The sequence below is a fragment of the Prunus dulcis genome, chromosome 1 (assembly GCF_902201215.1).
Source record: "Prunus dulcis chromosome 1, ALMONDv2, whole genome shotgun sequence".
Taxonomy (NCBI): Eukaryota; Viridiplantae; Streptophyta; class Magnoliopsida; order Rosales; family Rosaceae; genus Prunus; species Prunus dulcis.
Genome location: NC_047650.1, coordinates 38,420,803 through 38,483,980, shown reverse-complemented (window position 1 = coordinate 38,483,980; position 63,178 = coordinate 38,420,803). Strand labels below are relative to the sequence as shown.

Here is a 63,178-nt window from a genome sequence, read left to right as displayed (position 1 = left end):
ATTGTGATGGAGACAAATGAGAAATTATTTTGTGTCAAAATAAATGTTGATAATTGATATCATCTCATCTCATGTCGATGACCGAAAGTTGCAGGCCATGAATTGACTATAAATATGAGGCTATCAGGTGAGTTGAGAGTATTTGGAGTCTTGGAGATGACACTTTTTCACCTCAAATGTAAGTTGAAGATTAATACCTCCCGTAGAATTTTGCATATGATTGTCTTTCATTTTTCGTGGCCTTTCCCTAATTGGAAACATCACCACTTTTGACGGACGAGAGAGAAGTCGTGCCCCTCCTCTCAAGCTACCCATTTTTGTAAATTTCATGGACGTTGTAGACTTGTAGTTAAAATATAAGGACCATAACTTGAAACTTATTTGTGTTCGGTTCATTGGGATTTTTTTATTTATTGGATATCCTCCAAGATGGGAAAATTAAGGAAATAGAGTTGAGATTGAAGGCATTCCAAATGTTGAAATTCGGCTTAAATTTGAAAGCCCATTTGTATGGGAATGAGAAAGCCCATATTTGTGGGGGGTTTGAGAAAGTGCACTTGTCCCACTTGCTTGGTAGCTTAGAATTTTGAATTAGTCATTTGTCCCCACCTATATCAAGCCAACTATTCTCATTCGAGGGAGAAATACTTACATGAAATAGGGATAATATTATTTTGTTGTTTTTAATTAATTACAGTGTGGTTGGTCCAAGTTGGAGTAGGTCTGGGTCATGGTTCTGCTCTGATATCATGTTAAATTTCAGAGACACGGGTCAGCGACCCACTACTAACAATACTGATATTGTTCCCAACTTAACCACCTACAAAGCCCAGTAGGTGTGGAGTTTTACCACAAAAGGCTTCGGTGTTATTTGTAGTGGAACTTACAACTTATTATAAGTTGTAATTTATTTAGTCAAGTTTCGATGTGAGACTTTATATTCTTCAACAAGGTGAGTTTTTTTTGATTTTTTTTGTTTACTCAAGGTGTTGAGAAAGAACAACCAATTTGTGAGAGAATTCTCTTTTTTTGGTGTAAGAGAATCTCTCTTCTTTGGTTTGTTGCACATCAACTACACTTCTGGGTTGGTTCTCCTCTTTGGTCCCTTGTGTTTTTAGTAGTTTTACTTCTCTGTAATAGCTCTTTTTGGGTCTCTTCATTGTGAGCAAGAATATGAGATTTGCTCTTGCCTCATATGTATAAGTGAGAGTGAGTGATTTAGGTGTATGTGGGATTTGGGTTTGTGAGAGCTTAAACATTATTTTGTTATCTCCTTTGGTTATTAGTGAATTTCCTCCTTCGAATTGGATGTAGAAGTGAAAGTCAAATTAGTATAAATCATTTGTGTGTTGTTTGATTTATTTATATTTGCTATATTTTTGCAATTGAGTGATATCTATTGATTGCCATAAAAATAAAAATAAAGATTAAAACATACCTACAAAGGGAACATGGGAATCTAAAAAAGAATATGCAAAGGAAATAGGCAAAGTTGTACTTTAACAACCTAGGTAACATGTTGTCTACCCATTTGTGTCGTTATAAGAGCATGTCTAATGCAAGGGCAAGGGACAAGGAGCAAGGGGCTAGGTGCTGTTTTAGCCCCTCAAAATGGTCCCATTCACAAAATCTAGCCTCTCAATTTTTTTTGTGGTTCTAGTGGTGAGGGGTTAAAACTCAAAACTTGTTATTTTTGTTTATTATTATTTTATTGGTGATAAAAACAAAGTCTAAGAAAAGCAACACAAAATTTTTTTTTTGGAAATGTAAAAAACAACTAGGAAGAAGGAGTGAACCAATCATAGATTTATGAGGGGAAAAAAAGGGCCAGCAACTAGTTGTTGGATTGTTGCATTTGATAGCGCCAAATGCCAACTCTTCAATGGTTGTTGGAATCAGCTTTTGTTGCTCTTTTTTTATATAAAAAATTGATAATGGGACCCTTATCTTGCCTAGGCTAACAGGTGGGCAAAACCAACCTCTCATCTTGCCTTAGAGCATTTCCACTAGTTAGCCCCTTGTCATGGCAAGGGGAGCCCTAAGGCAGCTACTACTCACTTGAATAATGGCTGCCCTAGCCCCCCAGCAAAGTGTGTTTCCAGTAGTTTAGGCTTGCCATGGTGAATACAATTCATTTTTTTTCACAACTTTGTTTACTAAAACAATTAATTTGGATAATATTTTCGGATAAGATTTTTGGGTTCCTACGTGTTAATACTATTCATATTGGATAAGATTTTCGGTTTCAAATTTCAGATACATTTCAAAATTCAAAATTCAGATAAATTCAAAATGTCAAATTTCAGATACATTTCGAAATTGAAATTTCAGATAAATTTTAAATTTTAAATTTCATTTGAATTTCAAATTTCAGATAAGATTTTCACCCTCTAAGATTGCGCCACGCGTCATATCTGTATGTCTAAATTTTTCTATAAAACCAAAGGCTCAGCTCATACGGTACCTCCCACACCAGATCTTCTCTACATTTCCATTTCTCAGATTTTAGATTTCATTCTCAATTTTCAATGGCAGACATGCAAGAGGTTTTGGAGAGGTAAGAGCGAGAAATGAGAGAAAGAATGCGTCGACGAGCTGCAAGCAAAATGGCGCAGAGAGAACTAGATGAGCAACTTGGCATGGCCGTTGCTTTGTTGGAGGAAGAAAACTAGGGCCGTCGTGGTTCATGAGAAGGCCGTGCCCCGAATGTGGACAGACATAGACATTCTTGGGGTAAGAATCTTCTGGAAGATTATTTTATCCCACATTCTCTGTACTCTGATGTTCATTTTCGAGTGAGGTATAGAATGCAACTTCATTTGTTCAATAAAGTCATGCATGATATTTGTAGTTATGATGAATACTTTGTTCAAAAGAAAAAATTGTGCTGGAAATTTGGGGCTTTTTCCCGAGCAAAAGTTCACAGCTGTGATACAAATGTTGGCGTATGGGTCATCTGCTGATCAGGTAGATGAGATTGCCTGGATGGGGAAGTCCACTATTTTGGAGAGCTTGGTGCAATTTTGTGATGCAGTGGAAACTCTGTACACCAGGGACTACCTGCGCAGACCTACGCTCAGGGACCTGCAACGACTTTTAAAAAAAGCTGAGTCTCGTGGGTTTCCTGGAATGATTGGTAGCATTGACTGCATGCACTGGCAATGGAAAAATTGTCCAACTGCTTGGCAAAGGGATTATGGCAATCGGAAAGGGCAGAAAAGCATCATCCTCGAAGCAGTTGCTGGTTTTGATACATGGGTTTGACACGCCTTCTTTGGAGTTGCCGGCTCTCAAAGTGATTTGAACGTCCTGGGTCAATCCCTGGTGTTCAATGATATTCTGAGAGGTGAAGGCCCAAATATCACATATCAAATTAATAGTACTGTCTACTAGAACGGGTATTATCTAGCTGATGGTATTTACCCGAGGTGGACAACATTTGTGAAATCAATTCCACATCCCCGATCCCATAAGGAAATTTTTTTTGCTGCCTATTAAGAGGGGTACAGAAAAGATGTGGAGAGGTGCTTTGGTATCCTTCAAGCCCGGTGGGCTATTATCAGGGGTGCGGCGCGTCTATTTGACGAAGAGGTGCTTAGGAGTATAATCATGACTTGTATCATCCTCCACAACATGATTGTGGAAGATGAGTATGATTATGATGCTAATGAAGTGTATGAACCAGATCTCATGAACACGGCCTTAACACGAATTTATGAAAAACCCATGGGGCCAAATGGAGAACCAGTGTAGCATGATCCGTTGGTTAGAGACGGTAGTTTCTTGCCTCGTATGATTAAGCGCTACACAGAGATGCAATCGTCGTATATTCATGAACACCATCAAGTTGACTTGATGGAGCATTTGTGGGCGGTGAAAGGCAATGAAGGTGAATGAAGTGAAGTGAAGATGTTTTTTTAATGTATTATGTTATGTTGTATTTTTAGTTATGCTTTATTGTTTTTTTATGCTTTAGTTGTGGTTTGTTTATTTTTTATGCTTTGGTTGTGGTTTGCTTTTTATGTATGGAATGTTTTGAATAAAAAGGAATTTTGTTGAATATTTTCTTTATTCACTAAAAGAAAATCAATACAACTCATAAAATAAAATACATGAATTACCACTAATTTTTTAAACAAAACAAAAAATACAATGAAATGAAAGGCAAGCAAACTAACTTAATGGTACAATGAAATGAAAGGCAAGCAAACTAACTTAATGGTTTTGATCATTTAACCAATCCGTGTTGCTAGGTCCATCGTCACGAAAAAGTCTTCGTCTCATAACATCCCTTCGTTCTAGCTTCCAAAATTGTTTTGTTTCAGGGGACATATGGCTTGTATCCATGGCCATGGTTTCCCGATCCTTTTTTTCAATCTTTTCTTGGAGTACAGACTCCCTTCCCTTTCTTTTGCATATTCTACATCAATTGCCCTATCGTGCTCTTGTTGTTTCATGTCCATTTCAATTCTCATGGCTTGCATCTTTGAAAGTTCCTCCAAAAATTTAGATGCATTCTTGGTAGAATTACTCCCTCTCTTCACCTTCGCCGCCTTCCTCTCAATAGGCCTAGGCTCCTTTTCAATAGGCGAGTCTTGACTCATCGGGGAATCCATAGGTGAATCCGATGCCGGTGTCTCATGGAGTGGCGTCTCGTTCAAGACTACCGTCGGACCCGTTGGAATAATTTGGAATCTCTTACAATTCTTCACCACCTCCCAACATAGGGTATGGTTGAAACTTTTTTTGCCTTGCCCAGTAGCACCAAAAAACATTTGTGCTTGGATAATCTATAAAAAAAAAAAATGGAAATGCAAGAAACTTTAAAAAATATTGGCAATGCAACAAGTATTTTAAAAAAAATGGCAATACAAGAAACTTTAAAAAACATTGGCAATGCAACAAGTATTAAAAAAAAAATAATGGAAACGCAAGAAACTTTAACAATTTATTAGAAATGCAAAACAAAATATAAATATTGCAAGAAACATTCATATTAATATTGGAAATACAAGAAATATTAACAACATATATAAATTGCAAGAAACATTTAAATAAAATTTAATATGACATAGAAATTAATAAAACAAAAATTACAAATAATTTACCTCACTGCTAAGGTTTTCCCTGCTTCTATGGTTGTTCATCGCTTTTGTCAAGGCATCTCTCCATTTCCCCAACTCTTTGTTAAGAATTTTCCACCTACTAGATAATGCCTGATCCGTACGGGTCGAACCAATTACCCTATCACAAAATTCCTGATGAATTTTTTTCCACATATGATAGAATTTAATCTCATTGCCCGTTACGGGACAATGACTACCTTGGAGCCAAGCCTCACACAAGCTAACATCTTCCATCATGCTCCATGCTCCTCCGGTTTCACTAGAAGAACCCATAATATGATAGAGAAAAAAATAACTTAAAAGTGAAAAAATATTGAGTAGAAAGTGAATAATAGTATAAGGAGAAGAAAATGTATGAGGAGTTGGTGTTAAAAGTGAAGAGTATTGGTTGGTATTTGTAGAAAAAAAATATCAGTATTTTTTGGGTATTTTTTTTAAAATTTTTTTCGATTTTTTTAATTTTTTAATTTGGGAAAAAATTGGCTACCGTTGGATTGCTGGAAAAAGGGATCGGAAAGCCCAAAAGGAGCCACGTGGAAGGGAGTTGGGGGGTAGTTTCGATTTTTTTCATTTTTTTATTGGGGAAAAAATGGCTGCCGTTGGATTGCTGGAAAAAGTGGATCGGAGAGCCCAAAAGCCAGCCATGTGGAAGAGAGCCGTTGCAAAGCACGCGCCAACATTAAAAAATTTTAAACTCCAGCGCTGACGTCATCCTTGCCCTCGAGCTGGAGCTCGAGCTAGCCCAGTTTGATGGGCCCCACTTCTTGCCCTGGCAGATCTTTATTGCTGGAAACACCATTTTCGATTTGCCCCCCCCCCTCCTCCCACGGAGACTCCTTGCTGGAAATGCTCTTAGGCCAACACATGCCTTAGAAAGTGTTTTTTTTTCTTCCCCGTTTGAGGCCAAATATGAACCTAGTCCAGATCAGATCAGTCCCATTAAACATACTCTAAGTTAGTCGGTCCAATGAATTAGGTAATCCCACGAGGTATAGTTGTATTCCAATATACATATTGCTTATCATTAAATATTATACTTTCCAATATTTGCTTTTCGAGTAGGCAAATGTTGCCTACTTTGAAGGGGAATGAGTAAATTTTCACCTACTTGAATGTGTACTCCCTCGAAGATGAAAATGCAGCAAACACCAAAAGGACTTTCGAATGGCATCCCCGGAAACATGATACATAAAATGAACTATATTATTATAGCAACATTCACGACACAGATATTCCAGGTGCATCTCAAGCCTCGAACTATTAAATGAGAAACTTTAATTTATCAAAAAAGAAATATCACAATTATACACTACGTTTAAATGAGAAAATTTAAAAGTATAAAGCACTTTATGAATGATAAAATTCAAAATAATGAAGATTAGTGTTTAGAATTCGTAAAGTTTCTTATTTGGCTAATTTAAAAGTTTAATGAATTTGAACATGAAAATTTAACATTTATCTTCTTTCAGTAGTGGCGGTAGTATCATGTGTGATATTGAAGGTGGACTGTTAGTGGTAAGTGGTGGCAGTAGTGACGATCATGATGGTGGTATTGGTGGTGATGGCTGGCTAATGCAATGTTTTTTTTCCTTAATATACTCCACCCTCTTGGAATTTAAGAATTAATGACTATTTAAATGAAATTTAATGTTGGAATTGATCACTTCCAACTTCCCAGTTTTTTTAAACACGTTTATTTTCAAACAAGAGAATTGGTTTATGTCAATTTAAAAATTCTAACTCTTGTCTAGATTTCAAGTTTATTTCCTCACTCAAATGCATGGTTAAATTATTGTATGTAGTCCAACTAAAAGTTAATCTTGTTGCGTATCTTTTTCAATGCTGAAAGACGTTCAAAAATTTGAACCGTTTCTCCGCCATTTGATTAAAAAACAAAAAAACAAAGAATCATTGTACATGTGCGGGGGGGATAAAAGAAACGTACCCAGACAAGTGATAGCCTAAAGCTTTTAAAGTAGGAAGAATGTTGTCTTTTCGTTTTTATATCTAGCCCTTGTAGGCTTCTGCTTGTATCCAGTCTGGCTCAGTTCTGATCTTCCTTCTGCCTTCTTTTCCTTGTGGTTTTTTTTTTCTTCTTCTTTTTGCTGCTGCAATGAACAATTTATTAAAAAATAAGACAAAATAATTAGCTCTAAATCTATATTATCCATACCTGTACAAAACGCATCAATTCCCCTACCAATATTGTGCATCATAGTGGTACTGGAAGTGCTTATATTTGTAGAATAAACCATTATAAAGTGGAGGCCTGAAGCACTATGAGCTGAGTTTTTTTTTCTGATCAATGTGAGTCTCAGACATGCTTAGGTTAACTATGGCACAATGCTTTTAACTTTTAAGTGCTTTTCAAAGGCTTGTATAAGTGCTTTTTTTCTTTTAGTAAAAGCACCCAGAAAAGGGGACTAATATTGCAATGCCCATCACGTTTGTGAATCTTCCCTTAATTGTGTCCAAGATCATGAGCTTGAAGCATATGAGAGAGGCAGAAGGGTTTCATCTCCAGATTTAGTTTGTAATTTTCTCTGGAGGGAGAACCATTTTCTCCTCCAAATAAGCATGAAACACTACTGTGTTTTAAAAATTGACTTCCACTATCTACCAACAATCAATTGCAACACAGGGCATCTTTGAAATATTGGGAATGCATGGACCTACTTGTTAAAAAGAGCAATAATTATCGAATAAGCTAAATTACGGACACATCTTGCAATTCCCAGAAGAAAAAAATAATATATTCCATGTTGATCAGCCTAAGAGGGACTGTCTCAATCGAAAAATGAGAGATGTTCTTCTGACTCAATAGTATGATATCATATGTTAAGTCGTAAAATTGTGAGTTGTATAAAACCATTTTGTGTTGAATCGTGTTGTATATGTATGATTCAGATTCATAGTATGACTATATAACAACATACATAGTAATCAAGAAATCAATAATCTTAAAGATGAGGTAGAACAGTAGCCGAGATGATTGATGAGCAGCTGGACATGCGTAGGTCCAAAAACAAATAAAATCAAACTATTTGCAGGTTTGGACTCTTCGAACTCTGATTTGGGGCCATGACTCCCAAAAAACGACAAAAAGAGTCAATTTAACATGGTTTTCTTGGTTAAATTAGCATTTTAAGTTTTAAGGGTAATTTTGATTTTTGTAATTTTCTAGTTAACTATCATCCCTAGTGGTTCTAGGATTTGGGGGAGTACTAAAATCAACTTTAGATAAGAGATTAGAGGTGTTATTACTTTTATTATTATTATTAAACTTTGAGCTTCTCTCAATTTTATAATAGATTCTTACGATGTGTCAAAAGAACACCGAATTAGGTTTCGTATGCTAAGTGGATTTTAGCACATTCTGCACTACTTTGAGAGACTGAACAAATTGCAAGCAACTTCATAAAAGCAAATATAAGCTTCCTTACAGATAAAGAAGATGCAGCTTTCAAATGATAAGGACAAAGGCTTCAACTGCATTAGGAATTAATGTGGTCATGAGAGGTCAAAAAAGCTGCACAAAAACAAGAATCAAAGGTGGCCACTGGGAAGTCGGTCGTGAAGTGCTAAACCCTACAATGTTGGGGGACTGTATTGACCTATGATTGACAGAAAAAGGGACCATGGCACAAAGTCATATCTAGACCAACCTCCTCCATACAATCTTGTATTCTCTCAGCAGTGGGCACAAGTTCATATATATCCCAACTACATGATGGTGCTGCTGCTTTATTCACATGTCAATGGCCAAGTTCATCGGTTTTCATCCAATTCTTGCTTGTGAAAAGTCCAAATAAGTCCTTGTCCAAGTACTAAAAGGGGAAAATAATTGTGTGTAATCTTTAGATTTTAGTATCTAATAATAAACTATTTGTGCTACATTTACCGAGCATTTCATGGACCGAATATCTCATGTAGTTGAGACCAACTACATAATAGATCTCAGCTACATGAGAGATGTCAGCAGTAAATGCGGTACATATAACACTATGCTCTCTAATTATCAATGGTGTTCAGGCCTTAGACTGGATGATCTGGTCCTGGTCTAAGTGTGTTGCATGATTGGTAAAAAAGAAAGATATGTACATGATGAGAGTTATATGGAGATGAGAAACACATTAAGCACTTAGGAGGTGATGGTTTTCGGTTTCTGATTGCTTAACTATGGCAGGTTTGTCAAATATGACTGCTGGGTTAACTCTGCAATATCATATGGGGAATCAAATTAAGGGACCATTATGACACCACTATTCACACTATATATATGCTGCAAATGGGATGGTAGATGTTGATGAAAAGTCGGAGCAAATCAACCTTCTTCAATAATATACCAATATAGTTATATAGTATCTACCAAGCCATGGAGCCTAGCAGGCCAATATCTGTCCATTTCTTCTGGGTATTATTATTAGGACTTTCTGGTCATTTGAGGTAGGTATTAGGTCATGAGAAAAGGGTTTTGAGCTGGTCTTGGAGCTTTTGGGGTAGTTTAGCCAAACAATTACAGTGGGAGATATTGTTCAATCTACCTATTTGATCCTTCATGATGAGAAAAATAGATTGTACCTGCATTACTTGTACTATTGTCTCTTGGTCTTTGTACTTTGGGAAAAACTTTTTCTTTTTTCCTCTTTCTAAGACACCATGAGTTATGCCGTGATTCAAAAGATCATGAATCTTTAGAGTTGTAGGTATTAAACACTACAAGTTTTTTTAATTTTAATTTTTATTATTTTTATTTTTTCTGCTGGAAGCTGCTTGCTTTTTCTATGGAGAACACCTGTACTAATAGCTTTCTATGGAGAAACATCTGTACTAACAGCATGCCATGGGATCATAAACAGACGAACTCCTGTTTGGTCTCATTCAGGAAAACATAAGAGAGTTCACGGGCTAGCTTCTGTTGATTTTAACTACTAAGGCCACAGAGCTTTGTTTTATATGTATAAGCAAATGCTGGTTATCTGTAATTCACCTAGATTAGATCATTCAAACCACAATAAGGGTTCTCCTTGTCGTGTCATCGAAAACTCTCCGATGCTTAAGTCAATTCTGCTCAATAAATGAGTGCTTAGTATAACGGTTTACTCTATAGCCATGCTAGTTACCTGCTCACAAACATTATGAATGTAATAACAATGCTTTCAGTAGAAAATCTAGTGACTTCCCATCATTAATGGGAGTTGATTTTGCTGGGATATGAGATGACTCTTTGCATTATCCACTATACCAGCAATAACTTGGATACTTGCCTATGAGGTTTTGAGCTCCAAACCCCAACAAAAAGAACATATTAACAATAGTAATATTAAAATACATGTGTCATAAATACCTAGAAATCATCAATCATTATGAATGAGATCATCATCAATTCTGAGGAGTTCAATTTATGAGTACTATGCAAGCTGCAATTAATGTGACATCATCAATATGTATTGACTTCTATGATTCTGTTAAATCTTTCTTAAAGCACTTGTGTATATATTTAAATTTAATGACTACATTACAATCACATATCTCTGTCATGGGTTGGTACAAAGCTAGCACTACAGGTACATAATATGCTACTGAAGAGAGTTCACCCAAACACTTCAAATTAACCACCATGGGTTCTCTGCCAACTGAGGTTTTGAGTGTGGAGCTGCAGCAGCATCCGCATCATGTTGAGGACACTACCGGTCGGGTCGAGAGAGCTCAGTGGTTGCTCAATTCTCCTGAGCCACCAGGTCTATGGCAGCAGCTCCTTCATGGAATCAAAAGCAATGTTTTTCCTCAAGGAAATGACTACTCTTCTAAGCAGAAAACTCCAGCTAGCCGTGTGTTTTCGTTCCTTCGGGGTCTGTTTCCGATTCTTAGCTGGGGAAGGAATTACAAGGCATCAAAGTTTAAAAACGATGTGATGGCCGGCTTAACACTGGCTAGCCTTAGTGTTCCTCAGGTAAGTCTCCTAGCTTAACTTGTACTTAGAAAAACATTATAATTTTCATTCTAATATGATATTCTTCTTCCCTCCTTGTGTCTTTTTATGAATTCTGGCAGAGTATTGGATATGCTAATCTTGCAAAACTTGATCCTCAATATGGCCTGTGTAAGTTGTTTAGTTTGGTTTCTTTATCTGCAGATTTCTGTTCATTCTCAGGTATTAATTTCTCTTGTTGTTTGTTTATTTCATTTAGACACAAGCATTGTGCCACCTCTGGTTTATTCTCTAATGGGGAGTTCAAGAGAGCTAGCTATTGGGCCAGTGGCTGTGGTTTCCATGCTGCTGGCCTCCTTGGTTCAGAAAATAGAAGATCCTGTGGCCAATCCTGTTGCTTACAGAAAGCTTATCTTCACTGTGACCTTCTTTGCTGGAATTTTCCAAGCTGCTTTTGGAATCTTTAGGTATGCTTCTTACAGAAAACTTGTTTTCCTTGTGACCTTCTTTGATGGAACCTTTCAATATGTATTTGGATTGTTTAGCTAGTTCTTTTCTGGAACCTTGTTCATCCTAACAAATAGGCCAATTTTTTAATGGTACTTAACAGGTTGGGCTTTCTTGTGGATTTTCTTTCACATGCTGCCATTGTAGGATTCATGGCTGGTGCAGCCATTGTCATTGGTCTCCAACAACTGAAGGGTCTACTTGGGATCAATCACTTCACCACCAACACCGATGTGGTCTCCGTCTTGGAGTCTGTTTTCAATTCAATTGTTCATGAACCAGTAAGTTTTCTACAAGATCCATATCCTAGAAAAAAGATTTAGGTACTTCACATGGGTTGTCTCACAAGGAAAGACACTTCCAGCAGTGATAAAATACTAATTAAGTGTACATAATTCAGTGTTTTTTTGTTTTACTCTTGAAGAAAATCAAAAACCATTTCATGTATTTCATATGAAAAATGGCCAAAATGTCTAGATTCTTGTTTTCTCAACCTGTTTATGTGCTTTTGTCAATTCACACAAAGTTGACAGATTCTCTCTTTCCTTTGTCATGGCAGTGGTACCCTCTGAATATTGTCTTGGGTTGTGCATTCCTGATTTTCCTGCTACTTACCAGGTTTATTGTAAGTATTGACAAATTTCTAGTCTCTCAATCTGCCCTTTAGCCAATCTCTCAATCTGCCCTTTAGCCAATCTTTTCTGTTTTAGTCATTTAGCCCTCAAAGAACTTTCTTATCTGCAGGGCAAGAGAAACAAAAAGCTCTTCTGGTTGCCAGCTATAGCCCCCCTTATATCAGTTCTATTATCTACTTTGATAGTGTTTTTGACAAAAGCTGATAAGCATGGAGTGAAAATAGTAAAACACATCAAAGGGGGTCTAAATCCAAGTTCAGCTCATCAGTTACAACTCGGTGGCCCACATGTTGGACAAGCAGCCAAAGCAGGACTTATTTCTGCTGTTATTGCTCTTGCTGTGAGTTATCCTTTACTTTCACTATACATTTCTTCTTGATCAAGTTGTAGATTTTAATGATAATTTGAAGTTTTGATTTAATCAGGAGGCCATTGCTGTCGGTCGATCTTTCGCTTCCATCAAAGGGTACCATCTTGATGGGAACAAGGAAATGATAGCCATGGGATGCATGAACATTGCTGGATCTTTAACTTCTTGCTATGTGTCAACTGGTGAGTTATATTACTTATTAACTCCTACTTGTCAAAGGTGCAGTTCGAAAATCGGCATTAATTAGTAAAAAGCAATTGATTGGCTGTGGCTTCTGCAGGTTCATTTTCAAGAACAGCTGTAAATTTTAGTGCAGGTTGTGAAACTGTGGTATCAAATATAGTTATGGCCCTCACTGTAATTTTATCAGTGGAATTGCTTACTAGGCTCTTGTACTTCACTCCCATTGCCATCCTTGCTTCAATCATCCTATCAGCTCTTCCTGGACTTGTTGATATAACTGGAGCTTACCACATTTGGAAGGTTGACAAATTAGACTTCCTTGCTTGCATTGGTGCATTCTTTGGGGTCTTGTTTGCATCAGCAGAGATTGGTCTTCTTGTTGCGGTAACTTTTCACTCTTGTCACTTTAATGTCCATCAATATGCATTAAATTCTATCTAGGATGGGAAGCTAACTAAAATTAACCAGACAAATTTTTATCTAACTTTTAATGGTAAAATGTATAGATAGAATAATGAGAGCTAATTTTCTGATATGTGAAGCTGAATTTAAACAAGAGGTAGGCTCCATCCATGATTGAGAGTGATAATGTAATGAGGATCTTGGTAGACTAGTGGGTGCTTATCTTTTCTTTAGTGTGAATTGGGCCTACCAGATGACCCAGGTAGAAGGATGAGGTCAATTTCTTTTGGATATTTTTCACTTTTTTATTATAAAATATAGAATATATTGAGACTTACTGTTGATGAAAATCTAGCATGTTGCATTGTGGGGAATGAGATCATATTGCTCGCTATGTGAAATTCTATAGTGAGGTTGTCATATATGAACTTCTCATGTGTAGTCATATGATCATTTCATTAAACTAAAGTGAAGTTGCTATTCAGATGAATCATGTGACTAATATGAAAGTCCACATATGTAGTTTATATATGACACTCTCACCGTAAAAGACTTTGCTCACTATACTTCATGTAACATGAGATCTCATGAGCATCTTGTAAAGGCCCATATGAGATTGCAAGGAATCAAATCACCTTCAATTGACAAATCTAAAGTTTCCCATATGAGATTGTTATGCATGTGGGGCCATGTAGGATCCATTTTAGGGTACATGTAGACTCTTGCATAGTACCATTTCTCTTGTTACACACTATATATCTCACTTGGCCATTAATAGCAGTAGTATATTGCTTGATGCTTCATTTTGTTATATATACTGAGCCCACTATAGATGATGGAGGGTTTTTTCCTTCATGGATTGATTCTGGTGGAACCTATCAAAATGTCAATTTTTGAATAGCTTGCAAGTATCAAGCCAAATTATTAAGAAGGAATAAGATTGTGAGTTTTTGATGGACTGCAGGTCAGCATCTCCTTTGCAAAGATATTGGTGAATTCACTTAGACCTGGCATAGAAGTTCTAGGGAGACTTCCAGGAACAGACATCTTTTGTAACATCAATCAGTACCCCATGGCCACAAAAACTCCAAGCATCTTGATAATTGGCATCAACTCTTCTCTGCTTTGTTTTGCTAATGCTAACTCTGTGAGAGAAAGGTATGAGTTTAATCAATTAGATTGCCATGATCAAGGGCTCTTGAGGTGACATAATTAATTTCAACTTACAAATAATTAATGCATTAGGGCTATGTTTATTTTAGGGTAATGAGGTCGGTGACGAAAGAAGAGAATGAGACTGAAGATCAGAAAGAAAAGGGAAGAATTCAACATGTAATCCTTGACATGTCTAGTAAGTTCCTTCTATTTGTAGTTCTAAAGCTTGATAAAAATTTATTAATATGCGAAGCGGTTGTATATGTACTCTTTCTCTCATTTTTATCTATCGAGCGATGCTCATTTGATAAGATGATTGTTAAAGAATGACGTATATATTCCACCTCTCAACGAGGTATAAGTTTAAAATTTTGACTGACTAATGTCAAATTTCTCTTATGATAGATGTGATAAATGTCGACACTTCGGGAATTCTTGCACTAGAAGAAATACACAAGAAGTTGTTTTCGCATGGCATAGAAGTAAGGCATCAGTTCAAATTTTTTTTATTTTTTTTATTTTTTAATTTTTTGGAAGTGTCTGATATATATGTAAACTTGTTTTCAATGATTTTGTTTATGTTTGATTGCAGTTAGCTATGGCCAACCCAAGATGGCAAGTGATTCACAGGCTAAAGGTGGCCAAATTGTTAGACATAATTGGAGGGGAGAGGGTTTTCCTCACTGTTGGTGAAGCTGTAGATGCGTGCCTCAATCCCAAAGTGGCAGGTGGGAGCAGATGTTGATGGTTTGAGTGGCCTTATTGGATATTAATTACATCAAAAACCATGACTAAACCCTAAAATTATGCATAGCCTTATGTGCTGTGACTGTAAAGTAGGGAATTAAGTAAAGAGATGTTTGAGTATTTTCTTGTTTTGGCCATATACAAGGAGGTTGGTTTAGTCATTAATGTTTACAAAGGTGGGAAGGAAAATAGCAATCAACTTGTAGCTCAAGTAGCTAAGAATAGTTACTTATGCACTTGAAAAACATGCATTAGTACTTGGATTAATAATACTTTTTACCCCTTTAGCAAAAAAAATACAAAACCAAAACAAAAAAAACAAAAAAAAAATCTTTTTACCCTTTGAAAAAGTAGAAAAACATGATTTTCTTCAAATTTGAGGGGCAAAGACACCATACAATCAAAAGAATTAGAAATTTGGTCTAAAATAAAAACCAGAACTGACCAACCCAAATTACAAATCTAAGTAAACCGAACTGGCCTAAACCGATCCTATTGGGTTGCTTTACGATTTAGTTAAATCATTATAGACATGATTGATGCCGTTTATAATTTAGGCGGTACACCGAACCGTGTCCAAGTCTAAAGGCTTGTTGTATTGTAGCTCATTGAAGATATGTATCTTCTATTAATGGAGTTCTAACCTAGTGGAAAATGTCCTTAACTCCAACCTAGTGGAAAATATCCTTAACTTACAAACCTCTTATCTTAAGTTCGGATCTTATTAACACATTGACAATGTGCGTAAGAAAACACCCCCCTCTTCCTTAACTTTGACAACAACAAAAAATTGTATCTTCTTATCCCTAACTATGGAGGCTTAGTTAGTCGAACGACACGTCGTTCTCATTAAGTTCGCTCCAACGACACCGAATCAGGAAATTCCCCGCGTCAAAGAGACAATAAACCACCTAACGCCGTTATTTTCCATAGTCTCAGACTCTCAGACCCTCTGTTTGGAAGGAAGAAAAATCCGAGAAAAAAAAATGGGAGTAGAAGCGGAAGAGCTAGAAAATAAGCAAGGCGAGAACCCGAGGTCCATGACGAAGGCCCAGTTCCTCGCCTGGAAACGCCAGAAGGTTTTTTTTCTTTTTCCTTTTGCAAAATTTCTCTTGCTTTTGATTTTTAGGGCCTAGGGTTTGTTTTTCTCTCATTCTTTCCCATTTTGGTGTTAAATTGTATCAACATTACATAATTTGGAATTGGAAGCTTCATGTGTGATTAAATACCACTACTTTTTGGGTGCAAATACAATATAAGATATTGCTTAGAATATGCAAATAGAGAAAATTTTCTTTCTTTTATGTGTAATTTGTGTGTGATGGATTTCAAGGTTTGTATTGATTGGTAATTGTAGATATAAGGACTTCCTTGATGTGTAGAATTAGTGTGTTTCTGCTAGCAGCATTGCAAGGTATAAATTGTCACGGTCTTCCGGGCCTTGTAGTAGATTTTAGGTACTGATCACTTGTTATTCTTAAGAATCTAATGTTGTCTTCTATGGTTATAGGCTCTTGCCTGTGCCTCTTTCAGACTTGCAATATCTATTAAGAGTCTTGTTCTTGTTTTTGTTTTTTAGTTTTGTTTGGGTTGGTGGAAGTAACGAATTTTTTATATATTCTCATATGTATACATGTTTTTGTAGGATGATGATGCATCTGCCAGAAGAGCTGAAGCAGCAAGGAAACGTGCAGAGGACATAGCTTCAGGAACAGTGCAACTGAATGGCCGAGAGCTTTTCGTGCATGAACCTTGGGTTTTTGATAACACTCTTTATTGAGGTTAGTTTTTGTCAAGAGATGGATCTTGTTTTCTTTTTGTTGAATAATTAGAATTAGTGGCCTACTTTTAGAATGTATTAATACTATGTAATCTTGATTTCTGTTATCGGGTGTTTTAAAATGAAAGTAGAGTGAGTAGACAGAACCAAGTTGAGATAATATCAAGGATCTATCCTTTGTCCTGATGCATCTTCTTTTCCTGGGTCTTGTTTGTAAACATTGGATATATTTGTATATCTTTTATTTGTCTACCACACAATAATATGTCAAATTCCATACCAACTAACTTTTGTATCTATTTTTAATTAGAATATTGTGCAAAAAATCTATGTACAGAAGTACAATAGCAGGCTAAAGAGTTGAAAGCCAGCCACAATTAACCAAATTTACATCTTTGCAGCAGAAAACCTTGGAAAACCGAGAAATAAAATCATTTAATTCTTGAAAGTAGAATCAGGAATAATCAAGTCTGAAAATTGAATATGAGTATCCCTAACGACAAACCAGACTACAGATACTTAACAGCACTCCTGTATAGAAGAAAACATTTGTTCTTCTGGTTTGCATAACTTCCATGCCATCTGTTATTTCTTTGTTTCTACAAATTGTAAATCAAACCTCCCCAGGCAAGCTTGATTCTTGAGGATTATATGGATGATTGTTTGTATGAACCGATTTAAACCTGTTATTCGTTTGTTTCGCAAGGACCTGTGGTCTCACGTCAATTGTATCACCCACCTACCATGTTCATCCTGGCTCCTGCACAGGTTAGCTGTACCTTAATGCAGCAGCTTACTGTGGATAAAAGCCATTCCCCAAATGAAACACTGCTACACCGCATTTCCCTTCCAATCAATCAGATGTTAAAAGCCAAGAGGCAATTGTTTATTGATCTTCCTATTTTCATAACAAGGAATGTTGTACCAATTATCAGTACTTCTTAATGGAATTTAACCTTTTGGCACCTCCTCTTCCTTACATATAAGGGGATGATGTGTTCTTATTCAAGGGATTTTTTTCTTCTTTCTCATTCACATATTTATTACATTTTTTTATTCCATGGTTGCCATGCTTCTCCATAAAATTCTCAAGTCATGATTGTTATATATAGATTTTAAAGTAACATGAGAACTGGAACTAGATAGAAAATTTAAAATATAAATATAAAAACATTTTACAAAATTCATAAAGGAATGTGCCCTTATAGTTATGATGGACTATAATGTCAGAGTTACACTGTCTATTTATTAGTTGACCTTAATACAGTAAGATATATTATAGCAAGTGTTAACCCTTGCCAGACAAGTTAAAGGTGACCAAAACCCACTATCTCTTCATTGGAGGAATTGCTTGCTTGCTTGAAACATTCGAAGATGGGGGTCAATAGGCAGGCCGATTGCCTCAAACGCTGGGTCATAAAGACTATTTTTTATTTCCCTGAAATCATAAAAACTGTAATAAGTTGGAAGTTACTGAGAACAAGAAGAACATCATTCAATAAAATTTTGTAGACCTTGCATTAGAAGGAGAGAAAAGGTTAGACAACATATCCATTTCTTTTTCTTGAGATTCAAAAGTACTCCTGTTGACTTCTGTACGACTAGAAGCTGCTGAATTCCTCTGCATTTGATCCGATCAGTAAAAGATGTTTTCATCAGTGATAGTACAATGCCAGTTCTGAAACTCTTGCCCGCAGTTAGGCCTTTGCAAAACCATGGGAAGTAATGCAAGGTAATACTGAAAAGTTGATACCTTGGAGCGTTTGGCCAGCGACGATGACTCTCCTAATTGAAGTTGTTTGCCGCGTCGTTTGACAACGTAGTCTTGTTGTTCTGCTGTCCCCTGCTAAAAAACACTTACTTACAAAAGTTACACAAGAAAAAAGAAACTACCTATTGACAGGATTTTTGTCTAATGTGCATAGCAAAAATGTGCCACTAAGAATTCTTAAGTGAATAGGAGAGAGACCCCTAATTTACAAATGTAGAGTTCTATATATACCACTTTGAACTTTCGAAAATCATCGAGTGAGGAGAGGAAGACTCTTACTTGTTCAGTTGGGGAGTTTCGGAATTGAACACTCCTCTGAGAACTGCTATCACTTGGAATAGTAGATTGATTCAGTATGTCATCAAGTTGGACAGGAGCAAGCCTACAAAAAGAATTCAGTACGAGCATGAAGATGAAAGCACCAAGAAAACTAAACCCCTTTACATAGGTCCACCAGAAAACTAAACCCTTCTAGATAACTAGCATCTCAACTTGATCTTAAACATGGCACGAAAGCAAGTTAGTTTCTAACTTTTTTTCTTTCAAAAGGAAGCAGTTCCTTTTTTCCTTGAAAGAATTATAATATAAGCAAATGAGGATCATTTAGGTACCTAAAAGGCATAGGAGCTCTTGAGAGCCCAGAGCTGTGATTCTGAGGATCAGCTATGTTAGATAGCACAGAAGGCCTTGACTTTATATCAGCCACAACATCAGGTATCATCTGCACATGGTCAGGGTTTTTCTGTTGACCACCCATTCCCTGAGGCCTAAGGAAGAAGAAGATGGAAGAACCTTATTGGAATTCAATAAGCACATACATAGTTGTATGTTCTATAATATCATGGAAATTAAATTATGAAATTGAATAATTGTGTACCCAGATGCGATGATAGGTCCACTAACTATGGAGTCGTGTTGCTGTGGATAAGCTACATTAGATGCCCTTGAATCTTGGTTAGGTTGTTCCTGATGATCTGATACTTGCCCCAGCCTAATTAAATTCCAACAACCCATAATCATAAACATAATATTTGTTGTGCTTACCATTTTTCCAAATGCTTAAGAAAGTATTTCTCTTTCATATATAGAAGACTTAAAGTTTCTATTTGCTCACCCAGACTGCATGAAAGGATCAGGTTTTATAGAATTAGAATGGTGTGGTGGCACCGCCTGGGTGTGATTATCTTGTGTTTCAGGCAAAGATTGGACCCTAGATTTCAAAATTAAGATTGAACTATATTACAATACTCTGCTCAATGTTATACAACTGAGGTTATCTATATTCAATATCTATTCCAGTGAAGCATTATCAATGGTGTAGGAGCAAATGAAATTGGTAGCATATATATACTACCTTGCAGCAAACGAAGACTCCAGGATCCAAGGAGTCAGGACATTCTCTCTCTTGGTATGCTTAGGAGACCTAAACTCAGAAGATGTACAATAAGTTCATAGCCTTTGATCAACTGTTAACTTCCATGATCAAACTAATTTAAATTAAGAAAGATGAAAGCTGTATCAGATACCAAAGAGGTGCAGAAAGCCCTGCAGGTCGCCTAGGGTGATGACATTGTTGTGAACCAAAAGTATTTGGTGGCTGCACTTGGTTCAGCTGTTGTGGCTGGTTCAGTAATTGCTGTGGTCCTTGGGGCCTGAATCAGATACATAAATATAGAGAAGTTAACAATGTGTTCACAAACAGTGATTCTGTGTTCACCTTGCAAAATTTGAATTTTGGATACCCTGTCTGTACAGCTCCATGGGGTATGCAGTTGGTCCATTGTTGGTTACACGCTCCATTAGCTGGCATAACTTGATTATTTTGGGTCCTAAATTCAATTATCACATTGAAATTAAGCATGTCAATGCGTAAGCATAACTGCATACTTGCATACTAAATGTTATAAGAGCAGTCAACTAAGATGGTGATTATGGCAGGTCATGTACCAGAACCCTGATGGGGTCCAAGGCCTTGGAGGATCATTGAGTTGCTGGGGGTACAAAGTGGCTTGCTGCTGGTTGCTCTGGGATGGCCTTTGATCTGCAACTCCTAGCTCGGCCATCATCTGCTTACAGCAAACAAGTTGTGTACAACAGTATTGTGGTCAAATTGCTTGGTGAAATATCATGAAACTGATATCTTTTATTATTATTTTACAACAGGCTTTGAAGGGTCAAAACAGAGAACTTACTGTGTTTATGCCATATTGACTGTGACCCAAAGTTAGAGACCTGTGCGTCAAGTAATATATGTTCGAAATCAGAATGTATGCAGTAGCAAGCTTTTGCAAATGAAAAGTTTCCAAAAGAGTAGTATTTGACATACAGAGGCACTTGCTCCATTTGGGGATGTGACTGAATTGCTACATTTGGTTCTGGTTCTGGATGGTGAGGCTCCACCACACCATCACGGATAGTTACTCCCATATGCATCTGCTCATGATCAAGATGTCAAAGATAGTCGTGGATAATTGTTAGCCGTAGGTGCATATGGATCACATAGTGAATCTTGCATGCTTTGGTAACGGTTTGATTTCTCTTTGCTTAATTTACACAAGTATAAGGCTAAATTGTAGCCAATGGTCCTTGAATTGTATCCTGAATTTCAATAATAGTTGGTGTTGTTTTTAAAATTAGGTTTCGCATTGCACTATGGGTCCTAATTTGAGGACGGCAACAACTGTTATTGAAAATGAGGGACGAAAATACAACTCGAGATACAATTCAAGAACCATTACTATAATGTAGCCCAAACATGATAAAAACCATGTTAAATTATAAATTGGAGGACAGTAAAATGCTTGAGGTATACATACCGGTCTTGGACGATGTGGCTGTATTGGCATGGGCAAATTGAAGTAAAACGGTACTGTTTCCCTGTCGTTTTGAGCAAACATAAGTGGAGGGTTAGAGTACTGGTAGCTTGGAAACCCTATAGCTCCCGGCATGAAAATTTGGGTGGAATTTGCTTGATTTAGACTGAACCAGTTATTTCCAACTGATGATCCGGGCTCGAGATTATCCTATGTAAGAAGGCAACAAGAATAATCATCAACATCAACTAAACAAAACCTGAAAACATATCAAAAACAATTTTTAGTCTTAGATTGCACAAAAGTGAACCTTATGTGCAATAACATAAAACTTGAAGTGAGGTCCAAAAAATGTTCTTTTTATCATATATAGTCCAACATGTAATGTTGTTAGACTTGCGGTTAAAGTCAGTATGTTCAAATAAAAATTGACGTAATTAATGATTTAATTACGTTTTAGTGTCTTACCATTCTTGGATGATGCGGTTGTGATGCTCCTTCAAGTTCAGGATTAAAGGCCACTTCCGGTGACGGAAAGTTAGAAACTGAAGGGCCTGACTTTTCCGGATTTGGTTGAGACTCATTACTTTGCAATGCGTGACTGAGTTCTTCAATCTGATCAACATCAATACAAAAAATATGACTAATGCTCCCTTAGAAATGTGATTAACAATGGCATCATCAATGCAAGCATGCTATTTTTTAAAATTTAAAAATAAAAATAAATAAAAAAATAAATCGAGAGATACAAAATGAGTTAACGAGGCCAGCTGCATACTGTTATGTGACGGTGGCTTTGCGGCGTCTCAACTAATGGAGTTGAAGATGAAGCCCCCATTGATGCCAAGTTTGCACGTTGCTCATGGAGAGGATCTGATAGTCCGCTAAAAGGAGTGAAGGCTGACACCGTTACGCTCTCCCTCGACCTTGCTCGATTCATAGGCTGAGAGCTTCCACTACTTGATGATCCTAGATCAACATGTTCCTGCTACAAACATCACATATTATGCCGTAAAATAATTAGCATTAGACGTACGAGAAAAATAAAACTATTTGTATCATATTTATTGATAATTATTAGTGATATTTTTCTTACAAATGATATCCATCCAAGTAGCATTATTATCACTCACAAAATATATGTCATATATATATATTTTTGTTGAGAAATGTTAATTAAATTGAAAATGGTAAAGTGTATAAGTTCACCGCAGCCTTATTCTTCTGGTTTGAAGGCATTTGCATGTTGTGATTGGTGACAAAGTGATCATCATCGTCGTCGTCGTCGTCAAAAGTGAAGTTAAACTGATCAAAAGGAGCTCCTCCGCCAGCCGACGACTCATTCTCCATCTGATTCTTTCTGATCACAATTTTATATATGCTACAAATTAATCAATTTCATAATTTATATTTTTATAAATACAAGACTTGTTAAAGACAAGTCATCAAATTATAAATTTTCGTGGCATTTATGGGACTAAATAAATTTTCTATAAAAAATATTATAAATAATGATTTAAATATATATAACCTATTTAAATACAAAAACAATTAATGAAAGGTCTGTCAATTTTGACTCTTTGACCCCAAAAAAAAATAATTTTAATTTTCTTAAAATATTTAAACCTTTTTAAAAATAAATTTAAACTTGAGATGAGTCCTAATATGGGACCCATTAAAAACATCTGACACGCTTTTAATAGAGGGAATAACTTGACTTTGCTGAAAGGGAAGTAAATATAAGGTCAGTGGATACATGCAACAGCAGGGGCCGAAGGGCCAGATTTTCATTCCAAAAACTCCCCATTTGATAAAACCAGAGAAAACATGAGTTTCCAGCAAGAAAAGAAAAGAAAAGAAAAGAAAAGAAAACATGAGTCCGATAACTTAGCAAAATCTTTGGTCATGTCAAAAACTTGGCACAGCTATAATCAAATCACATAACTTTGAGCCAAAACTCATGCAAAATGAAAGTGCAACTCAAAGAACAAGAAGGACTAGAAATTAAATTGGTACAGCCAGGATTGTGAAAAGTTCATGCAAAAGTGACCAAAACTTGAAAATTTCTTGTTTGGCATTCTTGGTTTTAGCTTTAATCTTCTATATAATTTTTTTTCTTGTGAGTACAGAGAAATTATAAAATATTCAATTTAGAGTGACTGTTTGGACATAAATGTTATATAAAAGAGAGATCCGAGACCCAAAAAAACGTGTAGATTAAATCAAACTTGCATAAGCCAAACCAAATCAAAGGGTACTCTTTTTCATACATAAATTCCAAATTAAGTTATTTTCTTTGATTTTCTAGGAGATTCTTGTGAATTACCTGTGATTATGCCTCCTCACACGCCACAGATTGCTAATAAGCAAGATAAATAAAAACCCTGTTACTCCTGTACATGATGAAAATGGACACAACAAAGTAGAAAGGGATTACAAAATGTTCTTTTCTGTGTAATTGGAAATGTGAAAACACAACAAAAATACGAAAAAAAAAATAAAGAGGAGGATGGGGGATGTGAAGAAAAAGGAGAAGGCTGAGGATGGCGAAGGAGAGTAAGGAAGTGAAAGGAAAGTAAATACCAGTACCTCTAGTTGCTAATGGGATCGGAAGAGAGGCACAAAAGGATAAAATTAACGAAGTTGTTTGTATCTTCAAATGGATTAGGAGCTACAGCTTATTTATAGGCAAACAAACCAATATGTGTCACAAAGATAAAGGAGGTCAGCTGGTGAAAAAAAAAAAAAAAAAGAGAAGAAGAAAAAAGTAACAATTCCGTACTTGGGAAATGTTTTAAGCATTAGTGTAAACTTTTTTAATTTCAAATTTTATTAATTATTTGGTAATTGGTGAGAGGCATGTACATTAAGATACTTATAATTAGGCCACAAAAGAGCCTCCTTTGTTTTGTTAAGCATGACAAAAGGGTTTAGTACTTATTACTATGAGTGCATGTGTGTTCAAAATATGTGTGTTGTTCGCGCGCTTTCTACCTCTCGTATATACACTCGGTGCAAGAATTGTCGAGAATCTGGGAGCAGAAATAAGACTTTCCTTTGTGTAACTTTATCAAATGATTAATCAACTTCCAATAAGTACACGTGTACGTAAAACATTTTGTGTATTAGCCAATCAGTATATCACATAGATCAAGTACTTCTAGTACTTATGCCAATGAATTTCCGCATAGATTCCTTGTCGGGATCAATTTCCATTACATATGGACAAATACTCTTGTATGCCGATTAGGTCTCCAAGGCAGAAGGAAGACCTGTAGTATAAGTAAGGAGGGGTTTATTCGGCGGTTAACATTTTGTAACTCATCATTTTATCAAAATGTATTAGCCAATCAGTATATCACATAGATCAAGTACTTCTAGTACTTATGCCAATGAATTTCCGCATAGATTCCTTGTCGGGATCAATTTCCATTACATATGGACAAATACTCTTGTATGCCGATTAGGTCTCCAAGGCAGAAGGAAGACCTGTAGTATAAGTAAGGAGGGGTTTATTCGGCGGTTAACATTTTGTAACTCATCATTTTATCATTAGTATGCTTGAGTTTTAAATAGAAATTGCCTTTAATTTGTCAATTCACACAAGGATTGAATGTGTGTGTGTGTGGTTACTTGGAGAGTGGTGGAGAGCATGAAACTCTTAAAAAAAATGTTAATTAGTCTTCTGCTTCGATATTCAAATTAAGATTTTCCCCCCCTAATTATTCAAATTTTGAGTGAGCAATTCATGCTTATTTGAATTTTCATTTATAATAATTAATCAAATACAAATCAATATTTGAGTGGTAATTTGCATGCATGTACATGTGTAATTTGGCAGAAGTTGAACTTGACTGCAAAGTGTCGCTCATGAGCAAGAAGGTGAACCAAACACGATTATTTTCACACCTTCATTTGTTTTACATTTGAAAGCAATTAAAATCATCAGATTTTCGTAACTGAAAGAACTCAGAGTCTCCTCGTTGGCTTTGCCACGCTACAGGTCCTGCCATTGGCCCATGGCCAAAACCTTAGTTGTATGCCTGCATGGAAATTTGTCTGCTAATTGTTCTGTTTCGCCACTTGTCGACCAAGTTGTAGGTAAAAAAGATGCCTTCTTCCAGTCAAGGTTATGTAGTTCATAGAGATAAACATGAAAGATGTCAGATGTATATGGGCTATATTTTCTTTTTGGTCTTTCGAAAATAATTTATAGAAATTTATAAAAATTATTTTTGTAGAAAAGTTTACATAAAGTCGAGTGCTTATTTCAGTCCAGAAAGAAAAGAAAAAAAGTTCAAGTGAGGCTAGGTTTTATGCCAGGCAAATTGGATATATTTCTTCTTTGACCCCCCAAAAAAAAAACAGGGAAAAAAAAAAAGAAAAAAAGAAAGCCTTAGCACCAACTCCAGTCCATTGAAAAAAAGCTCCCCGCATGGAACTTTGGAAGTCTGCTTGCAGCGTGCGTGACTGCTTTGCTATTCTCATCTCTCTACATGAAGGTCTAAAGAAAGTAAATGGTTGAATATTCTGTTGTATTATCAACGTCAAATATTACAATACATATATACAATAATAGCCTTCTATCAATCCTATTGTTAAGGCTTTGAAGACGTGATCCAATATTAGTGGGATTTGACCTACACTAATTTGGGCAAGTAAAGATATTACAAATATTTACAAAGATATTTCCTAATACTCCCCCTCAAGTTGGAGAGTGAATATCATGAAGTCCCAACTTGTCACGCAATATCACAAATTGATCCTTCCCCAAGGCCTTCGTAAAAATATCTGCCAATTGGAAGCGTGTAGGTACATACGAAGGACTAATTATTCCAGCTTGTAGTTTTTCTCGAACTATGTGACAATCAATTTCGATGTGCTTTGTACGCTCATGGAAAACAGGATTAGCGGCAATATACAAAGCTGACTGATTATCACAAAACAATGGTGCAGGAGCTATCTGTGGGACTTTTAAATCCTGTAGTATAAAGCGTAACCAAGTCAGCTCCAAACATGTGTTGGCCATAGCTCGATATTCAGCTTCTGCTGATGATCTTGAAACATTGGTTTGTTTCTTGGATTTCCATGAGATGAGTGAATTGCCAAGAAAAACACAGTATCCTGTAACTGATCTCCTTGTCGCACGACAACCTCCCCAGTCTGAATCACAAAAAGCTTTTAATGTAAGATTGTTGGTGGCAGAAAATAACAAACCCTGACCTGGAGTCCCCCTTGAGGTATTTAAGGACCCGTATGGCAGCATCCCAATGAGGTCTGCGAGGCTGATGCATGAATTGACTTAGTGTTCTAACAGGATAGACTATATCAGGCCTTGTGACAGTAAGGTAGATCAATTGGCCAACCAGTCTCCTGTAATTGGTTGGATCATTCAGTAATTCTTCATTTGTGGGAGTGAGTTTCAAATTATGTTCCATTGGGAACTTGTCTGGGCGTGCGCCTAAAAGTCCTGAATCCTGCAAAATATCAAGTGCGTACTTTCTTTGAGACATGAAAATACCTTTCTTGGAACGAGAGAATTCAATGCCCAGAAAATATTTTAAATCTCCAAGATCTTTGATGCGGAAGCGATTGAGAAGGAACTTTTTGAGACGTTCCATTTCTTGAAGATTATTTCCTGTGAGAAGTATGTCATCAACATAGATAAGAACTGCAGTAAATGAAGTGCCTTCAGCCTTGGTAAAAAGAGAATACTCAGCTTTAGATTGTTGATAACCAGCCTTTTGAATGGTATCTGAAAAGGTGGAAAACCAATTTCTAGAAGCCTGTTTGAGACCATAAAGAGACTTGTTGAGCCGACATACAACGTTCTCCCTCTGTCGGCGAAGACCAGGAGGAGGCTCCATGTACACCACCTCATGTAAATCGCCATGGAGAAAAGCATTTTGAACGTCTAATTGGTGGATGAACCAATGGCGGGCAGCAGCAACAGTAAGAAGACAGCGGAGGGTAGTGAGTTTGGTTGAAGGAGAGAAAGTCTCTTGATAATCGATGCCTTCAATTTGAGTGTAGCCTTTAGCAACAAGCCGAGCCTTGTAGCGCTCAATGGTGCCGTCGGACTTGTATTTGATTTTGTAGACCCATTTGCAGCCGATGGTTTATGACCAACAGGCAGCGGAACCAAACTCCAAGTGTTATTGTGCTGTAAAGCCTCTAGTTCTGCAGTCATGGCTTGGCACTAATGTGGATCAAGAATAGCCTGAGCATAGGATGTGGGTTCTGTGTGACCTGTAATGTTAGCAAGAAAAGCACAATGGGCAGAGGATAAACGAGAGTAGGTAAGGAAGTGGGAAAGGGGATACCGAGTACCTGATGCAGAACGAGGCGCTGAGGTTGAGTGATTGACGTGGTTGGACATGTGGTAGTCTGTATGCCATGCCGGAGGATGTTTAGAGCGAGTGGACTGTCGAGGAGGGGGAATGAGAGGAATAGGATTATCTGTATGTGGAGGGGCGGGGTCGACGGATGGGGTCAAAGGTGGGATGGGAGAGGTGGGGCTGTCAAGCTCATCATGTGCGTCAGAGAGGATAGAGTGGTTAGGCACTTGTGGTGGGTTGGTTGGAGGGTTGGGCGGATTGGCTAGTGGGTTGGGCGGATCAATTGGTGGGGTCCAGCTGTTAAGAAAATCAGAGGAAAGGTAGGGCTGAGGAGTATGTGGGGTAAGGGAGGCCAAAAATTGAGAGAAAGGGAAGGTATTTTCACAGAATCGGACATCACGGCTTACAAAGAATGTGTTTGTCTCCAAGTTGTAGAGTTTGTAACCCTTTTGGCCAGTACGATATCCAACAAAGACACAACGTGTGGCACGGGGATCAAATTTATGAATAGGATGGACAATAGTTGCATAACAGAGACAACCAAAGACTTTCAAGTGGTCGAGTGATGGGGGACGGTTGTATAACAATTCAAAAGGTGATTTACTAGAAAGTAATGATGAGGGTAATCGGTTAATAAGATAGACAGCGGTCAAGAACATTCACCCCAGAAAATAATGGGTAAGTGAGACTGAAAAAGTAATGCACGTGCGACAGTGAGAATGTGGCGATGCTTGCGTTCGACGACTCCATTTTGTTGTGGAGTGTAAATACAAGTGCGCTGATATTCAATGCCATTATTTTGAAAAAAATCCCTCATGGAGAACAATTCAGACCCGTTGTCTACTAGAATGGTTTTAATGTTGGCATGGAATTGAGAGTGGGCAAAAGCAACAAAAGATTTGAGAAGGTTTTGGGTTTCAAATTTATGCTGCATCAAAAATATCCATGTGCACCTAGTAAAGTCATCCACAATAGTAAGACAGAAACGTGCCCCTGAATGTGTGGTAACTTTGTGTGGACCCCAAATATCACAATGTAACAAATCAAAAGGAGCTTTAGTTGATATTGAACTTAGAGGAAATGGAAGTCTTGTTTGTTTGGCCATGGGACAAACACTACAATTATTATCAAAAGAAATAGTATTGGAAGGCAATAATGAAGAAGCTAATCGAAGACGAGCAGGGGATGGGTGTCCAAGTCGCATGTGCCATAAATCGGATGAGAGTGAAACTTGATATGAGACAGGTGTCTTTTGCAATGGAGACATGTAATAGAGACCACCACGCTGTTTACCCAAGCCAATCATCTTCCCCGTAGCCAAGTCCTGCAAGACACAGAAGGTAGGAAACAAAATGGCACAACAGTTTAGAGAAGTAGTGAGTTTGCTGGCAGACATAAGATTTAAGCGAAAAGATGGAACACACAAAACTTTGTCTAATGTGATATTTGAATTGAATGGTATAGTGCCAGTGGAAGTGATTGGGGCATGAGAACCAGTAGGTAAATTAACAATGGGCATTTGTGATGATTCAGTTTTAGTGAAAAGTGTGGGATCATAAGTGATGTGATCAGTAGCTCCGCTATCCAAAATCCAAGGTTTAGTGAACACATAATTTATGGAGGGAATGGAAAAAGGAGCCAAACCTGCAGCATTTGCATAAGCATTGCTATTACCAGAGGAATGAGTTGAACTCATCATAGAAACGGCATGTGCTAGTTGTTGGAGTTGCTCTGCAGAAAACCCATGTAAAGGGTTGGATTGAGAGGCTGGCTGGGTTGGTGCACTGAAACCATATGATTGGGCCTCATGCGCTGGAGCTGTGTCTGCGGCGTGGGCAGTAGGAAAGGACCCACGCGAATTGATGTGCCCTCTAGACCCTTGACGTTGTTGCTTAGATTGATTATGCCTACTCCCTTGAATTCCTGTGTCATTGGGAACCCATGTCCCATTTTTAAATTTACATCTATCCTCAGTGTGGCCTCTCCTATCACAATACTTGCAATGGAATTTGAGGGTCCGACATTCTTCAATTGTATGACCGTTTCTATCACAGTGCTGTGTTTGTTCGTCGAATTATTCGACATATTGTTTGATCGGCTGTGAATCGCAGCGGCAATGGAAAAATTCTCTGTTGGTCCTGATGTTATTCGTCGCTGTGTTTCGTCTTGAACAACAAGTGAATAGGCTTGGCGGACATTAGGCAATGGCGACATCATGAGGATATTCCCGCGAACACCGTTTTAGGTGTCGTTGAGGCCCATAAGGAATTGCATCATCCGATCTTCTTCCTTTTGTGTATTGTGTGCTTTCATCTCGTTACATGTGAGAGGTGTTTGATATGTTTCTAATTCATCCCAGAGATCTTTGAGTTTCTTGTAATAGTCTGAAACCGTCATGGTGCCTTGTGAGAGAGAGGCGATGGATTTCTGTATCTGATATATGGTTGGTGCATTCTTCTGTGAGAATTGATCTTTGAAATCTTGCCACACTTGATGGACAGTCTTGGCATGAACAACTGCTTTGGCCAGATCGGGTTCCACCGAATGAGCAAGCCATGATAAAATCATACTGTTGCATTGATTCCAAAGAGCATATTCGGTTGGTTGTTCAGTTTCTGGAGGTTGAACGGATCCGTTGACAAAGCCAACTTTGTTCTTGGCCGTGAGAGCATGGAGCATGGATTTACTCCAAGATGGGTAATTGGTGCCATTCAACTTTATGGGAACGAGCATGAGACTGGGGTGATCTGATTGATGAACAAAATATGGATGTGATGAATCCATACCAGGATTTTTGGTGTTGGTGCTTGAATTTTTGGAAGTATTGTCTCTGGTTTCTGGTGGTGTTTGATCTGACATGGTGTTTGAAGGTGGCTAGGAAGTAGAAGGGGTCAAGTACCAGGATGAAGCTCTGATACCATCTAAAGAAAGTAAATGGTTGAATATTCTGTTGTATTACCAACGTCAAATATTACAATACATATATACAGCAATAGCCTTCTATCAACCCTACTGTTAAGGCTTTGAAGACGTGATCCAATATTAGTGGGATTTGACCTACACTAATTTCGACAAGTAAAGATATTACAAATATTTACAAAGATATTTCCTAATAGAAGGTTAGTACAAAATGAGGAATTGGTATATGATTTTATAGTAATCTTTGATATATGCTGCTGCTTGTTTTTTTTTTTTTTTTTTTTTTTTTTTAATAATGAACTGCTGTTGTTCTTTGGTTATTAATCTGAGAGAGAGAGAGAGAGAGAGGCTGGTGGGGGGTGGTTTCTGGCATATTCATTTTATCTTGTGTCTTAACACAATTTAAAAATGCCCCTTCCTTTTAAAATTCCTGAATCCGCTGAGGATTCAAAATCGTAATATATATGTCCTTAATTAAAAACATATGGATGAAAATAGAATATCATTCAAACTAGACACACCTTCCAACAAACACTTAAACATCATAATCCAACCAAGCAACCAAAACAGAAAGAAAAATAATAATAATAATAAAACGCAAAAATTTGTCAGTTGTTTTAACAAGAGTTTCAGTGGCACCTCATGAGCTGCTTGATTCTCCTACTTACATGTATTGCTACAAATTATAACAGCAAGCTAAGGTTTTATATATATATATATATATATATATATATATATATATAACAGCAAGCTAAGGTTATATATATATATATATATATATATATATATATATATGCTGTGGCATCACACATTAATGTCCATTAAGCTGAGGGACTTTGTTTTCATGATACTCTGCACCTTCATTGTAAGCTTGAACATTGGGGCTGCCCACTGGGATCTCCACCTGCTCGTGTGGCATTATTTCTGGCATGTTCGAGCCCACCATTGTATGCTGCTTAATTGCACCATCATTCAAATTAATTGACTCAATTAGAACGCCAACCCAAGATTAGAAATAACAAATATATATTCATGGCTCTTACTACTAGAAAAACAGCCTAAACCCACGGTTTTTAGGTCACGACAGGAAAATGTTGGCCTTTTCTAGTCTCACAACCACAAACACTATCTTGTAAAGCACGGTAGTAAATTTTTTCTTGTCAAACACTCTAAATATGTTAAGATATCAAACTGTGAATTTGAATAATTGATTAGGTAAAATTACGTCTGCACACACAGTCTTGACTAACCTAATATGCTCAATATCTGATAAGATCATCACACCTACTTTTTGGCAAACCTTATTGACAATATTGAAAGATGAAATAGAGTGTATATAGAAGGAAGAAATGAACCTGAAATTGTGGCAACAAGCCTGAGGGCATGAGGGTGGAGGGGTGCCCAGAGGAATTACTGTAAGCCTGAGGCCATGTTGGAAGCTCTCCATCACTGGCATTTGTGACACTCACATGACACTCTCCCATGCTACTTGGATCTGCATTTGAACTTGTTCCTTGTGAAAACGGATCATACAGTGTCGAAGACAAGTTCCTACACATTAAGAAAAAAATTATGGTATTTCATTATAATTTAATTAATTAATTCACAAACCTTAATTCGATTAATTAGGTACCTAAGTTGATGATCCAAGGGAGCAGATGCATCGTAAATTTGGGCTTGGTTGTGGCCGCCGCTAGATAACCAACCTGCAACCTCATTCTCGAAGGAGCCTGGCAACACTTGCTGTATATCCACAAAATTATGAAAAATGACTTAAATTGTTTATAATTTATGCAATTTCAAATGCAGAAAAGCATGAAACCTCTATGCACAGTACATATTTAAGAATTCAATTAAAAAATTCAACAAATCATCGAAACCGATTAAAATTATATAAGACTGAATCGGATCCATCAGTTTAAGCTGGTTGCCTTGGATCTTGAAGGCCCCAAGATTATTACACCACAGTATATATTCATAATAAAAGAGACATCTTATATTCAAAGATGACATGTAATTACCCCTTAAATACTCGTTTTTAAGCTTCAAGATGAAATTAAGCGGATCTTAACATCTTTAAACATTGATTTACTTACGGGCATTCCAGATGAATCATAGGAAGAAAGATGATTACTCAGCAAATATTCCTGCAAAATGAAAATAGAGATCATGATCAATTAAGTTCTCTTCCCAATAAGAAACCAGAAATTTTAATTTAATTAAATAATGAGGGGGTGTCTCAACCTTTCTCTGCATAACACGCGTCAATGTGTCCATAAGGCTTTTTTCGCAGGATTCAAACTCCGCCATAGATGTGATTTTTAATGGGTCAGGCTCATATATCCTACATAAATTTATCAGCCAAAGAAATATAAATTTTATAGCCTAAAGAAGGAAAATTAAGATGAAATATGTTGGCAAAATGAAGAAAAAATAAATTATATATTTACTTATAGGTTTTTTATTTTATAATTTATACCTTATCTGCTCCTCGGCCATTTGAAGTTGTTGCTGTAGTCCTCCAATTTCCTGTTGAAGTTCCTATAATTAAAGAGGAATTAACCATGTCAAGGTCAAGAATCATAAGAAAAAATAAACTTATTTTTTGTTTTCTTCTCAGAAATAAAAAAATTTAAGAAACATGTAAAGGTCAAGAATCATAAAAAAACAAAGTAACATAAGCTTACAAAAACAACCTCACACAAGCAGCAAAGTTTGTACCTCAATTTCAGAGCTAACAGCCGTGGGACTACTTCGATTCAAGCATCCAGAGTTGAGGCCACACAAAGGAAAAAACAAACAATATCAACCAAGCTATTTATAGAAAAATGTGAAACTATTCGGTGTGGCCGTGTTGTTATCATTCCACCTATTATAACTCATATACATTTATTAATCTATATATATATATATATATATAGCAAAAAATTGATAATGGTAAAACATTCAAAATATCAGAAAATATCATTGGTTAATGTAAACATTAAGAATTGAAATTATTAATTAAATTAGGACAATGTGGTAAATTTTTCATATTAAAAAAATTAAAATTAAAAGAAAAATCAGATAATGAATCCCATTTTTATGGAAAACAACTACCCATTATCTTTTTTTAATTCTAAAATAAATTTTAAAAATTTTAAAAAAAGTTTATCACAGACGCGGAAACACGTGCGAAGAGGTTAGTATATTATAAAATATAAACTTGATATCACCACGCGTTATAATTTTAGTGGATTGGTAATACCACCACGTGGTGATGTTACGGGCACACGCAAACGCAAATATTTCTCATTTCTTCATTGCTTGTATTGAAAAAAATTAAGAGCATGGAGAGGAGGGGACAAACTTGGCAAGTTGTAGAGCAATATCATTTTCACTTCTTAGTTGCTGAAGAGTCCTAAGCAAGTACTGCAAGAAAACAAACAATATGGTATATGTATATATTTATGTGGAGAAAAATGAATATGTAAAACCACAAGAGAAAATACAATTGAGTACATTGCTAGATGTCATGTATCTGACCTCTTTGTTTTGAAGATCACTGCAAAAGGACAATAAAAGATTAAATTATATTCAACAAATTCAGACCCAAATAAAATATTTAACAAAACCAAAATATGACAAAAATGAAGAACTTTGAGACTATTAATTCTAGAGGGGAGAAAGAGCATACGGATGTTTGTTGTGATCGGGGAAAATTATAGCACTGCAATAATTAACCAAATAAACCATAATAAAATAAAATTTGCTGTCTAATTATAAAAAAATTTAAAAAAAAAAATCTGTGGGAATTAACATCAAGTAATTTCTTTAGTTTCAAGAACACGTACTGCTCTCTTTCTTGGTCAGGAAGATTAATGTAGCGGGTGAATACATCCTCAATCCTGATTTCCACAATAAATTTTTTATCAGAGCAGAGCTTGGATTGAAATTTAACCAAGAAACACGAACCAAAAGAAAATTAAGAAATAAACCATAAATATATATATATATATATATTAACTCTAGAGTTAAATACCAAAATGATCCTTGTAATTTAGACCATGTGTTATAGATTTGGTATTTGACCCTTAATTTTAGTTACATTAAGGAAAGAAACACCCGTACATGCATGAAAATTTTAAGTTAACTAGAAGTTGTACGGCTAGTCATATTTATGGAATAAAAAAGAAATTAATGCAAAATGATTGTTTTTGCATTACTTATCATCGTCAACATGCATAAACAACTAGTAATAATCATTCAAATATGTGTGGACAACTGTCGTTAATATTCACTTTGTTCCTAATAAGGGGTGCAAATGATGTTCAACGTACTCTAGTCAGAGATCCTACTCTCAAGGCAAATACCAGAAGAAAAAAAAAATTTGAATTCATGAATGGTTTTCTAAATTATCCACTTCTATCTCCAAAAACTATCACAGAGTAAAAGAATTGCTATCATAATCTGTAAAAGCTAAACAAAGTGGAATTTTTTTTTTATAATAATAAAATGTGATATTCTGAAGAAGTTCCCACACATGATCATCAAGTTTAAGTATTTGAGAAGAACACAAATCATGCTAATTATACATAAAACAAACTAATATGTTTAAGGTCAATATGGAAAGAAAAGAAACATATATCATTCTAAAAAGAACAAAAAAAGAACATACAAAAAGCATGCAAGAATAGTTACATATGACAAGTGAGAGATTTAGGATGGTAGAACCTTCGCTTGCCGGAAAAATGGCTGAGACGACCGGAGGGAGAGAACATGATAAGAGCAATGTCAATGTCACAAAGGATGGAAAGCTCATAGGCTTTCTTAATGAGTCCATTTCTACGCTTCGAAAATGTAACTTGTCGATTGGTGGTGTTTTCTATTCTCTTTATCTCCAGCTTAACACGACCCATCTTGATCTGTCAAGCTTCTAAATCTATGAGGGGAACAAAAAAAGAAAGAAAATCTAAGAGAAGTTGTTTTAAGAAGGAAAATTTATGGAGTGTATCCTCTAATTCCTATATATGAACAATGCATGGAGAAGAAGAAGCTTAAAAGAAGGGTGGTTGGGTACGAGAGAGAGAGAGAGAGAGAGAGAGAGAGAGAGAGAAGGGGAGGGAGAGGGGGATTGGTTATAAATGGGTGGGAGGAGAGATAGGAGGAGGACATTGAGAGAGATCAAAGGATTGGATGGTCAATAAACTAATGGGATGATCATTGGTTAATTATGATTAATTCTTTGAATTGGGGACCTTGCTGGCTTGTTGGATCTTGGGCCTATTTTAAATGCATAGTCATAAGGATCAGCATCACTTTTTCCAATTGGACAAAGTCGCCCACAAAAGAGTTTTCCTCTCTTTTTTCTTTTTTTATACAACGCGATATCAGAAACGGAATTCAAACACAAGACCTCGAGTGTTGAATAACTGCTATTAATCATTTGAGCTACAAGCGTCCCTTACAATTTATTTTTTTGTTGAACACAAAAGAGTTTTCTATCATATACACTAACTTATTAGTTAAAATTAAATATCACTATTTACAATAAATTTCCCACACTCCCTCATACACTTAAATATAATGCAACAACAATTAGTTATTGGTTTATAGAATTTCTTTCTTTGTTAATGTGTCTAGCCTAATGGAAAAGGTTCTTGACTTGCAGGTCAGTGGTCTCAGGTTCGAACTCAAACTCCCATAGCACAATGACAGTGTGTGTGTGAGAAAACCCCCTCCCCCATTCTAACTTTGACGACAACCAAAAAACATCCTCTCTTTAATATTGAAAGATGTCTACGTGAATTTTTTTTAAAAAAACATAAGAGATGCAAGAAGATTATTTTAAAGTGTAAAAACCATGCATCTCCTATTCGAAAACATTAAATTTAACAAACTTTACATAATAGGGCATCTCCAACATCCTTTTTAAAGGCTTTGGGACACTAAAATAGGTGAGTAGACCACATCAACAAAACCTTTTCCAACAGTTTTGTTAAACCCACTCACCAAATTTGGGACTCCTCTTTCACTCTTCAGAACAGACGAGTGAACTTGACTTTTCAACGTATTTATTAGAGGCTGAAGGAAATCGTGGACAACTTCAACTCAAAACTAATTTGCAATGAGGGAGTAGCCCAACTCCTTATAAACCTAGGTTAAGTTTCTTAATTTTTAATGTGGGACAAACATTCTCAACAGATGTTAATGCGAGTGAACCTGTATTTAGGTCTAATTATTTCTAAATTATTTAGGATTCGAAAGGCCAACCAAGTTTTGTGTAAAAGACAAGGCAAATGAGCTAAGCCCATTGCTAGCTATTTGCCAAAGACTGACTTATTTTGTTTTGTTTCAACGATTTAAGTGTTAAATGAATGTTGGCTGCTGCATGCCCTGCCGCTATTATTCGAATAGCAACTCTATACTAAGCTAACAGTTTCCAAGTTCAATGTTTTGTTTGTTGTTGGCTGGGCCTCCTACAAATTTTTAACTATTTGGCTTCCCAATTAATTAAAAAAGATTAACCCCTTTGAATTCCTTGGGACCATGCATTGCATTTTTTGTTGTTGATATTTGCAGATAAATACCAAGTTCCAAATGTACATTTCTACACGTTCCATTGTCAGGATAATAGAAATACGCATGTGAATTTTGGAAAATAGGAGTATTTTGGACTAGTCGCCTAATAATCCTAATGCCACTCTAGGACGAAATAAAAATCAATAGAATGTTGGGGCATCTCAGGCCAATTTATAGGAACTAGGAAATGAGAACTTCTTATCCATAGAAGAAAGCTGGTGTCCGGAGTTTAAAAAGGAAAAACGAAAAATTAAGTATTAGACATAAGAATCTTTATTAATGAGGATTTGACACCTAGAGTATTTCTGTTTTAGTTTTGATACATAGGAATCAAATTTTGTTTTGGATTTGGCTAAAGAGGAGGCCCAGATTCGTTGGGCATGTCTAAATTATAAAGATAAAATATAATTTTACCCTTTTTGTTTAAAAGCCTTCCAAAATCAAATCTCACCTTTTCTTTATCTCTTTATTGGACAAAGAAGCTGGACAACGATTGCCTCAGATCATGGCTTCTCAGGCCACTAGAATGACGATGATGATGACGATGATCTTGAGTTCTGTTTCGCTCAGCCACCAAATTCACCTTCTTCTCTGTCCGGCAATGGTTTTAATTAGAGCGTTCACCGGTCAAATTTGAGTTGAAAAACCAAGCATGGCTGGGAACCTCAGATGCGTGATCGTGGCCGTTGATGGCAGTGAGGAGAGCATGAACGCCTTAAGCTTGGCCCTAGACAACCTCAAGCTCTGATCCTCTGCGCCCGACTCCACAACCTCAGCAGTATTCATGTTTTGATGTGAAGCTCAGTTTTTCTATTGTTGAGGTATGTAAATTCTTGATCAAATTGTTATTTGAATTTTCTAGTTATTTTTTGCCTTTTATAAGTTGATTTTTCAACTCTTTGATGTAATTTTTATTTTTTTACTCTGTTTTTTTATATTATTATTATCATATTTGAGTTTGAGGTGCTATTTGGTTAGAGATTTTTGTATAATTTTCTAGTGCTTTCATCATGGTTTTGACTGTTACTTCCTCACTTATTAGTAGGTGCATTTTTGCCCAGACTCGGTATTGAAGTTTCCGTTTCTACGTTGCAATTTCCGTTTCCGTTGTAGTACTTTCATCATGTTTATTTTTTCCATACTTTGCCGTGCAATTTTTGCTTCTATAAAATTAATTTATGTTTTAGTTGTTGTTTGCCGTTTTTGTTTGCAGTTTTTTTTTTTAACATAATTGATATCTACATTGTATTTTTGTTGCAGTTTCTTGTTTTATTTGCAGTTTTTGAGTGAATATGTGTTGAAATGAATTTTTTTTTTTTATAAAAAAAACCGTTGATTGTTTATATAAGTATTGTGTAATTGAATAAATATTACAAAAATAAGTTTGGTGTAGTGGTTTGTGAGTGAGCCCTCCTCCTTTGAGGGTCAATGTTCGAGTCCCTTTAATGACATAACTGGCTGTTGGATGGCGGTGGCGGTTGGCCGAAAAAGGGATTGCATGAGGTGTGGAAATGTGGCATAGTGTACTTGCCTTAGAAGGAGTGGCATTGTGTGTAATTTTGATATTTTTAAATTATATTATTGTAAAATATGGTACTACTTTTTGGTATTTGGCCTTATGCTAATTAGATGAAATTGTATTCCTATCTTCCAAATTGGCGGTTGGCCGAAAAGGGGATTGTTGGAGGTGGACATGTGGCATACTGTATTTGCCTTAGAAGAAGTGGTATTGTGTGTAATTTTGATATTTTTAAAGTATATTATTGTAAAACTAGGTACTACTTTTTGGTCTTTGGCCTTATGCTAATTAAATGGAATTGTATTCTTATCTTTCAAATTAGTAAACTTGTGTTTTAAAACTAAAGCTCCCAAGAAAAAAAAAAGTATTATAAATTGAGTTAATTACTCCTTGTATTTTGAATTAGATAATCATATTGTGTCATGAAAATTTCATTCATATTATTTGTATTCAAATAACATATTTTATTTTATTTTATTTTTATAGAAAAAGGGAGGTAGAGCCAAAACTTTTAATATAGGTTAAGGGTGGGAAATTTTCTGAAAAACTGACATAAACCAACCGAATCAAACTAGCCTTTTATAATATAAAAAAAAAAAAAAAAAAAAAAAGAGGGTTATAATCAAACTTTTAATATAGGTTAAGGGTCAGAAAAATTCTGAAAACCTTACATAACCAGCCAAATCAAATAGCCCTAAAAACGAAAATGAGAGTTATAATCAAACTTTTAATATAGGTTAATGGTGTCAAAAAATTTCTGAAAACTGACATAGTAGTTTGATTAGGTTTTTAAGTTTTTAATTTTTTTTTTTTCAAAAATGTGTTTTGGTAGAATAACCAGCCACCCCGGTTTAAACTTGACTTCAACGCTCCTGGAATTAGTGGAAATAGAACCAAATTGCTTTCAATCAAGCTAGATTATAACTTCCGATTGTTGGATCCTAACTACCTCGGCAATGGGTATCGTCAACAAGGAGGAAAGTATCAAGCTCAATACATCCATTGACTTCCTAAGCAGGGAGATTTAGGGCTCGTTTGGGAGTGCTTCTTCCAGAAGCGCTTATGCTAGTTGCGCTTATGACATAAGTGTTTCTACAAAGAAGCAGTTTGTCGTTTGAATGTCACATTTAAAAGTGCTTTTAAACTACATAAAACGCTTTTGATATTTTGTTGAGTGTTTGGTTGACACAATAAAAGCGCTTTGATTTTATCCGGAACTCTCCTCAATTGGGGGTCTTGTGAACTTATGATATTACTAGCCATGCGACAAACGACATCTAAAATTATCCCAAACCACCTTGACACCGTCTCGCCAGAATGTTGAAATTGGACCATTTTATTAGTGAAAGCATTGAAAAATGCAATGCATTGCCATTGTGCCACCCAGAACACAGCTTCTTTCTAAAGTCGATACAAATTGAGAGGGAGTGCTTGGTGCCACTATTTGGGGGTTTTGAGCCCGCAATGCTCGTCCAAAACACTGCAGCCAGCAAATCAAAAGGGTTGGCTTCAGGGCAAGTTTTGTGGATTTGTGAGAGGCCTTGCTTGATCATTGCATTAGAGAATTTGAAAGTGGCTGTGCTCATTTTATTTTCTGGTAAAGGGGGCTTTGCTGCATAGACTTGGCTTCATAATAGGCCGTTGCTGATTTTGTTTTTATTATGTCTTGATCAATGGGTCTGCCTCCGAGGGCTGATGACTCCCCGACGAGAAGCAGGTGAGCAAATTCATTTATCTCCAAAACCAGGATTGATTCATATATTAATGCTTTTTTAATCAAGTTTGGTGCTACATATAATAATGTTTGTTTTCAATAAAATCGAGCATACAACATTATACAAGCAAGGGGCATACAAGAATTCAGAACTGATCTCCATTCTCTAGCAAGAAAGAGAGAGGAAAAAAAGAAAAAGAAAAAAAGAAAGGGTATTTTGGCATTTGAAAAAATTAAATATGGGTATTTTTGGCATTTTAAAAGTTTTATTAAAGGAAGTCAAGTGCTTTCCGTGTTTTTGTACTACAGCGCTTTTAAAAAGAAGCACCTCTCAAGTGCTTCTTCCAAAACCACTTCAAGTGCTTTTGGATCTCATCCAAAGCGCACTTGCAATTTTTGTCAAACACAATTTTTAAAATATAAAAACTCTTTCACCTATTTAGAAGCGCTTTTCGCTACTCCAAAAGCATTCTCAAACAAGCCCTTAGTAGGCTAGATGCACTAGTAGTGCTTACCAACATACTAGGGTAAGGCCAAGTCCAGCGCTAGAGGCTGGCCCATGCAAAAGGCAAGAAGGAGCCCGAGTCCAGCTCCAGCGCAACAAATCCAGCCCGGGCAAGCTGCGGGTCCCACGAGCCCGGGCAGGCCCAAGGGCGAAATCAGATTGGGCTCGAGCCCGAGTTTTGCTGACGTCAGCGCACTAAAATCAAATTTTTTTTTACTGTTGGCGCGTGTAATACACGCGCCAACGGTAAAAAAAATTTGACTGAAGTGCGCTGACGTCGCGTGACGTCAGCTCCAACGGCTACTGCCACGTGTCGGCACCGGGTGGCTCCGATTGGATTTTTTTCAGAAATCCTACGGTTCTCATTTTTTTGGCCAAAAAAATTTTAAAAAAAATCCTAAAAAATCCGAAAAAATTCGAAAAAATTCTGAAATTTTTTTTAAAAAAATACCAAAAATGTATGTATTTTTTCCCTATAAATACCTAACCATTTTATCTACTTTCAACACCAAATCTTCATACAATTTCTTCTCCATACAATATTTTCTACTCTCCACTCACATAATTCATTTTCCACACCAAATCTCCATACAAACTCATCTCCTTCCAATATTTTTTACTCTCTACTCATATTTTCCACTTTCCACACCAATTCCATATAAACTCTTCTCCTTCCAATATTTTTTACTATCCACTCACATTTTTGTACTACTTTCCATTTGTAGAAAATAAACAAATGGCATCTTCTGTTGAAATCGGAGGCTCGTGGTCAACCCAGGAAGATATTGCATTGTGCGAGTCTTGGGTGAACGTTAGTCATGACCCTATCACGGGCAATGAGATGAAGTTCCATCATATGTGGAGCAAAATTCATGGAGAATTTTGTCAAAGATCGGGTTCCATTCGGACCGAAATGGCTTTGTCTAGTAGATGGAAAATTCTAAACAAAGAGTTAGGGAAATGGAGAAATGCATTGACAAAAGCAAAGGAGAACATTCGGAGCGGTGCGAATCTTTCCGATGAGGTAAAATATTTTTAATTGCCATTTTAATCAATTTAATGTAACTTTTTTTTTATTGCATATTCTATTTATTTTTTGTTGCACAATGTTTATTTTATTTTTGCATTTCCTAATTGGCTTTATTTATTTACATAATCAATTTTATTCTTGCATTTCAAAATAGTTTATAATTTCATGCATAATCTTTATTTTTGTTTTTGCATTTTCAATATTTCTATATTTATTTACATAATCAATTTTATTCTTGCATTTCACAATAGTTTATAATTTCTTGCATTGTATATTTTTTTTAATGCACTTCCAATTATTTATTTTGAATAGATCATACAAGCACAAATGTGGTTCGGTGCCACGGGGCAAGGGAAAAAAAGTTTTGTGCATTTCCAATGTTGGGAAATTGTGAAAGATTGTTCCAGATTCAAAATTATTCCTACCGCACCCCCGGTTGTGTTGCATGAGACGCCGCTCCACGAATCGCCATCAACCGATTCGCCATTAGACTCCCCAATGGAAACGGAGTCACCACTCCCACGTCCGCCGAGACCTATTGGGAGAAAGGCGGCAAAGGCCAAGAGAGGGGCCACTTCAAACATTGATTGTGTTCAAATATTCGAGCAAATAGCTAAGAACAACTCTCTAAGATTGGAGAGAGACTTGAGGAGAGATGAAGCGGACAAGGCACGATTGGAAGCCTTTGCAATTGAAAAGCAACATGCAAAAGAAAAAGACGACGATGAAAAAGAGATGAAAATCATGGCCATGGATACGAGCCATATGTCTCCTGAAACAAAGGCCTATTGGAAGCATAAACGAAGGGATGTGATGAGAAGAAAACTTTTCCATGACGACGGTCCTAGCAATACGGATTGGCTAAATGATGAAAACCATTTGTCACACCCCGGACCGGCTCCGCCGTAGCACGATATTGTCCGCTTTGGGCCTGGCTACACTCTCACCAGCCCGCAAGGATTTGTTTCTGGGAGCTCACGAAGCAACTTCCCAGGGGGTCACCCATCCTGGGATTGCTCCAGCCTCCAACTCGCTTAACTTCGGAGTTCCTACGAACCCAAAGCCAGTGAGCTCCCAGAAGGCCTCACCAAGGTCAGAGTGGCGCAGCGGACTACCCAAACTCTACCAAGCATGATATTGTCCTCTTTGGGCCTGGCTACATTCTCACCAGCCCGCAAGGATTTGTTCCTGGGAGCTCACAGAGCAACTTCCCAGGGGGTCACCCATCCTGGGATTGCTCCAGCCTCCAACTCGCTTAACTTTGGAGTTCTTACAACTCCGCAGCCAGTGAGCCCCCAGAAGGCCTCGTGTTAGATGGATGCGAGGTGTGCCATATATAGCACATCACCCCCCTCTCCGTTTGGTCGATGTGGGATCTCACAATCCACTTTAAGGGATCCGGCGTCCGTCCCATCACACTTTCACCACACCTGCAGAGTGGCTCATCCATTCTGTTTGTCACACCGGGACCGACTCCGCCCGTGCTTTAACGCGATATTTTAATAATTGTTGTATTTTTTTTTAAATTGTTGTATTATCCTTTAATTTGTTGTATTGTTTCTTTTTTATTCAATCTACTTTCCATCTATAATTGGACTACTTATTAAAAACATTTGAGCATTCCTCACAAAGATTAATTAAAAACAACCCTTCATTTATTGCAAACAACACACAAAACAAACCATACATAAAAACATAATAATAAAAAAGACCTCGCAATTATTCCACAAAACACAACACACAAAAACAAAGCATAATTAAAAACAAAGCATAATTCCAAACAAAGCACGAATCTAGCCTTCATCCATTGTGATTGCCTTTCATCTGCCACAAGTGCTCGATCAAGTCAACTTGACGTCTTTCGTGAACATATGAAGATTGCATTTCTTGATAACGATCAATCATGGGGTTGTTGAATCGACCATCGTGAAGTAACGGTTCGGGCTCCAATGGTAGTCCATTTGGTCCTATCGGCCTTTCATATATTCTTGTCAACGCCGTGTTCATAGGATCGGGTTCAAACACCTCTGGAGCATCGTAGTCATACTCATCCTCCACAATCATGTTGTGGAGGATGATGCAAGTCATCATAATACTCCTCAGCACCTCCTCGTCTAGCATCCGAGCAGCACCCCTGATAATTGCCCAACGAGCTTGCAAGATACCGAAACACCTTTCCACGTCTTTCCTGTAACCTTCTTGAAATGAAGCAAAGCTTCTTTCCTTCTCGGATTGGGGATTCGGAATTGTTTTCACGAATGTCGTCCACCTAGGATAAATTCCGTCGGCAAGGTAGTATGCACCAGAGTATACGGTATTGTTGATTTGGTATGTGACCTGAGGGGAATGACCTCGCAATACCTCGTCGAACACCGGGGATTGACCAAGGACATTGAGGTCATTCTGAGATCCGGCAACCCCAAAAAAGGCATGCCAAACCCAAGTGTCGAATGAAGCTACGGCCTCCAAAATGATACTTTTTTGGCCCTTCCGATTCCCATAGTCTCCTTGCCCCGCAGTAGGACAATTCTTCCACTGCCAATGCATGCAATCGATGCTTCCGATCATTCCTGGGAAACCTCGAGCCTCGCCTTTTTGTAGAAGCCTTTGCAGGTCCCTCGGAGTGGGTTTGTGAAGGTACTCCCTCGTGTACAAATTTTCCACTGCATCACAGAATCTCACCAAGCACTCTAGGATAGTAGATTTTCCCATCCTTGCAATCTCATCCACCTGCTCTGCAGATGCCCCATAAGCAAGCATCCGCAAAGCAGCTGTAAGTTTTTGCTCCGGGATAAGACCCAAAACTCCAACAGCATCATGCTTTTGAATGAAGTATGTGTCGTAATTACAAATATCATGCATGATTTTTTGGAACAAATGTGGCTGCATTCTATATCTCTCTCGAAACTTATGAGCAGGATATAACGAATTTGGGATAAAGTAATCCTCCAAGAGATTCTTACCCCGAGACTCTCTGCGTCTGTCCACATTCGGGGCACGACGACGATGGTGTTGGCTTGATTGATTCATCATACACACCGCCGCTACTTCAAGCATTTCCTCCTCTTCTTCATCTTGCTCCCGATCTTCTTCCTCACGTCTACGCTGGATTTCTTCCCATTCTTTCTGTTGCCTCTCCAACACCCTCCTGAAGTTTGACATTGAGAGTATAATGGGAAATTGTAAAATCTGAGAAATGAAGGAATATATCAGAGATGGTGTGAGAGGAGTGGTGTTGATGGTGTATTATATAGAGGGATTCAGAAGATAGAGATGACACGTGGCACAATTTTAGAGGGTGAAAATCTTATCTGAAATCTGAGATCACTATTTGTAAAAAAATATCTGAAAATCTTATCAGACATGGGACACGTGGCACAATTTTAGAGGGTGAAAATCTTATCTGAAATATGAGATTATAATTTTTTAAAAATATCTGAAAATCTTATCTGACATGGGACACGTGGCACAATTTTAGAGGGTGAAAATTTTATCGAAATCTGAGATTATAATTTTTATTAATGAATATCCGAAAATTTTATCTGGAATAAGACACGTGGCAACCGAGATTCACATCCGAAAATCTTATCCGAAAATTTAATTACAAAAGATTATCAAAATTAATGATTTAAAGTATAAAAAAATAGGAAATAAAGTACAATGAATAGTAATTGCCCTAGACTTGCCCTAGACTTTGCCATTGTGGGTGGAACCACAAATGGCAAGGCTGACACTATTCACGTGAATAGTGTCAGCCCTTGCTTGCCCTAGCTTGCCCTTGCCTTAGACTTTGCCCCAAGGGGTGGAGTTGCTCTAAGCACCGTTCGATTTGCCCTGAATCCACCCCTAAATCGCCACTCAACCACACTTTTGGTGTGGTCCATATCAATTCTAGATAAATAATAGAGAAATCTGAATTAAACTGGGCTTAATTTGTCAGTTAATGTGGCGTTCGGACTGTTTCAATTCGACTTTTGAGCATTGGTTGACTTTTTTGTGACCTTTGTTAGTGGATTTTGTCTTTTCATTGTTCTGTTTCGCCCTATGGGCTTTTTCCCTCTTTATTTTCTAAGTGGGTTGTCTTGTGCTGTTTTCCTTTGCCTTTGGGCTTCATGAAGGTTTCCATTCAGTGGCGAAACCAAGTTAAAGGCTAACCTGGGATTTACCCCAAGCATGCTTTTTTTGTGGGGAAAAAAAAAAATCATACCTATATTTGAAATATAGCCCAGTATATATTAATCTATTGAAGTCCAAAAATATACTAATTTTATATGAATTTAGTTGCATGGAAGTAATAAAAATACATAGTAAACTAGTTATACTTTCAATTTCGTTGTTAAACACATTTTTATTTTGATAATATCAGTTTTCTTGTTGTATTTAATATGTATTTGTTTTATGTTAAAATTTATTAAAATTAATCACTGGAGGTATGAATTAGTATTGTTTATATGATTTAATATATACTTTTATTTCTAAAGAGGCTATAAAAACTATAAATACAACCCCCAAAAAAAAAAAAATCATTAGATTTTACCCTAAACACTTTAGCTAACCCACATATCGAAAAATTCCTAATTCTGCTCTTGTTTCCATTGCCCAAACAATTCTTTAAAAAATCACATTTATCACCTAGGTAGGATATATGCACTTAAATTCACACAGGAAACATAGTCAATGTACAAAGACTATAATGTAACCAATAAGAAATTATAGAGTAGTACGGTATAACCACGTCAGCTGGTGATAGTACATATATTGTGTTTGTAATGATGACATAGTCAAGAGTAGGTTTCAAAATAAAATAAAAATGGAGTAGGTTTGGAAATTATTTATTTATTTATAGTACATAATTAATTAAGTTTTGTTGTTAGGAAAGTTGTGAACCAAGGTGGCACCATATATACTTTGGAATCTCAATTTCTGTTTTTCTCATCCTGCCTGCCTTCAATAAAAAGGCAAAATCGCTTTCATTTCATGAGCTATGTACCTATCAATTCATAGAGTCGTAGACAGACGACGGCTCCTAACATTATAATGCGTTCTCCATAATATATTATTTATAATTAAAATATTTAAATTACCAAACTTTCCTAGATCTCCCTAGGTTTAATTATTGAGATTTATTTCAATAATTTCTTTCTTCCACGTAAACTTTAATTATTTATTACCCTTCAGATTGATTAAGAGAGACAATCAATCTCTTGCCAGTGCCAAAGTAGGAACACTTGAGAAAGCCCCCACGTCACGTACCAACATACAATACATTTACGTTAGATTTTAGATATGAGTAGCTGTCTCATAACAACTCACATTAACACCATTGGATCTCAATTCCACAATAACTCATCTATTCGCATTGACGTCATGCAATTTATTCTTCAATTTCGGTCACCAATAAATAATATGATATGATTTTTTTGAATGAGGTTTGAAGTGTGTTTAAAATATAAATAAATATAACACTGTCACATCATTTGAGATTTAAACGTTTTGAAATTTGATTTTGCATTGATGTGGCTCGCATTACTCTTTGGCTTTGTTTGGTTCATGAGAAAGGAGGCTTGGGAATGAGAATTCAATTGTTTTTCCATGTTTGGCAAGTCTAGGCATGGGAAATGGTTGCTCGGCACATGGGAAAGTAAGGGGGAAAGTGAAGCCCTCCTCTTAACTTGAGTTTTGTTTTCCCTCATCATGGGAAAGTTTGGGAAAATGAGCCAACATTCAATGCACAATTTTCATGACTATTTTGTCCTTATGAACAATTTATAATTACAACGTATCATTAAATGCATTCTTTTTTTATTTGATTTAATATGGGTATAATTGAAAAATTATACAAACTTTGTTTTCCATTCCTACTTAAAACAAACATGGGAAATGAAACAAAGTGAAATCTCTGGGTTACTTTCCCGACATTACCAGAAAACGTGGAAAATGAATCTTTCATTCCCATTCATTGGGAAATGACATAGGAAATGATTTTCCTCAAATTCATTCCGTGAATCAAACATGACCTTTGTAACTATTAAAAGCCCTGGCACACTAAATGATATTTGTGTAAATCCCCATTCTTCAATTGCTTATCTAAAAAAACAAAAAAGAGAGAATGATTTTCTCCATGGTCAAAACTCTATCTACGAAAACCCTTGTAACATTATCCCATACACCACCCAATTAATTCACTAATTCCACTATGTATGCACAAAAGTAAACAACATGTGACGTGTTCCTTTTCGTATATTTATGTTGCACAACTGTAAAATATACACAACTGTGAACCCGGGTCAAAAATCTAGACAAGAATCAACATAATTAAAGGACCAGATTCACAGATCTTGCATGATCAAACTCCATGAACAAAAGCCATGTATATATCAACCCCGCATACCACACTAATTCATTAATTAATTCCACTATATATATAACAAAAATAAAAATCTACTACATGATAGAGCAGGCATTTGGGTTGTCATCGCTGAACATGATAGTGTAGCTCTCGTCCACAGCAGTGTCACTGATGGTTGCAGTGTCGGGAACTTTCCTAACCATATTAGGAGGTGCCTTCTTGTCATAGGCTCCAGAAACATATGGATGGGCCACCAGAGTGTATGGAACATAAGGCCACAACTCACACTTCTTCTTAGTCGACTGAGCTGCCTTCAACACCTTCTTTGCCTCTACGTTATATCCAGTCACCGTTGCCTTCTGCTGCTTCAAGTCGATGTCTACAGATTTTGCCCCTAGTGATCATCATCAAATTAAGTTAATTCCGACCGAAACAAATTATATTACAACACGGTATATATCTGGATCATTGATGAAGTTGATTGTTGTCGAAACGTGATTATATGTATACACATGATTGAATACTTTGCATACAAAATATGGAAATTACCTTTTACGCCGGAGAGGACCTTCTTGACCTTGCGGGCACAACCCTCACAGTCCATCCTGATCTTGACGGCTACAGTTTGAATTTGCTTCCTCTTCTTCTTGCCTCTTCTGGCACTGCTTAGTAGATTTGACAAGTACTCCAAAGTGCCTTGAACTCCCATTTTCAGTTTCTTCCAAAAGCCCTAGCTAGCTAGAAAGAGTGATCAATTGTTATTGCCCTTGGACAAGCTTAAACAAATCAAAATGAGGAAGGCTTGAAGGTGTAAGCTTGAGGTTCCAAGAGCTAGCTAATTACTAGAGAAAAGCAAGAGATGGGTTTGAATATACTTGTTGGTTAATTTGTTCCAAATGAATACACGAAAGGAAATGCATGAAGAGAGCTGTTGAGGAAATAAGGTGAATGAGTGAGTGACTAGAGAGAGGAAATTATACACCAGTCTTGGTCTTGGTCTTGCTGGCTTCTAATCTACGGATTTTATAGTGTGAGAGATCAAAAAGATCATGGCTATCCAAGATAACTTAATAAAATAAACCAAATTATTTAATAAATAAAAGAAAAGGTGGCCTAGCTAGCTAGCTGTGTTCTAGAAACTGTAGGAAGCTGACCCTCAAATCAAACCCCTGTGGATTCCCTTTTGAAACTGATCTGAAAGAGCACGAGAACTCAAAAGAAAATGGTTCTAAAGATGCTGTATAATTGGTGAGGCACTTTAGCTCCTATCTTTATTATGAGAAATTTTTGTATGTGTTGGGTATTAGACCGATCTTTTTATGTGGGCATTTTATTATGTCCAAATGAAAAGGTAGTGGCCCTCTTTTAAAAAAACAACAAAAGACCAAGATACTTTATGTGTACCTTTGGTTATATTTGGTGCATATACTTTGATTAAGTAAACCAAGTCTTGCCTGGAAATTGAACCCAGATGCTTTTGAGTTTGGAAAAAGAGGAAGGGAGAGTTCAATGCTTAAGGTACACGAAAGGAGAAAAGTAAACAACGTAGTAAAGTCTGAGAGTAACGCTTGTCAAAACTTTGAATCTCTCTCTCTTTCTCTGCAACATGCATGAGTTCATAAATAAATGCACGACAACTAATCGCATCAGCAGCTGCCACGTTTCGTAAGATATGCATGAAATGTGGTCAACCTAGGCATCAATGGCTGATAAGAAGCCACGTGACAGAATCACCGTCAAATGGAGCTGGTGGTTTTTCCTCTACTTGTTCACAAGCAATTGTCGACTTGTGAATTTGTATTGGTTGATTAATGAGGTATGTTTGGGCGGTGCGACTGTTGGAAAAATGGGGAATTTGATAAAGAAATATAAAACAAATACTTAAAGCCACAATGGGTCCCACTGCTTTGCCATGTGGCATCTAAGCTGGACTGTGAGTTCATGACTATGAAAGCACCATGCATCTTCTCGGGATTAAATTTAGGGTTTCTTAGCTCCCAATATCTCCATGAAAACGAAGGTTTTGCTCTCTTTTTTTTCTTAAAAATAAAAAATAAAAAATCTTTGACAGAGAAAAAATCTAAAGAGATTGGTTTGATGCTTAATTAATTAGGAGTTTGCTCCTAAATCAAGCCAACATGTTGGGATTAGATATATCCCCTCGGATTAAATTAAATTGGTCGGTTGCTCTCAGAAGTCTAGCCATTTTGAAAATGCAGGGAAAAAGAAAATTCTTTTGGGGAGATAAGGTAAAATATTGCATGGTCCATATGTCTCTCATCCTCATTCAATGGAAGTCAAATTTGGTTATGAAATCAATAAACAAAGGTATTAGGTATACATACAGCATGTGTATGGGCTTATTTCATACGAAAGACTAATGTTAGAGATATATTTTAAGATTTCTTTCTGCTAAAATGGAGAGAAAAAAAAAAAAAAAAACCAATATAGTCTACGGTGTTTTTATGGGAGAATTAATGAGATGGGTTGAATAATCTAACTTTTCTGCTAACTTCCTATTTTAATTTTGATTACGAATTAATAAACATGCATTAATGTATTTTTTATAACCATAATTATACTATAAGAGAAATTCTGTTAAAATGTTGAATTTTTACATTGCTTTTAATTATCCCCTAAAACAATTTAACATATATTGAAAAAATTTGAGTTCCTTCTTAAGAAAAATCACTAGGGTTTTAAAGGTTGAAGTGTCAATCTCCTATGGCGACAGAGGGCTACAAACATGGGGCCCCTGCCAATTAAAGTACCAAATAGTACTACATCATTGCCTAAAACCTGTCCCATAACCCTAAATCCCTAATGAAAATGTGTGTGTCAAATGGTCTCTTCTGATGTCCACCACATATTCCTGTCCTCTTCAGTTTATCAACCAAGTATGAGTTCCAGTTTTTCCAAAAAATCCAAACAGGAAGAACTACTTCAGGCGGTATGGCTTTGTTCAAAATATTCAAGATTGCCTCTTTGCCACAAGTTTATCATGCCTTCAAGTTTCAGGTCATCTTTATGCATATATACATCCATATATAGAAATTATCCTATGCATATGTCCGAACGTTATTGCCGTGTTGACGCTATGTATTTTCTACTATCTCTTTTTGCTTTCCTCTCTCTTTACAATAGCAGTCGTACGATAATAACGTGCTGAAATTCGATAAAATAATAACTATATATATTAGAATTCTTACTATGGAGAAGCTCATCTTTATGGTATAAATGCAAAAGAATCCGCCCGACTTTTAAAATTACTTTTTTTTGTTTTGTTTTGTTTTGTTTTTGTTGGGTTCATAATTGGTGCTTGGATTGGATTGCATGCATGCATGGCTTAATATTCACAAAAATGTAGTCAAATCAGCTTGACACGAGTCATGATGATATGCCTCCAAAGAGAGAGTATATTTTTATTGCCTCTTTAACAAAGTTGATTGTGGAGCATGGCTTTTTAGGCCCTGTGGAAGATGCACAATCTGAAAGTGGCTAGGCCCCCCCTCAACAACGACGCACCAATTATATAAAGCATGAACAGTGTGTGGCAACTTCAATAATTTGAGCACAAGAACACAGGCTAGGCTTCTTTCTAGGCGCAGTGCGACCTACCTGCCTTAGCCAAAAACCAAAGTTTTGTGAAAATCTAAACACAGACATCTGCTTGCAAAGCCTCTAATGGAAGTGAGTCTCGTGATACATAAAATCTGTCAGGTAGGGAATGGACTAGAATAGCAGGCCTCATCCATCTGATCATCTTTTTCCTTGGCCAGAAATTATCAATTTACCTTATCCATGACAATGAGCCCTCCAGATGAAGACCCTTCTCCTTTCCGAGAGGGACACGTGTGATCATCATAATATGCCTTATCCTCGAACAACCTATATTAAAAGCAGCATCCACATTCTACCATGCCTTGGGATTGAATTCCGACAAACTATATTAAAAACTACGATGTCTCTGTCAATTTTCCAATCTGTATATATTTTTCATTGGAAATTAGGTCTTTGAATCCCCTAAATATTTGCTGGATCTAATCATCCCGTTGGAAAATTTGTCAACAATACGACAATAATTTGAAAATAAACAAAGACAGAATCAAATCTAAGGAGATCATAATTCATAAACAATTACGTGGTCCATTTAGCAGCATTACAAAAAAGGCACACAGTACAGAAACAAGATATCTACGAACTGAAATTAGATACACCAAAACTATAAAGAATTTTATTTACATGTTCCAGAGGTTCAACAAGATAAGATTAATAGACGCATTAGCAATAGTAATGAACTTGTCAAACAGAGCAGGAGGGGGATTTGCCTGGATGCTGCTACAGAGGATTTGGAGGGTGCGTTCCTCGCCGTGGCAGGTGCAACAGCATGAGTGTTAGGGATGCTCTGTTGCTCACTGGTCGGCAGTTGGCTTGTTGACCCGTTATTTGACGGTGTGGGATTAACTCTTTTACCATTACCGTTATCTTCACCTGCAGAATCAAAGAGTGACTACAATGTTAATGCAGGTCATTAAAGAGGGGGTTTGATCACAGTTGATATTAAGAACATTGGTGGAAATTTTTCTAGCATCAACTGATTACAAACACACCATATAGACAAGACTTCCCCATTATTGTCGTACATGTGAGAGGGAGCAAAAGAGTTTATTGGTAGTGCTAGGTTTAATATGTCTTAAAGAAGGTGATCTAAACATGAAAGGTCCAATCCAAGGGCTGATTTCAAATAATAACGGCGCGCAAAAGCTTCAATTAGAGGTTATATGGAAATAAGTTAACATAATGAAGCGAAATCAGATTGGTGGACCATATTACATAACAGAAATGTCAAGAGCATCTGACCACTGACAGGTTTTGAACAGAAAATGTGGGAAAATCCTGCTTAAACTTGCACTAAGAAAGCCAGGCCAGAGATATTTTCCATCGACATCAATTTTCATGAGCAGCTAAACACATAATATTAAGCTGTTCCACAATTTGAGGATCATCCACAAAATTCTGTCAATTTGCTACTTTAGATTAAGTTAAATACTGTGTATTATCATATCCAAACAGTTCTTTAAATGAATCTGCAGATTCTGCATGTTGGAAACACCAGTTGATGTAGATGAGAAGCAAAGTGTGTAGCTTAAGGAATTAAAACTTCCAGTGAGCCGAGCAGTAAACTTTATGTACTTACAATTGGCAATGGACCAACCCAGCTTCAGATTTTCCCTGTCAAAAACCATGCGGTAACCCACCATGAAGTTCTCTGCGACATAAATGTAATTCAGGTCATCAAAATATAATGTGTGTATCAGAGAGAGAGATAGAGAAGAGTGGTTCCGGTATACAGGAACAGGCATAGAGATCTACTCACGTCCAATGACACCATAGTCATCATCTGTCCGCAGTAAAGTTAAACAGAATATTGTGTATTTCTGCACCAAAAATTCCAATATATTTATTATAAGCACATCCTAGATTATAAGCGATCTTTGCACAGAATAAAGCCTAGAAAACAAAATTTACAAAATCTGACCAGTTCTTATCTAAACCAAGTTCTACATATTAACATTTAGTATTTGTCACCAACTGAACGAAATGCCTTGAAAATTTTATGGGCTCAAGTAGAATTACTTGCCTGATTGAGAGACTCAGAAAATACTGGCTTATGGACTAGAAAGCTTTGGTTCAAAGGGAACATGAGTTTGATGGTAGGAATGCTAAGCAACTCCCATGAACTTTGCATCACAAGAAAACAACAGGCATTCAGTTTGGCAGGATTGGAAAAAAGGCTTTAAGAATTTCTCCTGGGGTAAAATATGTACCTGACATTGTAGCAGTACTTCCAAGGAGACTGTTGGAGGTTAATTCTAGTAGCATTCACTTGTTTGTCAAACTATAATCATCAAACATTCATTTTTTAGGCCACTGAATAATAAAGCTTATTTTATAAAATTGAAAAATAATTAAACAGCACCTCAAATACAATTTTTTTATAAACTTCAGTTGGAACATATGTAAAAGATGAGCCACTGTCGACCAGAGCTTGGAATCCAGTTTGCTTGAGACAGGAACTCCCAACACATAAGCGCTCTACTCCAACAAAATAATTAACACTGAAACAATTAACAGAAAAATTATTTATAAAAGAAAAGTACCAACGAAGCTAGAGCAGCTCTAGGGTTACTTAGCTCATATAACCAACAGCAATTGAAGGTTCACATACTATTTTCCCGCCGCAGGCAAGAAAGGAGTAGAGTGTTGGGCAAGATTCCCTTGGTCACCAAAGAGAATTCTCCCGGAACCATTGTCATCAAAACAAAGTGAAAATGAATTCTGAATCATTCCTGCTTTTGCAAGTACACTCGGAACTGAAATCTCCCCAGGTCCCAAACCCATGACACCATCAGGAGCAGCTCCTTCCAAATAGCCACCACTTTGCTTCCTACCACAGCTGCATTGTTCACAAAACAGAGAAAAGAAACATCAAATATTAGTAACAACAGCATGATTTATGATATTCCTGCGTATCAGATCCCCAACTCCCAGGATTTACAAGCAGAGCAGCAAAACGAAAACACACCCAAAAACGACCGAAGCCTGCACAGAACTTGGTGTTGAATTTTTGCTGGCTGATGTCAAATGCAAAACATCCTCAATCAGAAACCCAGAACTTGCAGTGTCATCTGACTTGTACTGAACAATGTAAGGGCAAGGCTCCTCTGGACCTTTACAATTGGTGGTCGACTTGCATAACTGGTGACTGCAACTTAGTTGTTTGCCGGTCCTTGATAAAGACGGGCTATACTCATTTAGGTCCCTATCCTGCACCATAGATGCTCCGAAAATGGGGGAGCACCTGCCAATCAATCATTGGAATTAACTGCTAAACCCGTTACCATTCCTAGATGTAATGTCTACAATTTCATGCCACAATATTTTAGCTATTACATTGTTTCCTATAATCCCATTTATATCTTTTGTGTCTTTCTGTGATATGGGATTTCCATAACAATTTAATAATACAGGTTCAAATCAAAATCTATGAACTCGGGGTAGCTAAGCAGTCAAAACGATACTAGAAGTATAGATTTTAGCTATTCCATTGTTTCTTACCAGACTTAAACAGAGAAGAAGAAACCAGCTACTTCATAGACCAAAAAATAATCAAGAAGAACGATACAGTTAATTGGTGGAATTTAATAAAGATGTCAAAATTGAAAATGCCAAGTAGGAAATTAGAACGTAATTAGTGGACAAAAAATAGATACAGTTATAATGGGACCCAAAAAATTAGAGAAGGTAAAGGTACCAAAGTATCATAATAGGAGGCAGACAAAGGAGCACATTGTATGCAATCACATGGGACCCAAAGCAAATCGCTCCCAGCATCCAATGCAACCATAAACGAAACATTCGGTGTACCTATGTCAATCCACGTATAATGTAACCTGAAAAAAAAAAAACAAAAAAAAAAAAACGAAATTACCATAATCAGCGGCCGCCATAAAAATTAATTAATTTTCAGGAAAAATACAATTTTATTTTGTTTCCTCCACTTTTTTCTTTTCCTTTGTTTTCTGAGGAACCACACAGGGTGAAGTCCACTCACCAATCAAGCTCATTCCCGAAGAACAAGGTCTGGCTTCCTTCAGACGGAAATAGATGCTCGTACTTGGAGCCGAGCTTCAGTTTCTGCCGCTTCAGATCGCTTTGCAGAAGAAGCTGGAAGTAATTCAAGCTGTTCCTCTTCGGCCATGGCTTCAAGGACGCGTTATCGCCACGTCTCGACTCCCATACTGCCATGGCTTCCTCAGAGAAGCGGTGCACGAGCTTTGACGATAATGTGAGCGAAAGAGAACCGTTTACGAAGAGGCAGGCCCACAGAAGGAATAGAATGGCGCGAACCGCCATGAAATGCCGCAGTGGAAACCCTAGGGTTTGAAATGTGGAAAGTAATTGGAGGAAGAAGAAGGAGATGGAAGAAAGTTTGAGGCTTTCGGAGTTGAGAGATTAGTGAACTGCTCCGAGACGAAAGCAGAGAAGTTCGCTAAAGTGCGCGATGGTGCACAGTACGCACTAGCTTCAATAATATTCCCGTGAATTGTTATTGAAAGCGAAAAACACGTTTGCCGCTAGTGGGCCTTATCGACTAGGCCCATTTAACTTGCGGCCCACGAAAAAGAAAACCTAAGTCAGTCACGTGAGTGGCACCTGCGAGACCATCTCTCAGCGGCATAAAATACTAAAACCCTAGTAGCAAACGGGTCTTCATCTCCTTGAGTTTTGGTTTTCCAGCCGCAAGAGCGAGAGATCATTTCGAGGGCTAAAAGCGAAGACTCTCAGAAGCTTCAAAAATGGTGGTGCCGAAGAAGACGAAGAAGACCCATGAGAGCATCAACACCAGGCTCGCTCTGGTGATGAAGAGTGGCAAGTACACTCTGGGGTACAAGACAGTCATCGACTCTCTTCGTAACTCCAAAGGTACGATTTAATATCTTTTGGGGTTTTCAAATCTTTTTTTTGTAACCATTTTACTATGATTTGGTTTATTTTTATTGGGTTAATTTCTGATTTTTGAATATGGATTTGTTTTGTTTTGGGGGAAAAAATTTGCAGGGAAGTTGATTATAATTTCTAACAACTGCCCTCCTCTGCGAAAGTCTGAAATCGAATACTACGCTATGCTCGCCAAGGTTGGAGTTCACCACTACAATGGAAGTAAGTGCTCTATTGCCATATTATATGGGTTTGCATCAGATTTGTTATGTATCTAGTATGAAAGTTTGAAATGCTTTTTAGATTTTACCTGTTTGTGCAATTGGAGGAGTTAGTTTTTGTATGTAGTAACATGATTGAAAAAATAAAATAAAATTTTTGTTGTAATCTTAGATGGGAAGTGTTCAGCTGAAGTTTAATGGAAGCTTTGATTAAAATAGCTGTTGTTTAGGAAGTGCTAGTTAATGGGATATTTATTGGCTCTTAGAGGTGGTAACTTGTCTCAGCGTGTAGGTTAAACCATCGTGCAAGATTGCCTTAGTCTTAGTTCTTAATCATTTGCTAACATACTTTGTATTGTTGATCCTGCTCTTTGCGTGATCTTGCCGATTGGATTTTTCATATTAAATGATGCTTGTATATCCGGACTCTCCATGTTCGGCACATGCATGAAATTTCTTATTGTTCTTCCCTATTTTAAGAGGAAGAGGAATGTTATTTTCACATCTTTTATTTAGGACTTCCCTGGGTACTACCGTACTTATATTCATGTACTGCTGATAAAATTTGTCAACAAAGGAAATATTTATCTTTACTATACTTCTACCTTTTCATTTGGTTGACCCTTTTTTCTGTTTTCAGACAATGTTGATCTCGGTACAGCATGTGGAAAGTATTTCCGAGTTTCATGCCTTAGCATCATTGATGCAGGTACTCCATAGTTCTATTATCATTTCAAGCGATTTGTTTACGTCCTAATTGATATGAGAAACTGACTTGTCACTTGTTTTGATAATGTGCAGGTGATTCGGATATTATCAAGACGCTGCCAGGTGGTCAGTGAGCGACTGTAGTTTATCCCCTCTAAATTGAAAGTAGTATTGTTTTTCAAAGATTTTCCTCTCTTTTCACCACCAATGAAGTACTCCTTTTATTCTATGGCGATGCTGTCTTTGTTATCTTTGTAGTGATATGATGCCTGGTGTTTTGAGAATCATTTAAAGTTAATTTTGTTGTACTAGAGATTTCACATTTTGGGGGTTTCCTTTGGTTTTCTCGTATTATTATTCGTCGTCTCCAAAGCTTTAACTGAAATGGATGCATTTTGCTCAATCATCTCCTCCATTAAATTGTCATCACACATTCAGTATGAAACGCAAAACCCATGCAATGGATTTGAATTTACGGTAGGATTTTGTGTGTGATTCTATAGGGTTATAATGAGGTGGCCTTTAATAGCCAGCTGATCAATGAAAATGTTACTGTCGCATGGCTAGATTGATCTCCTTAACATGCTCCCTGACTTGTTGGAACAATGGCTGCCCTGCACTTGACAGGCTAACTTTTGCCCTCGAAAGGCACAGTGCCCATGGGCCTATTTGGGCTTAACTCTCCCTGACTTGTTGCAACAACGGCTGCCCTCCACTTGACAGGCTAACTTTTGCCCTCAAAAGGCACAGTGCTCATGAGCCCATTTCGGCTTAACTCTAAGCCTGTAACTTACCTACCCAGGTTGGTTTAGGCCTCTTGATCCGACGGTGCAATTTTGGATTTTGCATATGAGTCTTGGTCAGCTTTGTGGGTTTGTTGTTTTGCATGAGTTGACTCGCTCTATGGCAATGAATCCTGACCCTTCATCTTTGTAATGACCGAAACCAACTTTGATCACTACCGGAACCATATTTCCACATTAAATTTCATTCTCGTCCAAGATAACACATTATAGACCAAAGAAGACATTATAGAATTGTAAATGACAATTAAAACCATTGGATAAATTCATGCATAGTATAAATTATTTTAATTATTTTTAGAAAAAATGAATTCTGGCTTTCGTTTTTTCTTTTTTTTGGTTCTGGATTTAATTTTATATCGTTATCTAGGAGAATAACAACCATGCATGCCAATCTCCTCGATACTGTTTCAATTTTATCGAACATCTCAAAAAGACGTCAGCCATAAACAGCTTGCAAAATTCGTAGCGTGCCAAGCAACATGTACAAAAACTTTAATCCGAACACCATGAATGCCAATCGGTAGTATTTAACTAGAAATTTAATCCTTTATATTAAAAAAATGTAATTTAATCCTTGACATTTAAAATTAAAAAAAGGTCTAAATTAGCAGAATATTGCAGTCATCGTAATAATCTTTTATGTGTCAAGTCATGCGTGTCCAAATGTGGCATTTGCCAGATGAGATTAAGAAACCAATCATTTTCATTTTTGAAAACTTTTGAAATGTTAAAGTTGTGAATGCAGATATGGGCATAACCAAGTTTGTTAAAGCATATGTACTTCCCATTTTGCATTGAGTTCAAATCCTCCTCTTCGTAATCTATATTAAATTGAAGTATATTATCGCTTGAAAACAAAAAATTGTGAAGATAATAACTTTTAAAGTTGATAAAAATAAAATAATTATATCATTAAAAAAAACCATCTAAATTTGAGTGGGAAAAATAATAATATGCCGAGTCGTATTCGGTTATCACGGTAATCCCTAAAACGCTGCCTATATTTAGAACACATCACACATCCTTGTCCTTAGACAGAGAAGATAGACCAGGCTAACAAACAAACTCAAACAAACTAGCAAACAAATACTAATACTACGTGTAAAATAAATAATAATAAAATCAAATAAAATCCAAAAACGACGACACTTTAGCTCCCAAATTTTATGAAGTCTTAGTATTAAGCCAAAAAAACAATACAATCTCTTTTGGTGACGGTGCCTCTATCTCTATCCTTGATCATTATGAGTAGTGTGCTTCGTACCCTCTTCTTCTCCACCTTGTATATCATCCCTTTTGTGACAACAAACCCACTGATCATCATCTCCACCTTTATTCCTTTTCCTCCTGTAAGTTTCAAGTGTTTGTTTTGTTGAATGGAATTAACAATTCGTGTTCATTCTTATTTTCGATAAATTATATGAGATCGAACTCTCGACCTATCCTAATTCTGAAAATTTTTGCTCTTTTCTTTTAGAGGTTTTATGCTTTATTCTTTAGTGGGTTGCGCTTTGTTTGTCATATCATTGAATAGTTGCTCACTAATTCATTTCTTTGTAATTGTAATCTTTTGAATATTAATTTCCTTTCTGGGTTATTCTTACTTCTCTCACATTGCCTGAATTCAGTGTTTTTTTTTTTGTGTGGATTTAGTTTCTCCTTTTTCTCTTTTAATAAAGATCACAACTCAATGCTTAAAGTTCACATTATTTTTAATATTATTACCATCTCTTTCAGCTTAGCACTACCAAAAGAAAAAAAAACACACACACACAATTGTCAAGATTCATGACTCCCATGAGTCTTCATCTCCGTCTTAAATTCGGGGTCTGACATTAACATGATATTTAATTAATTTATTTGTTTAATGATTTTGTTTAGTTATATGCAAATTATGATTGAAGCAAAGGATGAAATTAAGAAACTGAAAAATAGGGTTGAAATTCTGGTTTCCAGGTTTGCATGCTGATACGTTTCCTTTTGTACTCTTCCAATTTTTGCTTTTTTTTTTTTCTCTTCTTGTTTTTATTTACATATTATCATATTCTTCTCGTCGGATAGCAAACAGTAATGCATTTGGACCGTTGATCATGATCATATTAAGTAATCCCCTCATCTCGACGGTGTACAACATTCAATTTTTGTGGGGTCCCCATACAAGTAACAGTATGGATACATATATACATATACAGTCCCGATCTCTTGGACCACAGGAGTCCAAGAGATTGTGGTCACCCACCGTTGGATATTAATCTAATGGTTCAAAATGATATATATAAATGCAATATGACATAAATGATTATTACCCGATTCAAGTTATAAATGAGTGAACCGTTGAATTTACATCCAACGGTGAGTGACCATAAATCTCTTGGACTACAGGGGTCCAAGAGATCAGGACTGTATACATATATACATGCATGACATGAAAACAACACGCGGTGCCATCTACCAACCCACGTGTAAGCCTAAAGCCAGGGTTTATATTGTGAGATCCTAAATTATTGATATAAATTTTAATGTGTGGTGTAAATTCACAATCTGATATGTCATTTACGAAATGTTTAAATAATGTGAATTATAGTCTATAATAGCAAAATTTAAATGTGTAATTCAAATTCACAATCAACCTTATTTTCACAGCCAATTAATTTGTTGTTATCATTCTAGTTTTTTGTTTTTTTTTCCTTCTTATTTGAGCTATTAGCAATATATACCAAATATTCATACGCCTAACACATTTTGATTTGTTTTCTTGTTTTGAAATTTTCCAGGCAAGTCACAGTGCTGTACAGCAATATTTACCAGGTTTCTGCCTCCTGAATTAACCCAAATATATTGACATCACAAATCTTAGCTGGCTCTGCTTATCTTTCTCTCCACCCAACACACTCAACTCTGTGATTTTCAAACCTTCATTGAAACACACCAAGCTACAGAGAGGCCACTGTCACACTATGCAGCTATATAACTCTATGCATCTCCCCAGTGAGCCTCACCCATGCCAAGCTCAAGCCCCTCTAGAATTTGGTCTCAAGGCCTTAAATCTTGACCCCCAAAAAAACACCCCTCACAAAAACTGCTCCATGATGCTGTCTGATCTTCTCTCTCCAACTTCTTCATCTCTCTTGTCTGGAGACTATATTGGAATGGAGAGCTCTGTGGACGTGCAGAAAGACTGTGAGGAGGACCAGGTGGTGCCAAATGATGATGAGGAGGAGGAGGAGGAGGGTCAAAGTGGTAATTTCAGGCAGAGGCTGATGGGTAGGAGGGAGCAAAAATGGGCAATGAGGAACAAGGAGTTTCCTCCTCCTATACCTTTGTTGGCTCGCACTGAGAACTTGCCTTCTCATATGCCTTGGGTGTTGAAAAGGCATTATACAAGTGATGGGAGGTTGATTTTGACTGAGGAGAAGGTTAGGCACCATGAGTACTTCAGGGCTCATAGGTCTAATGGCAGGCTCACTTTGCAGCTTGTGCCTTTGGATGATGAAGTTTTGATTTCCCCAGTTGCTTGTGATGAGGGAAATAAAGATGGGAATGGGAATGGGAATGATAATGAGTATGATGATCAGGACCCACAATGTGATGATCATGATGATCATGGTGATGAAGAATATGATGAGGGAAATAAAGATGGGAATGAGAATGAGTATGATGATCAGGACCCACAATGTGATGATCATGGCGATCATGATGATGATGAATATGATGAGGATATTGATGGTGATGATAATGATGGTTATGTTGATGATGATGATCATGTGGTTGAAGATCAATCAATAAGTGGGAATATTGGCGGATCAGCAGCAGGGAAGTGCTTCAATTTCAACAGTGTGGGAACAGGATCACCTTGCATCTTTGGAGTGCCAGTGCCGGCCATCAGGCAGGTTCACAGTTAAAATTTGTTTGATGGAGAATGCCACACAAAAATCCCACTCCATCACTTCAAATTTTTATTTTGTAGGTCATGTGGCGCATCTGTCCATGCTTCTTCTTGTTCTTCTATGTTGTTAGATTTGTTAGTTGTGTCCCTTAAAATTCCATGTGGGCTATTCATGAGGATTAAGATTTCTTTTGTATAGGTTTTGCAGCACTGTGGAGGATATTTTATTTTATTTTTTCATTTCTTCAAATTGGTCTATTAGCAATTCTTGTCTGGAGATTGTGATGAGGATTTTTTTTTCATTCGTGTTTCATTGCTGTTGGATTGGGATTGGCTAAGTTTCCATTGTCCATAAAACCAGATGGGTGTTGCTAATCAATATTTGATTCTTTTATGGAGCCTCATATATCATGCTAGCATAGCATTACCCTTTTCACTATATACATCAATGCTTTCAAACTGAATAGGAATGACCTGATACGGTTGTCCTTGCAAATTTTATTTTTGGCTTGTCTATTATTTGGGAAGGAGAAATCGCAATTGTTCTTAGCACAATCAAATTGGCTAGAATGCATCAGTTTTCTATTTGACTGAAAAATCAGCTCTTTTTGGACAAAACATTGTTTCAAGATTTTTTTTTTTCTTTTTTGAATATCTCATTCTTATATTCATATTTTAAGCATTTTAAGATAAAGAACT

At 36.8% G+C, this 63,178-nt stretch overlaps 8 protein-coding genes across 11 annotated transcripts; 4 read left to right on the top strand and 4 right to left on the bottom strand.

The window, feature by feature from the left end:
• The first annotated feature begins 10,644 nt into the window (after positions 1 to 10,644).
• On the top strand, positions 10,645 to 15,218 carry LOC117616243 (low affinity sulfate transporter 3). The gene is made up of 12 exons (XM_034345491.1): positions 10,645 to 11,079; positions 11,181 to 11,229; positions 11,318 to 11,525; positions 11,669 to 11,846; positions 12,125 to 12,190; positions 12,310 to 12,540; positions 12,626 to 12,752; positions 12,851 to 13,137; positions 14,120 to 14,313; positions 14,418 to 14,506; positions 14,716 to 14,792; positions 14,903 to 15,218. Exons 1-12 carry the CDS (start codon positions 10,747 to 10,749, stop codon positions 15,053 to 15,055), a joined length of 1,992 nt encoding a protein of 663 aa, XP_034201382.1. The 5' UTR covers positions 10,645 to 10,746; the 3' UTR covers positions 15,056 to 15,218.
• A 770-nt stretch (positions 15,219 to 15,988) lies between these two features.
• On the top strand, positions 15,989 to 20,950 carry LOC117616834. Of its 4 annotated transcripts, none has more exons than XM_034346318.1 (3): positions 15,989 to 16,136; positions 16,703 to 16,838; positions 20,547 to 20,950. In XM_034346318.1, exons 1-2 carry the CDS (start codon positions 16,044 to 16,046, stop codon positions 16,835 to 16,837), a joined length of 228 nt encoding a protein of 75 aa, XP_034202209.1. In that variant the 5' UTR covers positions 15,989 to 16,043; the 3' UTR covers position 16,838; positions 20,547 to 20,950. The 4 variants fall into 4 exon arrangements, with proteins under 4 accessions (XP_034202209.1, XP_034202283.1, XP_034202164.1 ...); XM_034346392.1 differs by lacking the exon at positions 20,547 to 20,950 and adding an exon at positions 17,606 to 17,841; XM_034346273.1 differs by lacking the exon at positions 20,547 to 20,950 and adding an exon at positions 17,544 to 17,841.
• On the bottom strand, positions 18,028 to 24,018 carry LOC117637307. The gene is made up of 19 exons (XM_034372169.1): positions 24,011 to 24,018; positions 23,748 to 23,811; positions 22,631 to 22,781; positions 22,200 to 22,406; positions 21,890 to 22,036; positions 21,425 to 21,631; positions 20,935 to 21,041; positions 20,801 to 20,840; positions 20,556 to 20,674; positions 20,351 to 20,437; positions 20,135 to 20,260; positions 19,963 to 20,031; positions 19,723 to 19,818; positions 19,486 to 19,599; positions 19,220 to 19,375; positions 18,888 to 18,990; positions 18,591 to 18,680; positions 18,352 to 18,458; positions 18,028 to 18,275 (listed from the first exon to the last, which is right to left on the bottom strand). The coding sequence occupies exons 3-19, from the start codon at positions 22,769 to 22,771 to the stop codon at positions 18,173 to 18,175; spliced, it is 2,019 nt and encodes a 672-aa protein (XP_034228060.1). The 5' UTR covers positions 22,772 to 22,781; positions 23,748 to 23,811; positions 24,011 to 24,018; the 3' UTR covers positions 18,028 to 18,172.
• Positions 24,019 to 31,238: 7,220 nt separating this feature from the next.
• On the bottom strand, positions 31,239 to 35,736 carry LOC117637768 (agamous-like MADS-box protein AGL104). The gene is made up of 13 exons (XM_034372776.1): positions 35,392 to 35,736; positions 34,512 to 34,565; positions 34,355 to 34,387; positions 34,204 to 34,222; positions 34,028 to 34,089; positions 33,400 to 33,427; positions 33,158 to 33,219; positions 32,923 to 33,022; positions 32,775 to 32,825; positions 32,312 to 32,421; positions 32,034 to 32,229; positions 31,462 to 31,630; positions 31,239 to 31,384 (listed from the first exon to the last, which is right to left on the bottom strand). Exons 1-12 carry the CDS (start codon positions 35,574 to 35,576, stop codon positions 31,490 to 31,492), a joined length of 1,041 nt encoding a protein of 346 aa, XP_034228667.1. The 5' UTR covers positions 35,577 to 35,736; the 3' UTR covers positions 31,239 to 31,384; positions 31,462 to 31,489.
• Positions 35,737 to 48,218: 12,482 nt separating this feature from the next.
• On the bottom strand, positions 48,219 to 49,611 carry LOC117614311 (heavy metal-associated isoprenylated plant protein 24). The gene is made up of 2 exons (XM_034343071.1): positions 48,906 to 49,611; positions 48,219 to 48,750 (listed from the first exon to the last, which is right to left on the bottom strand). Exons 1-2 carry the CDS (start codon positions 49,063 to 49,065, stop codon positions 48,452 to 48,454), a joined length of 459 nt encoding a protein of 152 aa, XP_034198962.1. The 5' UTR covers positions 49,066 to 49,611; the 3' UTR covers positions 48,219 to 48,451.
• A 2,871-nt stretch (positions 49,612 to 52,482) lies between these two features.
• On the bottom strand, positions 52,483 to 56,429 carry LOC117627847 (aspartic proteinase-like protein 1). The gene is made up of 10 exons (XM_034360115.1): positions 55,972 to 56,429; positions 55,672 to 55,810; positions 54,943 to 55,184; positions 54,586 to 54,813; positions 54,337 to 54,475; positions 54,185 to 54,255; positions 53,998 to 54,097; positions 53,734 to 53,794; positions 53,554 to 53,625; positions 52,483 to 52,847 (listed from the first exon to the last, which is right to left on the bottom strand). Exons 1-10 carry the CDS (start codon positions 56,271 to 56,273, stop codon positions 52,612 to 52,614), a joined length of 1,590 nt encoding a protein of 529 aa, XP_034216006.1. The 5' UTR covers positions 56,274 to 56,429; the 3' UTR covers positions 52,483 to 52,611.
• Positions 56,430 to 56,620: 191 nt separating this feature from the next.
• LOC117627858 (60S ribosomal protein L30-like) lies at positions 56,621 to 58,190 on the top strand. The gene is made up of 4 exons (XM_034360126.1): positions 56,621 to 56,843; positions 56,979 to 57,080; positions 57,720 to 57,788; positions 57,881 to 58,190. The coding sequence occupies exons 1-4, from the start codon at positions 56,717 to 56,719 to the stop codon at positions 57,919 to 57,921; spliced, it is 339 nt and encodes a 112-aa protein (XP_034216017.1). The 5' UTR covers positions 56,621 to 56,716; the 3' UTR covers positions 57,922 to 58,190.
• A 1,625-nt stretch (positions 58,191 to 59,815) lies between these two features.
• Positions 59,816 to 62,763, top strand: LOC117615015 (putative uncharacterized protein DDB_G0287265). The gene is made up of 2 exons (XM_034343977.1): positions 59,816 to 59,942; positions 61,368 to 62,763. The coding sequence occupies exon 2, from the start codon at positions 61,551 to 61,553 to the stop codon at positions 62,493 to 62,495; it is 945 nt and encodes a 314-aa protein (XP_034199868.1). The 5' UTR covers positions 59,816 to 59,942; positions 61,368 to 61,550; the 3' UTR covers positions 62,496 to 62,763.
• The last annotated feature ends 415 nt before the right edge of the window (positions 62,764 to 63,178 follow it).

What these genes read in the sequence shown, in the direction of transcription:
- LOC117637307 (XM_034372169.1), bottom strand. Translation starts at nt 22,771, where the DNA reads ATGGAGAATGAGTCGTCGGCTGGCGGAGGAGCTCCTTTTGATCAGTTT. An exon ending in AAAGCCACCGTCACATAACA is followed by an intron (nt 22,037 to 22,199) that starts GTATGCAGCTGG and finishes GATGTTGATCAG; the next exon opens with ATTGAAGAACTCAGTCACGC. An exon ending in CAAATGGAGCAAGTGCCTCT is followed by an intron (nt 20,841 to 20,934) that starts GTATGTCAAATA and finishes CTTGACGCACAG; the next exon opens with GTCTCTAACTTTGGGTCACA.
- LOC117637768 (XM_034372776.1), bottom strand. Translation starts at nt 35,576, where the DNA reads ATGGGTCGTGTTAAGCTGGAGATAAAGAGAATAGAAAACACCACCAAT. An exon ending in ATGGCCGAGGAGCAGATAAG is followed by an intron (nt 33,023 to 33,157) that starts GTATAAATTATA and finishes AAATTTATGTAG; the next exon opens with GATATATGAGCCTGACCCAT. An exon ending in ATGATTCATCTGGAATGCCC is followed by an intron (nt 32,422 to 32,774) that starts GTAAGTAAATCA and finishes GTGGATATACAG; the next exon opens with CAAGTGTTGCCAGGCTCCTT.
- LOC117627847 (XM_034360115.1), bottom strand. Translation starts at nt 56,273, where the DNA reads ATGGCGGTTCGCGCCATTCTATTCCTTCTGTGGGCCTGCCTCTTCGTA. An exon ending in CCTCCTATTATGATACTTTG is followed by an intron (nt 55,185 to 55,671) that starts GTACCTTTACCT and finishes TCTATGGTGCAG; the next exon opens with GATAGGGACCTAAATGAGTA. An exon ending in TTTCTGAGTCTCTCAATCAG is followed by an intron (nt 53,795 to 53,997) that starts GCAAGTAATTCT and finishes TTTTTGGTGCAG; the next exon opens with AAATACACAATATTCTGTTT.
- LOC117615015 (XM_034343977.1), top strand. Translation starts at nt 61,551, where the DNA reads ATGCAGCTATATAACTCTATGCATCTCCCCAGTGAGCCTCACCCATGC.
- LOC117616834 (XM_034346318.1), top strand. Translation starts at nt 16,044, where the DNA reads ATGGGAGTAGAAGCGGAAGAGCTAGAAAATAAGCAAGGCGAGAACCCG. An exon ending in TCGCCTGGAAACGCCAGAAG is followed by an intron (nt 16,137 to 16,702) that starts GTTTTTTTTCTT and finishes ATGTTTTTGTAG; the next exon opens with GATGATGATGCATCTGCCAG.
- LOC117627858 (XM_034360126.1), top strand. Translation starts at nt 56,717, where the DNA reads ATGGTGGTGCCGAAGAAGACGAAGAAGACCCATGAGAGCATCAACACC. An exon ending in CTCTCTTCGTAACTCCAAAG is followed by an intron (nt 56,844 to 56,978) that starts GTACGATTTAAT and finishes AAAAATTTGCAG; the next exon opens with GGAAGTTGATTATAATTTCT. An exon ending in CCTTAGCATCATTGATGCAG is followed by an intron (nt 57,789 to 57,880) that starts GTACTCCATAGT and finishes GATAATGTGCAG; the next exon opens with GTGATTCGGATATTATCAAG.
- LOC117614311 (XM_034343071.1), bottom strand. Translation starts at nt 49,065, where the DNA reads ATGGGAGTTCAAGGCACTTTGGAGTACTTGTCAAATCTACTAAGCAGT. An exon ending in GGTCCTCTCCGGCGTAAAAG is followed by an intron (nt 48,751 to 48,905) that starts GTAATTTCCATA and finishes GATGATCACTAG; the next exon opens with GGGCAAAATCTGTAGACATC.
- LOC117616243 (XM_034345491.1), top strand. Translation starts at nt 10,747, where the DNA reads ATGGGTTCTCTGCCAACTGAGGTTTTGAGTGTGGAGCTGCAGCAGCAT. An exon ending in GCTGCTTTTGGAATCTTTAG is followed by an intron (nt 11,526 to 11,668) that starts GTATGCTTCTTA and finishes GGTACTTAACAG; the next exon opens with GTTGGGCTTTCTTGTGGATT. An exon ending in TGTAATCCTTGACATGTCTA is followed by an intron (nt 14,507 to 14,715) that starts GTAAGTTCCTTC and finishes CTCTTATGATAG; the next exon opens with ATGTGATAAATGTCGACACT.